Genomic DNA, 72,089 nt, shown 5'->3' with positions numbered 1-72,089 from the left:
TTAGTGCATATACTGCAGTACAACATTCTCACACACCGTGTTGGTTAGTAGATATACTGTAGTACAACATTAACACACCATGTTGCATAGTACATATACTGCAATACTACATTCACACATACCATGTTGGCTAGTACATATATTGTAGTAAAACGTTCACACACATCATGTTGATAGTGCGTATACTGCAGTACAACATTCACGCACACACCATGTTGGTTAGTACATATACTGTAGTACAACATTGACACACACACCATGTTGGTTAGTACATATACAGTAGTACAACATTCACACACACACACCATGTTGGTTAGTACATATACTGTAGTACAACATTCACACACACACACCATGTTGGTTAGTACATATACTTTAGTACAACATTCACACACACCATGTTGGTTAGTACATATACTGTAGTACAACATTCACACATACCATGTTGGTTAGTACATATAGTGTAGTACAACATTCACACACACCATGTTGGTTAGTACATATACTGTAATACAACATTCACACACACCATGCATGTTAGTACATATACTGTAGTACAACATTCACACACACCATGTTGGTTAGTACATATACTGTAGTACAACATTCACACACACCATGTTGTTTAGTACATATACTGTAGTACAACATTCACACACACCATGTTGTTTAGTACATATACTGCAGTACAACATCCACACACACCATGTTGGCAAGTACATATACTGTAGTAAAACATTCACACACCATGTTGGTTAGTAAATATGCTGTAGTACAACATTCACACACACCATGTTGGTTAGTACATATACTGTATTACAACATTCACATACACCATGTTGGTTAGTACATATACTGTAGTACCACATTCAAACACACCATGTTGGTTAGTACATATACTGTAGTACAACATTCAAACACACCATGTTGGTTAGTACATATACTGTAGTACAACATTCAAACACACCATGTTGGTTAGTACATATGCTGTAGTACAACATTCTCACACACCATGTTGGTTAGTATATATACTGCAGTACAACATTCACACACACCATGTTGGCAAGTACATATACTGTAGTATAGCATTTACACACACCATGTTGGTTAGTACATATACTGTATTACAACATTCACACACACCATGTTGGTTAGTATATATACTGTAGTAAAACATTCACACACACCATGTTGGTTAGTACATATACTGTAGTACAACATTCACACACACCATGTTGGTTAGTACATATACTGTAGTACAACATTAACACATACCATGTTGGTTAGTATATATACTGTAGTACAACATTCACACACACCATGTTGTCTAGTACATATACTGTAGTACAACATTCACACACACCATGTTGGTTAGTACATATACTGCAGTACAACATTCACACACACCGTGTTGGTTAGTGCATATACTGCAGTACAACATTCTCACACACCGTGTTGGTTAGTAGATATACTGTAGTACAACATTAACACACCATGTTACATAGTACATATACTGCAATACTACATTCACACATACCATGTTGGCTAGTACATATATTGTAGTAAAACGTTCACACACATCATGTTGATAGTGCGTATACTGCAGTACAACATTCACGCACACACCATGTTGGTTAGTACATATACTGTAGTACAACATTGACACACACACCATGTTGGTTAGTACATATACTGTAGTACAACATTCACACACACACACCATGTTGGTTAGTACATATACTGTAGTACAACATTCACACACACACACCATGTTGGTTAGTACATATACTTTAGTACAACATTCACACACACCATGTTGGTTAGTACATATACTGTAGTACAACATTCACACATACCATGTTGGTTAGTACATATACTGTAGTACAACATTCACACACACCATGTTAGTTAGTACATATGCTGTAGTACAACATTCACACACACCATGTTGTCTAGTGCGTATACTGCAGTACAACATTCACACACACCATGTTGGTTAGTACATATACTGTAGTACAACATTTACACACACACCATGTTGGTTAGTACATATACTGTAGTACAACATTAACACACACCATGTTGGTTAGTACATATACAGTAGTACAACATTCACACACACCATGTTGTTTAGTACATATACTGCAGTACAACATTCACACACACCATGTTGGCAAGTACATATACTGTAGTATAGCATTTACACACACCATGTTGGTTAGTACATATACTGTAGTGAAACATTTACACACATCATGTTGGTTAGTACATATACTGTAGTACAACATTCATACAGACACCATGTTGGTTAGTACATATACTGTAGTACAACATTCACACACACATCATGTTGGTTAGTACATATACTGTAGTACAACATTCATACACACCATGTTGGTTAGTACATATACTGCAGTACAACATTCACACACACCATGTTGGTTAGTACATATACTGTAGTACAACATTAACACATACCATGTTGGTTAGTACATATACTGTAGTACAACATTCACACACACCATGTTGTCTAGTACATATACTGTAGTACAACATTCACACACACCATGTTGGTTAGTACATATACTGCAGTACAACATTCACACACACTGTGTTGGTTAGTGCATATACTGCAGTACAACATTCTCACACACCGTGTTGGTTAGTAGATATACTGTAGTACAACATTAACACACCATGTTGCATAGTACATATACTGCAATACTACATTCACACATACCATGTTGGCTAGTACATATATTGTAGTAAAACGTTCACACACATCATGTTGATAGTGCGTATACTGCAGTACAACATTCACGCACACACCATGTTGGTTAGTACATATACTGTAGTACAACATTGACACACACACCATGTTGGTTAGTACATATACAGTAGTACAACATTCACACACACACACCATGTTGGTTAGTACATATACTGTAGTACAACATTCACACACACACACCATGTTGGTTAGTACATATACTTTAGTACAACATTCACACACACCATGTTGGTTAGTACATATACTGTAGTACAACATTCACACATACCATGTTGGTTAGTACATATAGTGTAGTACAACATTCACACACACCATGTTAGTTAGTACATATGCTGTAGTACAACATTCACACACACCATGTTGTCTAGTGCGTATAATGCAGTACAACATTCACACACACCATGTTGGTTAGTACATATACTGTAGTACAACATTTACACACACACCATGTTGGTTAGTACATATACTGTAGTACAACATTAACACACTCCATGTTGGTTAGTACATATACAGTAGTACAACATTCACACATACCATGTTGGCTAGTACATATACTGTAGTACAACATTCACACACACCATGTTGGTTAGTACATATACTGTAGTACAACATTCACACACACCATGTTGTTTAGTACATATACTGCAGTACAACATTCACACACATCATGTTGGCTAGTACATATACTGTAGTACAGCATTCACACACACCATGTTGCCTAGTACATATACTGTAGTGAAACATTTACACACACCATGTTGGTTAGTACGTATACTGTAGTACAACATTCACACACATCATGTTGCCCAGTGACATACTGCAGTACAACATTAACACACCATGTTGCATAGTACATATACTGCAATACAACATTTACACATACCATGTTGGCTAGTACATATATTGTAGTAAAACGTTCACACACACCATGTTGTCTAGTGCGCATACTGTAGTAAGACATTCACACACACACCATGTTGGTTAGTACATATACTGTAGTACAACATTCACACACACACCATGTTGGTTAGTACATATACTGTAGTAAAACATTCACACACACCATGTTGGATAGTACATATACTGTAATACAACATTCACACACACCATGTTGTTTAGTACATATACTGCAGTACAACATTCACACACACCATGTTGGCAAGTACATATACTGTAGTATAGCATTTACACACACCATGTTGGTTAGTACATATACTGTAGTGAAACATTTACACACATCATGTTGGTTAGTACATATACTGTAGTACAACATTCATACAGACACCATGTTGGTTAGTACATATACTGTAGTACAACATTCACACACACATCATGTTGGTTAGTACATATACTGTAGTACAACATTCATACACACCATGTTGGTTAGTACATATACTGCAGTACAACATTCACACACACCATGTTGGTTAGTACATATACTGTAGTACAACATTAACACATACCATGTTGGTTAGTACATATACTGTAGTACAACATTCACACACACCATGTTGTCTAGTACATATACTGTAGTACAACATTCACACACACCATGTTGGTTAGTACATATACTGCAGTACAACATTCACACACACTGTGTTGGTTAGTGCATATACTGCAGTACAACATTCTCACACACCGTGTTGGTTAGTAGATATACTGTAGTACAACATTAACACACCATGTTGCATAGTACATATACTGTAATACAACATTCACACACACCATGTTGTTTAGTACATATACTGCAGTACAACATTCACACACACCATGTTGGTTAGTACATATACTGTAATACAACATTCACACACACCATGCATGTTAGTACATATACTGTAGTACAACATTCACACACACCATGTTGGTTAGTACATATACTGTAGTACAACATTCACACACACCATGTTGGTTAGTACATATACTGTAGTACAACATTCACACACACCATGTTGGTTAGTACATATACTGCAGTACAACATTCACACACACCATGTTGGCAAGCACATATACTGTAGTAAAACATTCACACACCATGTTGGTTAGTAAATATGCTGTAGTACAACATTCACACACACCATGTTGGTTAGTACATATACTGTATTACAACATTCACACACACCATGTTGGTTAGTACATATACTGTAGCACCACATTCAAACACACCATGTTGGTTAGTACATATACTGTAGTACAACATTCACACACACACACCATGTTGGTTAGTACATATACTGTAGTGAAACATTCACACACACCATGTTGGTTAGCACATATACTGTAGTACAACATTCATACACACCATGTTGGCTAGTACATATACTGTAGTACAACATTCACACACACCATGTTGGCTAGTACATATACTGTAGTACAACATTCATACATACCATGTTGGTTAGTATATATACTGTAGTACAACATTCACACACACCATGTTGGTTAGTACATATACTGTAGTACAACATTCATACATACCATGTTGGTTAGTATATATACTGTAGTACAACATTCACACACACCATGATGTCTAGTACATATACTGTAGTACAACATTCACACACACCATGTTGGTTAGTACATATACTGTAGTACAACATTCACACACACCGTGTTGGTTAGTGCATATACTGCAGTACAACATTCACACACACCGTGTTGGTTAGTAGATATACTGTAGTACAACATTAACACACCATGTTGCATAGTATATATACTGCAATACTACATTCACACATACCATGTTGGCTAGTACATATATTGTAGTAAAACGTTCGCACACATCATGTTGATAGTGCGTATACTGCAGTACAACATTCACGCACACACCATGTTGGTTAGTACATATACTGTAGTACAACATTCACACACACACCATGTTGGTTAGTACATATACAGTAGTACAACATTCACACACACCATGTTGGTTAGTACATATACTGTAGTACAACATTCACACATACCATGTTGGTTAGTACATATACTGTAGTACAACATTCACACACACCATGTTAGTTAGTACATATGCTGTAGTACAACATTCACACACACCATGTTGTCTAGTGCGTATACTGCAGTACAACATTCACACACACCATGTTGGTTAGTACATATACTGTAGCACAACATTTACACACACACCATGTTGGTTAGTACATATACTGTAGTACAACATTCACACACACCATGTTGGTTAGTACATATACAGTAGTACAACATTCACACATACCATATTGGCTAGTACATATACTGTAGTACAACATTCACACACACCATGTTGGTTAGTACATATACTGTATTACAACATTCACACACACCATGTTGATTAGTACATATACTGCAGTACAACATTCACACACATCATGTTGGCTAGTACATATACTGTAGTACAACATTCACACACACCATGTTGCCTAGTACATATACTGTAGTGAAACATTTACACACACCATGTTGGTTAGTACATATACTGTAGTACAACATTCACACATACCATGTTGGTTAGTATATATACTGTAGTACAACATTTACACACACCATGTTGGCTAGTACATATACTGTAGTACAACATTCACACACACCATGTTGGTTAGTACATATACTGTAGTACAACATTCACACACACCATGTTGTTTAGTACATATACTGCAGTACAACATTCACACACACCATGTTGGCAAGCACATATACTGTAGTAAAACATTCACACACCATGTTGGTTAGTAAATATGCTGTAGTACAACATTCACACACACCATGTTGGTTAGTACATATACTGTATTACAACATTCACACACACCATGTTGGTTAGTACATATACTGTAGCACCACATTCAAACACACCATGTTGGTTAGTACATATACTGTAGTACAACATTCACACACACACACCATGTTGGTTAGTACATATACTGTAGTGAAACATTCACACACACCATGTTGGTTAGCACATATACTGTAGTACAACATTCATACACACCATGTTGGCTAGTACATATACTGTAGTACAACATTCACACACACCATGTTGGCTAGTACATATACTGTAGTACAACATTCATACATACCATGTTGGTTAGTATATATACTGTAGTACAACATTCACACACACCATGTTGGTTAGTACATATACTGTAGTACAACATTCATACATACCATGTTGGTTAGTATATATACTGTAGTACAACATTCACACACACCATGTTGTCTAGTACATATACTGTAGTACAACATTCACACACACCATGTTGGTTAGTACATATACTGTAGTACAACATTCACACACACCGTGTTGGTTAGTGCATATACTGCAGTACAACATTCACACACACCGTGTTGGTTAGTAGATATACTGTAGTACAACATTAACACACCATGTTGCATAGTACATATACTGCAATACTACATTCACACATACCATGTTGGCTAGTACATATATTGTAGTAAAACGTTCGCACACATCATGTTGATAGTGCGTATACTGCAGTACAACATTCACGCACACACCATGTTGGTTAGTACATATACTGTAGTACAACATTCACACACACACCATGTTGGTTAGTACATATACTTTAGTACAACATTCACACACACCATGTTGGTTAGTACATATACTGTAGTACAACATTCACACATACCATGTTGGTTAGTACATATACTGTAGTACAACATTCACACACACCATGTTAGTTAGTACATATGCTGTAGTACAACATTCACACACACCATGTTGTCTAGTGCGTATACTGCAGTACAACATTCACACACACCATGTTGGTTAGTACATATACTGTAGCACAACATTTACACACACACCATGTTGGTTAGTACATATACTGTAGTACAACATTCACACACACCATGTTGGTTAGTACATATACAGTAGTACAACATTCACACATACCATATTGGCTAGTACATATACTGTAGTACAACATTCACACACACCATGTTGGTTAGTACATATACTGTATTACAACATTCACACACACCATGTTGTTTAGTACATATACTGCAGTACAACATTCACACACATCATGTTGGCTAGTACATATACTGTAGTACAACATTCACACACACCATGTTGCCTAGTACATATACTGTAGTGAAACATTTACACACACCATGTTGGTTAGTACATATACTGTAGTACAACATTCACACATACCATGTTGGTTAGTATATATACTGTAGTACAACATTTACACACACCATGTTGGCTAGTACATATACTGTAGTACAACAATCACACACACCATGTTGGTTAGTACATATACTGTAGTAAAACATTCACACACACCATGTTGGTTAGTGCGTATACTGTCGTACAACATTCACACACACCATGTTGTCTAGTACATATACTGTAGTACAACATTCACACACACCTTGTTGCCTGGTACGTATACTGTAGTACAACATTCACATACATTATGTTGCCCAGTGACATACTGCAGTACAACATTAACACACCATGTTGCCTAGTACATATACTGTAGTACAACATTCACACACACCATGTTGTTTAGTGCATATACAGTAGTACAACATTCACACACACCATGTTGCCTAGTACGTGTACTGTAGTACAACATTCACACACACCATGTTGCCTAGTACGTGTACTGTAGTAAAACATTCACACACACCATGTTGGTTAGTACATATACTGTAGTACAACATTCACACACACCATGTTGCCTAGTACGTGTACTGTAGTAAAACATTCACACTCACCATGTTGGTTAGTACATATACTGTAGTACAACATTCACACACACCATGTTGGTTAGCATATATACTGTAGTACAAAATTCACACACGCCATATTGGCTTGTACAACATTCGTGAAATAATATGGCAGTTATTATATCGATTAGTATGACTGGGATGGTATTTGCCGTTGAAAATGTTCGTATGTGCATTTGCAGATATAAGTAGCAATACAAGCAAGGTTACACGGCTAAGACACGTATATCAACCACTTTCGTAGTCCCTCGCTGTTACTGACATTAATTAGACTTTGTGTTGATGTGGCTAAGCCCCATGCATTTTGATATGCCGCCAAGGAAGACGTTCGACTAAAAGGCTTCTTTTATCTACATCAAGTGTACTATGAATGAAGCAGAATGTAAACGAAGAAGACGAATATATTGTGCGCCAAGGGATCTCACAAGAGACATCGAATAATGCCTATGCATGGGCTGTATTTGCCATGAAATTTAACTCAGTATTCAAACTCTCGATACCGGCACGTACATTTCTAGGCGGTCGAGAAAAACATCCTGAAATATATTTTTGGTAATTTCTCGCCCAGAACAACGCTATCTATACACTAAACTCCAGTTTTAATCTCGGAATATAACGAATTATGGGTATTCAATAGCTGCATGGGGTTGAGTTGGTTTCACTGCCAGCATCAATTTTTCTATGACCGACATTGTTAGCTATACATTTACTTCCGCCATTCTAGACGTTCGATGAGCTCATTTCAATCAGTACACCGCTTCAATGTTTTGTTCATCTACTAAACATATATTATACGGACAATGATTTTTTTCCAGAAAATAACTGGGTTACCTCAACCTCGTTTACGCTACATGTCATGTAAAAACCCGTAGTGATGAATGAGAACGTGAATTTACTAATTCACTTGCATGTGCCGCAGCGGATCATCGTCAAACACAATGATGGATTACTGCTGTTCTTCATTCTGATACCAAGTAATGTTATATATGAATGATAGTCATTATCATACATGTATCGCCTGTAATTGCCTGGTCGTGCGTAAAACACGTGTTAACAAAATTATGCTCGCTTGAAAATGCCAGACAAGTTAATTTTTCAGCCAAGCTAATGTAGCGAGCAATTGTTGTTTACTTCTGTACATAGTAGAACGTTCATAAATTAATTAACGATCGACCTCGACCTGATTTATTGTAGAATCAACATATACACCATATGTTCATATTTTGACCACACGATCTCTTCAGAATAATATTGACAAGATGTATTTCTTCCCAAAGTGATCATCTCCGTGTCAACAATTATCTAATTACCGTTGTTGGAAAAAAACTACAATGCACAGCGTCTGTTTGTCTCTTTATCCATGATATGCTGTATTTTATTTTAAAACATCGATTTTAGCATTATTAGGAATGGAAAAGTTGCTACTAAGGTACAACTGAAAAATACTAAGGCACATCTGAAAAAATACATCTGAAAAATACTAAGGTACAACAGGAAAATACTAAAGTACAACAGGAAAATACGAAGGTTCAAATGGTAGACACTAAGGTACAACAGAAAAATTACCCTGATTCACAATAGTTTCTCTCCCATAATGCATCAATAGAACTACATGTTTTGTTAAATATGAGAATGGTGACTTAATTAGCCATGATGTCATAATAAACAGCAAGCAATTATAAACAATTATTTTGTGTTTCAATTTAAATGAAGAGAACGGGAATAGAAACATTAAAATATAAATACGATTTACAGTGTCATTACAATTATTAAAATGAACTTAAACTAGATAAGTTTGACAAATAAGCCAAACCAATGGTTGTGGCGACACCCCTGGGCTACACTCACTTTTTTGAGAGCATAGCAAGAAGCACACATATTTTAGTGAAAAAAAAACAATGTCGGGTTACTGTTTATACAGTTGTGTTGTAGTGAATCGGCGTGTTACCATAGTAACTACGGTGTTATTCGCGTGCTTCGTGACTGAATACCTTATTTTTAATGAACTTATATTTATTACGAAACGAACACGAATCCACACACGTCTATTAGCTTATTGGAACTCACGTAAGTGAGAGAGGTTACAGACATTATTTTAAAAATAGAGACATTTGTTGTTTATATGTTTTGTGATATATATTGTTGTTTTATGAAATAACCTGTAGTAACCTGATTGGTATTTTTCTAGATAAGTCCGATAGAGGGGGGGGGGGTCTATGGCCGAGCGCTCACACTTGTAAAGTAGATGGGATGGAAATCCTCTCGCACTGGTTACACTAAGTGATTAAATAAAATGGCTATGATTTTACGATTTGTTGCTATTTAAGACCAATTTAATGAATGGTTCAATCAGTTAGGAAGGCCATAAAAGTAGGAGTAATTATTGCAGCCTATAAATGTTTACGTTTTCAGAAATCGTAAAATCCAGCCATCCCCAAATGTTCGTGAGAAGCCAGCTGTATATGAATGTACTTGTGTAGAACGACATATCCTGAAGTAACAGGTTCACCCGCAATAGATATAAGAATAAAGACATAGCAGCGCATTTACGATAATCTGTGTGAAAATTGTCAGTTTTATCGATGTATGTATGCATGCATGTATGCTCATAGTAGCTGCTGATGTAAGATTACATCGCAGGGCAAATTGTAAATTGTACTGATTGTGTGACTCACACCGGCACATACACGATGGTCAGTCGCTGCTTTTGGACACTGTTCAAACAGAGACTACAATTCACCTGACTACTAGTCACAATGATTACCAGCTACCACTTACTATGTATAATATTAATTGGTCATAGCAGGATATATATTTTAACTCTTGACACTTGACAAAACGAAAACTTTCAGAATTGTCAAATAATAAATAATATTTTTCTAAATATTGTTGTCGTGTAGTAAACTTTATCCTTCAAAATTTCATTTTAGCAAAATCTCCATTAAAAATAATCCTTTATACACGGTTTTCCTGGCGGCACAGACTAACTGTACTGACCGGCGGCTACAACTTAGGTAATAATACTCGCATGCACTTTAAACAATTAAGTTGGCTATTTTCGCTACGATGTCGTGCTTAGCGGGGATATTTAAAAGTACAACATGTACTATTCTTGTAATAAAACAAACCAAATTTATACATTACTCGTATCGTCAAGTTAGCTTTGTTTTATTTTTGTTTTGTTCATTAATTAGATATATGTTATTCTTGTTTGTACATTATTGAGATCTATTTTATTCTGGTGATGATTTGCGTATAATAGTGCGCATACTGCACGCTGGTTTAAATTGGCGATGATTTGCGTATAATAGTGCGCATACTGCACGCTGGTTTAAATTGGCGATGATTTGCGTATAATAGTGCGCATACTGCACGCTGGTTTAAATTGGCGATGATTTGCGTATAATAGTGCGCATACTGCACGCTGGTTTAAATTGGCGATGATTTGCGTATATTAGTGCGCATACTGCACGCTGGTTTAAATTGGCGATGATTTGCGTATAATAGTGCGCATACTGCACGCTGGTTTAAATTGGCGATGATTTGCGTATAATAGTGCGCATACTGCACGCTGGTTTAAATTGGCGATGATTTGCGTATAATAGTGCGCATACTGCACGCTGGTTTAAATTTCGGCTTGTATAGAAATAACTCTATTAAGTGAAAGTGAGTTTTATATCACATAGATAATAATAATAATTACATGGTAACGATAGCAACACAAGAATAATGAAATAAATAATGAAAACAAGATAACATTAAAGGTTATGACTTGCAAGTGGCGAAAATAGAAAAAAAAACTTGATGACTAATAAAAAAGCCAAATTAGTAAGTAAATAGGCACATCTTAATATTTTGACAATAATAATTGTTTAATAAATGTTTTCAATGGTCTATGGGAGAAAATTATCTGTTTCAAATGGTATGCTGTACCCAGTGTTTGATATTAAGAAATGTCCAACTGTTCAATAGTGGTTTTGTTATTGTTGCTGATTAGTATTATACGAATGATCAGTGAGTTTGAAATAATAATAAATGCAATGTGATGAAATATGTGAAATACATTGTCAATAAAACGGCTGGGTCAGATTGGGAAGATTGTTAATGTACAGAAAAACAACTTAGGACCCAAAACACAGAACCTTGCGGACTCCGTAACTGATACTTGCCTTGAACCCATAATGCTCAAGGTCATACAATAGAATATTATAATAATAATAATTAAGAGTTTGTATAGCGTCTAATATCCATCATGATGATGCCCAATGACGATGTAGTTGTATTGTAGTCAATTGAATCAATTAATAAGTTTAAGATGATTTAAATAATTAATTAATTAAGGCCAAGGTTGCGATTTTTTTCTATATTCATATTGAATATATCGTTGTTCATAAAGTATACTAATTTATATCATGGTAGTGTAATAAAACTGTTTAATATTTCTCTATATTTGTTATACTATGTAATACAAATCCCGCCAATCTGATTGACCTTTTGACATCATGTCTGACTGTTGCCCAATACGCAGTATCTCAGGATGTTGGTGGTTTTACACCCATTCTTCTTACATTTTTTCAGAGTGGGCGTTATCTGGTCGTCTGCTGCCCACTCACACAACCGCTATCGATCCGGCTATACCAAAATTTTAATACTATTTTTAATAGTTATTTAGGACTACGATTACCAAATATTATCTTCAATATATTATACCAAAATGAGGTGGATACGTACGAAACATCACTCGGAAATCGTGTACGTACGTACGCCAGCAATGACCTAACTTCATTGCGTTTGTGATTCATCTATTGTTTGATAATATTTGAACTCTCAGAAGGCCGTATGTGGAAGTACTGTACCGGAATATATCAATTAGAGACAGCACAGCTTGCATGTCCAGTGCGGGCTGTGTAGTAAACAGATCTGATAAGTGACATAGATCATGGTTTACCACAAGTTCTATAAATAATTATTAGCACTAGCATATTTTATTCATCGAATATTACTTGAATACTGAATACTATCCCACGACGATAATAATTAGTAAATTTGCAATATTTACAAGCGGTATCTATCGACACCGCATGTATATTTCATACTCCCACGTGACAATGTACTGTCTTGTTTTGGTAATCAATTAACTCTACTTCACTGACCTTGCAGGAAAATTGTCTAGAGCATTACTCCAAACTCTGTCGATAATCAAAAAGATATTTCTGCATCTTATTGGAAAAAACAACTTTTCGGTGATTAATGTTTTATGAAGTTGTTGTTGTTGTTTTTAATTGATTGATAGATAAAATAACCCGGACATCTACTGTATCGTGTATATAAAGTAAACATTGTACAATTTGTAACACATCATCATCGCATTACAGAACAGATCAAAACAAGATTCCCAAATTAGTGAAGATATAATCTGCGTTTACATACTAAGTTCAGTATGTTATTAAAGCCTCAACAAAGTTTACACATTAAAGATAATCTGGAAAATGATTTGAACCCCCCCCCCCGTAGGATTTAGTTTCTCTATACCATTTAAAAGAAAGAAATGACCAGTAAAAACAGATTTGCATTGTTTGCATTGTAATAACAATACTTTGAATGAAATGTTAATATATATAAACGAAGAACACAAAAACGAGCATTATCTTAATGTAATCTTCAAGGTCGAAATAACAGTCGCATTTTCTAAATTTATTTAATAAGTAACGTAGTTATTATCACAGTACATTGACTAAGTAAACTCTATTCGGCGGTAATATAAGTACCAATAACAACACCCACAATCCCAATATAAATAAGTAAAATGTGGAATTTGGATGAATATGCACAGAAAAGGGAAAAAGAGATAATATACCATGATAGATTAACGCGACAAATCACGGTAATGAGAGCAATGTCATTGGCTAATAAACCCACAACTAGTACAGACTACATACACGATAACTATGCGCCTAGGGGTATAACAATGTTTTTTTTATTACGAAACTGATTAAAACAGTCTATCTTTATGGGTAGGTATGACATACAACGAGCTGTCCACTGAAATCACTTACATAAAAATCAAGTCAACTCAAGACATCGCAAGCTATATAATATTAGATGAGGCGCACAATATACGTGACGGCAGCGTTATCCTTCTTAATTCCTTGCTGTGGATATAACTTGCTTCCATCACAACAAGTATATTCATCACATACTCTCACTAACGTGATAAATGGAAAACTCGCCTTGGCTTTTACGTAACATTTATTTCAATCACGCACAACGAATGTATACATACCGTGGATCACAACATTTGTAGCAATTGCAGTGGTTTGTTACAATCCACATACTACTACAATGCATAGACACAAATACTGGCGTTACTAATATATTGTAATATATGATACAATGGTATAATTATGAAATGTGTGCAAATTACCACTACGTGTCATTTGAATCGAAATCCATTATAACAGCGCCATCTAGCGACGAAGTGCACCAGTGACGTATATGGTGAACGGGGCACCATTCATACTTTTGATATTGTTTTAAACCTTGGTTGATTTTTAATAAAAAATACTTTTTTTTACAGTCTATGCATTATTCGACGATCTGCTTCGCAGCTAATCAAAATTGTCTGTTTGAATGACGTTGATTACACACTATATTGAAAATGGGTATGTACAAAGCATTTGACAACACAAACATAAATGCAAGACTTAGTACGAATCATGGAAAACAAATAAGAACATAAACGACAAAGTACGATGTTTCGAAAAGTAGAAACTCAAACTCCAATGCACGAAGCCGAGATATCTTGGTGCGTCATATTGTACGTGGCTTGAATAGGCAAACTTAGCTTTATGTATGTCAAAGATATTTTAATCGTTAATCACATGTTAGGGTGATCTTACCTTAGAGTGGTCATTGGCAATAGACATATTTGAGAATTCGTTCGCTGCAGAACTGGCCAGATTTAACAGATCGTTTCAAGTTTGAAGACATGTTTTGTTTTACTATAGAGTATTTCTATGAGATTCGAACAATCTCAACAAAATCATAGAACACTTACAGGGTAACCCCTATTCGCCTGTGCATATGCATTAACCATGGGTGGTGGTTCGAGGTTGTGTGAATTTTGTGAAAACGAAAAATGTAATTTACACGTTTGACTACCTCGCATGGGATCTATATCGAGCACGATATGTCGTAATATCTAATTAATTGTATTTTTATATTTCGCAAATATAATGATTTATGTTTAAGATGCATTTGGTTCATTGCTTTATATTTCTACTTTTAAATGAATTTTTGAAAATAACAACATTAATATTCATGTGTGTGCCACCTCTTCAATGACACGTAGACTGTAAAGCATATTTCTCGTAGCAATTTTTCGAATGAAAAAAGAACTTTCTTCTTGAGACCATGGAGTACAATTTATCCATAGTACTCTCATGTGTACCACTACGGTCTGTGTCGCCAGCCTTACAAGTGACCACTTTACGAAAAGTGTTGACGACTACTTGATACATAATTGGAAATACTGACGATAATTACTGATAGAGAATATTTTTCAAGACAGACTCAAATTTCCATTTACATGCATTTTTATCATCAGCGTTGTGTATCTGTTGAACAAATACTAACATTATTTTTTCGAATTTGAATCTTCCACAGATAATTTCAAAGGCTCGTTACAAACAAATATTTGTCTATTAAATTTCATATTTTTCTTGCATGAATAAACACGTAGTAAATACAAATTCCTATCGATATATTGTAGACACGCAACTAATTTGGAAAATATCGACACTAATATTACATGAATACAATAAATAGTCTTGTATGTTGCGCAGATATTATTTATGACACTACAGCATCACGCTACATTGTACGTGAGCGTTTTGATCTCATTGTTACGGAAGGGACAATAGCCATGTGAACAATATCAGTGTTCCCGTAATGGTGATTTTATATTAAGTATTCAATTTAATAGTATTTAAAATAAAATCTTCACATACATTAAACGACCAAAACAATTATTCACATACATCAAAATAGCAGAAAATCAATATTTAATTGTAAGCAATACATTAATACTGAATGTTTTATTGAATACACGAGGACTACATTTATTCATTCGTTGACGTGAACTCGTAAACTCAATGTAAGGAAACTGGCATGATGAAATGTTGAAACGAGAGCAACACATTGGTGTGTCTGTATAACAGCATTTAACACTAGGATGAACGAAAGTACCACATTGGAGTGTCTGTGTATAACAGCATTTAACATTAGGAAGAACGAGAGTGACAAATTGGAGAGTCTGTGTATAACAGCATTTAAAACTAGAATGAACGAGAGTAACACATTGGCATGTCTGTGTATAACAGCATTAAACACTAGGATGAACGAGACTAACACATTGGAGTGTCTGTGTATAACAGCATTTGACACTAGGATGAATGAGAGTAACACATTGGAGTGTCTGTGTATAACAGCATTTAACACTAGGAAGAACGAGAGTATCACATTGGAGTGTCTCTGTATAACAGCATTTAACATTAGGGTGAACGAGAGTGACAAATTGGAGAGTCTGTGTATAACAGCATTTAAAACTAGAATGAACGAGAGTAACACATTGGCATGTCTGTGTATAACAGCATTAAACACTAGGATGAACGAGACTAACACATTGGAGTGTCTGTGTATAACAGCATTTGACACTAGGATGAATGAGAGTAACACATTGGAGTGTCTGTGTATAACAGCATTTAACACTAGGGGTACGAGAGTACCACATTGGAGTGTCTGTGTATAACAGCATTTAACACTAGGGGTACGAGAGTACCACATAGGAGTGTCTGTGTGTATCAGCATTTAACACTAGGATGAACGAGAGTAACACATTGGAGTGTATGTGTATAAGAGTATTTAACTCTAGGATGAACGAGAGTACCACATTGGAGTGTCTGTGTATAGCAGCATTTAACACTAGGAAAAACGAGCGTACCACATTGGAGTGTGTGTGTATAACAGCATTTAACATTAGGGTGAACGAGAGTAACACATTGGAGTGTCTGCGTATAACAGCATTAAACACTAGGATGAACGAGAGTAACACATTGGTGTGTCTGTGTATAACAGCATTTAAAACTAGGATGTATGAGAGTACCACATTGGAGTATCTGTGTATAACAGCATTTAAAACTAGGATGAACGAGAGCAACACACTGGTGTGTCTCTGTATAACAGCATTTAGAACTAGGATGAACGAGAGTAACACATTGGAGTGTCTGTGTATAACAGCATTAAACACTAGGATGAACGAGAGTAACACATTGGTGTGTCGGTGTATAACAGCATTTAAAACTAGGATGAATGAGAGTACCACATTGGAGTGTCTGTGTACAACAGCATTAAACACTAGGATGAACGAGAGTAACACATTGGAGTGTCTGTGTATAACAGCATTTAACACTAGAATGAATGAGAGTAACACATTGATGTGTCTGTATGTAACAATATTTAACACTAGGGTAACGAGAGTACCACATTGGAGTGTCTGTGTATAACAGCATTTAACACTAGGGGTACGAGAGTAACACATTGGAGTGTCTGTGTATAACAGCATTTAACACTAGGATGAACGAGAGTAACACATTGAAGTGTCTGTCATTAACAGCATTTAACAATAGGATGAACGAGAGAACCACATTGGAGTGTCTGTGTATAACAGCATTTAACACTAGGGGTACGAGAGTACCACATTGGAGTGTCTGTGTATAACAGCATTTAACACTAGGGGTACGAGAGTACCACATAGGAGTGTCTGTGTGTATCAGCATTTAACACTAGGATGAACGAGAGTAACACATTGGAGTGTATGTGTATAAGAGTATTTAACTCTAGGATGAACGAGAGTACCACATTGGAGTGTCTGTGTATAGCAGCACTTAACACTAGGAAAAACGAGCGTACCACATTGGAGTGTGTGTGTATAACAGCATTTAACATTAGGGTGAACGAGAGTGACACATTGGAGAGTCTGTGTATAACAGCATTTAAAACTAGGATGAACGAGAGTAACACATTGGCATGTCTGTGTATAACAGCATTAAACACTAGGATGAACGAAAGTAACACATTGGTGTGTCTGTGTATAGCAGCATTTAAAACTAGGATGAACGAGAGTAACACATTGGCATGTATGTGTATAACAGCATTTATCACTAGGATGAACGAGAGTAACACATTGGAGTGTCTGCGTATAACAGCATTAAACACTAGGATGAACGAGAGTAACACATTGGTGTGTCGGTGTATAACAGCATTTAAATCTAGTATGAATGAGAGTACCACATTGGAGTGTCTGTGTACAACAGCATTAAACACTAGGATGAACGAGAGTAACACATTGGAGTGTCTGTGTATAACAGCATTTAACACTAGAATGAATGAGAGTAACACATTGATGTGTCTGTATGTAACAATATTTAACACTAGGGTAACGAGAGTACCACATTGGAGTGTCTGTGTATAACAGCATTTAACACTAGGGGTACGAGAGTAACACATTGGAGTGTCTGTGTATAACAGCATTTAACACTAGGATGAACGAGAGTAACACATTGAAGTGTCTGTCATTAACAGCATTTAACACTAGGATGAACGAGAGAACCACATTGGAGTGTCTGTGTATAACAGCATTTAACACTAGGATGAAAGAGAGTACCACATTGGAGTGTCTGGTATAACAGCATTTAACACTAGGGTGAATGAGAGCAACACATTGGAGTGTCTGTTTATAACAGCATTAAACACTAGGATGAACGAGAGTAACACATTTGTGTGTCTGTGTATAACAGCATTTAAAACTAGGATGAACGAGAGTAACACATTGGCATGTCTGTGTATAACAGCATTAAACACTAGGATGAACGACAGTAACACATTGGAGTGTCTGCGTATAACAGCATTAAACACTAGGATGAACGAGAGTAACACATTGGTGTGTCTGTGTATAACAGCATTTAAAACTAGGATGAATGAGAGTACCACATTGGAGTGTCTGTGTATTACAGCATTTAAAACTAGGATGAAGGAGAGTGACACATTGGTGTGTCTGTGTATAACAGCATTTAAAACTAGGATGAACGAGAGTAACACATTGGAGTGTCTGTGTATTACAGCATTAAACACTAGGATGAACGAGAGTAGCACATTGGTGTGTCTGTGTATAACAGCATTAAACACTAGGATGAACGAGAGTAACACATTGGAGTGTCTGCGTATAACAGCATTAAACACTAGGATGAACGAGTGTAACACATTGGTGTGTCTGTGTATAACAGCATTTAAAACTAGGATGAATGAGAGTACCACATTGGAGTGTCTGTGTATAACAGCATTTAAAACTAGGATGAAGGAGAGTAACATATTGGAGTGTCTGCGTATAACAGCGTTAAACACTAGGATGAACGAGAGTAACACATTGGAGTGTCTGTGTATAACAGCATTTAAAACTAGGATGAAGGAGAATAACACATTGGTGTGTCTGTGTATAACAGCATTTAAAACTAGGATGAACGAGAGTAACACATTGGAGTGTCTGTGTATTACAGCATTAAACACTAGGATGAACGAGAGTAGCACATTGGTGTGTCTGTGTATAACAGCATTTAAAACTAGGATGAATGAGAGTAACACATTGGTGTGTCTGTCATTAACAGCATTTAACACTAGGATGAAAGAGAGTACCACATTGGAGTGTCTGGTATAACAGCATTTAACACTAGGGTGAACGAGAGTAACACATTGGAGTGTCTGTGTAAAACAGCATTTAACACTAGGAAGAACAAGAGTAAAATATTGGTGTGTCTGTGTATAACAGCATTTAACACTAGGATAAATGAGAGTAACAGATTGGAATGTCTGTGTGTAACAGCATTTGACACGAGGGGGACGAGAGTAACACATTGTAGTGTCCGTGTATAGCAGCATTTGACACTAGGGGAACGAGAGTAACACATTGGAGTGTCTGTGTATAACGCCATTTAACACTAGGGGAACGAGAGAAACACATTGGAGTGTCTGTGTATAACAGCATTTAACACTAGGGTGAACGAGAGTAACACATTGGAGTGTCTGTGTATAACAGCATTTAACACTAGGATGAACTAGAGTAACACATTGGTGTGGCTGTGTATAACAGCATTTAACACCAGGATAAATGAGAGTACCACATTGGAGTGTCTGTGTATAACAGCATTTAACACTAGGGGTACGAGAGTACCACATTGGAGTGTCTGTGTATAACAGCATTTAACACGAGGGGTACGAGAGTACCACATAGGAGTGTCTGTGTGTATCAGCATTTAACACTAGGATGAACGAGAGTAACACTTTGGAGTGTATGTGTATATCAGTATTTAACTCTAGGATGAACGAGAGTACCACATTGGAGTGTCTGTGTATAGCAGAATTTAACACTAGGAAAAACGAGCGTACCACATTGGAGTGTGTGTGTATAACAGCATTTAACATTAGGGTGAACGAGTGTGACACATTGGAGAGTCTGTGTATAACAGCATTTAAAACTAGGATGAACGAGAGTAACACATTGGCATGTCTGTGTATAACAGCAATAAACACTAGGATGAACGAAAGTAACACATTGGTGTGTCTGTGTATAACAGCATTTAAAACTAGGATGAACGAGAATAACACATTGGCATGTCTGTGTATAACAGCATTAAACACTAGGATGAACGAGAGTAACACATTGGAGTGTCTGCGTATAACAGCATTAAACACTAGGATGAACGAGAGTAACACATTGGTGTGTCTGTGTATAACAGCATTTAAAACTAGGATGAATGAGAGTATCACATTGGAGTGTCTGTGTATAACAGCATTTAAAACTAGGATGAACGAGAGTAACACATTGGTGTGTCTGTGTATAACAGCATTTAAAACTAGGATGAACGAGAGTAACACATTGGAGTGTCTGTGTATAACAGCATTAAACACTAGGATGAACGAGAGTAACACATTGGTATGTCTGTGTATAACAGCATTTAAAACTAGGATGAATGAGAGTACCACATTGGAGTGTCTGTGTACAACAGCATTAAACACTAGGATGAACGAGAGTAACACATTGGAGTGTCTGTGTATAACAGCATTTAACACTAGGATGAATGAGAGTAACACATTGATGTGCCTGTTTGTAACAATATTTAACACTAGGGTAACGAAAGTACCACATTGGAGTGTCTGTGTATAACAGCACTTAACACGAGGGGTACCAGAGTAACACATTGGAGTGTCTGTGTATAACAGCATTTAACACTAGGATGAACGAGAGTAACACATTGAAGTGTCTGTCATTAACAGCATTTAACACTAGGATGAACGAGAGAACCACATTGGAGTGTCTGTGTATAACAGCATTTAACACTAGGATGAAAGAGAGTACCACATTGGAGTGTCTGGTATAACAGCATTTAACACTAGGGTGAACGAGAGCAACACATTGGAGTGTCTGTGTAAAACAGCATTTAACACTAGGAAGAACAAGAGTAAAATATTGGTGTGTCTGTGTATAACAGCATTTAACACTAGCATGAACGAGAGTAACACATTTGTGTGTCTGTGTATAACAGCATTTAAAACTAGGATGAACGAGAGTAACACATTGGCATGTCTGTGTATAACAGCATTAAACACTAGGATGAACGACAGTAACATATTGGAGTGTCTGCGTATAACAGCATTAAACACTAGGATGAACGAGTGTAACACATTGGTGTGTCTGTGTATAACAGCATTTTAAACTAGGATGAATGAGAGTACCACATTGGAGTGTCTGTGTATAACAGAATTTAAAACTAGGGTGAAGGAGAGTAACACATTGGTGTGTCTGTGTATAACAGCATTTAAAACTAGGATGAACGAGAGTAACACATTGGCATGTCTGTGTATAACAGCATTAAACACTAGGATGAACGACAGTAACACATTGGAGTGTCTGCGTATAACAGCATTAAACACTAGGATGAACGAGAGTAACACATTGGTGTGTCTGTGTATAACAGCATTTAAAACTAGGATGAATGAGAGTACCACATTGGAGTGTCTGTGTATTACAGCATTTAAAACTAGGATGAAGGAGAGTGACACATTGGTGTGTCTGTGTATAACAGCATTTAAAACTAGGATGAACGAGAGTAACACATTGGAGTGTCTGTGTATTACAGCATTAAACACTAGGATGAACGAGAGTAGCACATTGGTGTGTCTGTGTATAACAGCATTAAACACTAGGATGAACGAGAGTAACACATTGGAGTGTCTGCGTATAACAGCATTAAACACTAGGATGAACGAGTGTAACACATTGGTGTGTCTGTGTATAACAGCATTTAAAACTAGGATGAATGAGAGTACCACATTGGAGTGTCTGTGTATAACAGCATTTAAAACTAGGATGAAGGAGAGTAACATATTGGAGTGTCTGCGTATAACAGCATTAAACACTAGGATGAACGAGAGTAACACATTGGAGTGTCTGTGTATAACAGCATTTAAAACTAGGATGAAGGAGAATAACACATTGGTGTGTCTGTGTATAACAGCATTTAAAACTAGGATGAACGAGAGTAACACATTGGAGTGTCTGTGTATTACAGCATTAAACACTAGGATGAACGAGAGTAGCACATTGGTGTGTCTGTGTATAACAGCATTTAAAACTAGGATGAATGAGAGTAACACATTGGTGTGTCTGTCATTAACAGCATTTAACACTAGGATGAAAGAGAGTACCACATTGGAGTGTCTGGTATAACAGCATTTAACACTAGGGTGAACGAGAGTAACACATTGGAGTGTCTGTGTAAAACAGCATTTAACACTAGGAAGAACAAGAGTAAAATATTGGTGTGTCTGTGTATAACAGCATTTAACACTAGGATAAATGAGAGTAACAGATTGGAATGTCTGTGTGTAACAGCATTTGACACGAGGGGGACGAGAGTAACACATTGTAGTGTCCGTGTATAGCAGCATTTGACACTAGGGGAACGAGAGTAACACATTGGAGTGTCTGTGTATAACGCCATTTAACACTAGGGGAACGAGAGAAACACATTGGAGTGTCTGTGTATAACAGCATTTAACACTAGGGTGAACGAGAGTAACACATTGGAGTGTCTGTGTATAACAGCATTTAACACTAGGATGAACTAGAGTAACACATTGGTGTGGCTGTGTATAACAGCATTTAACACCAGGATAAATGAGAGTACCACATTGGAGTGTCTGTGTATAACAGCATTTAACACTAGGGGTACGAGAGTACCACATTGGAGTGTCTGTGTATAACAGCATTTAACACGAGGGGTACGAGAGTACCACATAGGAGTGTCTGTGTGTATCTGCATTTAACACTAGGATGAACGAGAGTAACACTTTGGAGTGTATGTGTATATCAGTATTTAACTCTAGGATGAACGAGAGTACCACATTGGAGTGTCTGTGTATAGCAGCATTTAACACTAGGAAAAACGAGCGTACCACATTGGAGTGTGTGTGTATAACATCATTTAACATTAGGGTGAACGAGTGTGACACATTGGAGAGTCTGTGTATAACAGCATTTAAAACTAGGATGAACGAGAGTAACACATTGGCATGTCTGTGTATAACAGCATTAAACACTAGGATGAACGAAAGTAACACATTGGTGTGTCTGTGTATAACAGCATTTAAAACTAGGATGAACGAGAATAACACATTGGCATGTCTGTGTATAACAGCATTAAACACTAGGATGAACGAGAGTAACACATTGGAGTGTCTGCGTATAACAGCATTAAACACTAGGATGAACGAGAGTAACACATTGGTGTGTCTGTGTATAACAGCATTTAAAACTAGGATGAATGAGAGTATCACATTGGAGTGTCTGTGTATAACAGCATTTAAAACTAGGATGAACGAGAGTAACACATTGGTGTGTCTGTGTATAACAGCATTTAAAACTAGGATGAACGAGAGTAACACATTGGAGTGTCTGTGTATAACAGCATTAAACACTAGGATGAACGAGAGTAACACATTGGTGTGTCTGTGTATAACAGCATTTAAAACTAGGATGAATGAGAGTACCACATTGGAGTGTCTGTGTACAACAGCATTAAACACTAGGATGAACGAGAGTAACACATTGGAGTGTCTGTGTATAACAGCATTTAACACTAGGATGAATGAGAGTAACACATTGATGTGCCTGTTTGTAACAATATTTAACACTAGGGTAACGAAAGTACCACATTGGAGTGTCTGTGTATAACAGCACTTAACACGAGGGGTACGAGAGTAACACATTGGAGTGTCTGTGTATAACAGCATTTAACACTAGGATGAACGAGAGTAACACATTGAAGTGTCTGTCATTAACAGCATTTAACACTAGGATGAACGAGAGAACCACATTGGAGTGTCTGTGTATAACAGCATTTAACACTAGGATGAAAGAGAGTACCACATTGGAGTGTCTGGTATAACAGCATTTAACACTAGGGTGAACGAGAGCAACACATTGGAGTGTCTGTGTAAAACAGCATTTAACACTAGGAAGAACAAGAGTAAAATATTGGTGTGTCTGTGTATAACAGCATTTAACACTAGCATGAACGAGAGTAACACATTTGTGTGTCTGTGTATAACAGCATTTAAAACTAGGATGAACGAGAGTAACACATTGGCATGTCTGTGTATAACAGCATTAAACACTAGGATGAACGACAGTAACATATTGGAGTGTCTGCGTATAACAGCATTAAACACTAGGATGAACGAGTGTAACACATTGGTGTGTCTGTGTATAACAGCATTTAAAACTAGGATGAATGAGAGTACCACATTGGAGTGTCTGTGTATAACAGAAATTAAAACTAGGGTGAAGGAGAGTAACACATTGGTGTGTCTGTGTATAACAGCATTTAAAACTAGGATGAACGAGAGTAACACATTGGAGTGTCTGTGTATAACAGCATTAAACACTAGGATGAACGAGAGTAGCACATTGGAGTGTCTGTGTATAACAGCATTTAAAACTAGGATGAATGAGAGTAACACATTGGTGTGTCTGTGTATAACAGCATTTAACATTAGGGTGAACGAGAGTGGCACATTGGAGAGTCTGTGTATAACAGCATTTAAAACTAGGATGAACGAGAGTAACACATTGGCATGTCTGTGTATAACAGCATTAAACACTAGGATGAACGAGAGTAACACATTGGTGAGTCTGTGTGTAAAAGCATTTAAAACTAGGATGAACGAGAGTAACACATTGGAGTGTCTGCGTATAACAGCATTAAACTCTAGGATGAACGAGAGTAACACATTGGTGTGTCTGTGTATAACAGCATTTAAAACTAGGATGAATGAGAGTACCACATTGGAGTGTCTGTGTATAACAGCATTAAACACTAGGATGAACGAGTGTAACACATTGGAGTGTCTGTGTATAACCGCATTTAACACTAGGATGAACGAGAGTAACACATTGAAGTGTCTGTCATTAACAGCATTTAACACCAGGATGAACGAGAGCACCACATTGGAGTGTCTGTGTATAACAGCATTTAACACTAGGATGAAAGAGAGTACCACATTGGTGTGTCTGTGTATAACAGCATTTAAAACTAGGATGAACGAGAGTAACACATTGGAGTGTCTGTGTATAACAGCATTAAACACTAGGATAAACGATAGTAGCACATTGGTGTGTCTGTGTATAACAGCATTTAAAACTAGGATGAACGAGAGTAACACATTGGTGTGTCTGTGTATAACAGCATTTAACATTAGGGTGAACGAGATTGGCACATTGGAGAGTCTGTGTATAACAGCATTTAAAACTAGGATGAACGAGAGTAACACATTGGCATGTCTGTGTATAACAGCATTAAACACTTGGATGAACGAGAGTAACACATTGGCGAGTCTGTGTATAACAGCATTTAAAACTAGGATGAACGAGAGTAACACATTGGAGTGTCTGTGTAAAACAGAATTTAAAACTAGGGTGAAGGAGAGTAACACATTGGAGTGTCTGTGTATAACAGCATTTAACACTAGGATGAACTAGAGTAACACATTGGTGTGGCTGTGTATAACAGCATTTAACACCAGGATAAATGAGAGTACCACATTGGAGTGTCTGTGTATAACAGCATTTAACACTAGGGGTACGAGAGTACCACATTGGAATGTCTGTGTATAACAGCATTTAACACGAGGGGTACGAGAGTACCACATAGGAGTGTCTGTGTGTATCAGCATTTAACACTAGGATGAACGAGAGTAACACTTTGGAGTGTATGTGTATATCAGTATTTAACTCTAGGATGAACGAGAGTACCACATTGGAGTGTCTGTGTATAGCAGCATTTAACACTAGGAAAAACGAGCGTACCACATTGGAGTGTGTGTGTATAACAGCATTTAACATTAGGGTGAACGAGAGTGACACATTGGAGAGTCTGTGTATAACAGCATTTAAAACTAGGATGAACGAGAGTAACACATTGGCATGTCTGTGTATAACAGCATTAAACACTAGGATGAACGAAAGTAACACATTGGTGTGTCTGTGTATAACAGCATTTAAAACTAGGATGAACGAGAATAACACATTGGCATGTCTGTGTATAACAGCATTAAACACTAGGATGAACGAGAGTAACACATTGGAGTGTCTGCGTATAACAGCATTAAACACTAGGATGAACGAGAGTAACACATTGGTGTGTCTGTGTATAACAGCATTTAAAACTAGGATGAATGAGAGTATCACATTGGAGTGTCTGTGTATAACAGCATTTAAAACTAGGATGAACGAGAGTAACACATTGGTGTGTCTGTGTATAACAGAATTTAAAACTAGGGTGAAGGAGAGTAACACATTGGTGTGTCTGTGTATAACAGCATTTAAAACTAGGATGAACGAGAGTAACACATTGGAGTGTCTGTGTATAACAGCATTAAACACTAGGATGAACGAGAGTAGCACATTGGAGTGTCTGTGTATAACAGCATTTAAAACTAGGATGAATGAGAGTAACACATTGGTGTGTCTGTGTATAACAGCATTTAACATTAGGGTGAACGAGAGTGGCACATTGGAGAGTCTGTGTATAACAGCATTTAAAACTAGGATGAACGAGAGTAACACATTGGCATGTCTGTGTATAACAGCATTAAACACTAGGATGAACGAGAGTAACACATTGGTGAGTCTGTGTGTAAAAGCATTTAAAACTAGGATGAACGAGAGTAACACATTGGAGTGTCTGCGTATAACAGCATTAAACTCTAGGATGAACGAGAGTAACACATTGGTGTGTCTGTGTATAACAGCATTTAAAACTAGGATGAATGAGAGTACCACATTGGAGTGTCTGTGTATAACAGCATTAAACACTAGGATGAACGAGTGTAACACATTGGAGTGTCTGTGTATAACCGCATTTAACACTAGGATGAACGAGAGTAACACATTGAAGTGTCTGTCATTAACAGCATTTAACACCAGGATGAACGAGAGCACCACATTGGAGTGTCTGTGTATAACAGCATTTAACACTAGGATGAAAGAGAGTACCACATTGGTGTGTCTGTGTATAACAGCATTTAAAACTAGGATGAACGAGAGTAACACATTGGAGTGTCTGTGTATAACAGCATTAAACACTAGGATAAACGATAGTAGCACATTGGTGTGTCTGTGTATAACAGCATTTAAAACTAGGATGAACGAGAGTAACACATTGGTGTGTCTGTGTATAACAGCATTTAACATTAGGGTGAACGAGATTGGCACATTGGAGAGTCTGTGTATAACAGCATTTAAAACTAGGATGAACGAGAGTAACACATTGGCATGTCTGTGTATAACAGCATTAAACACTTGGATGAACGAGAGTAACACATTGGTGAGTCTGTGTATTACAGCATTTAAAACTAGGATGAACGAGAGTAACACATTGGAGTGTCTGTGTATAACAGAATTTAAAACTAGGGTGAAGGAGAGTAACACATTGGTGTGTCTGTCATTAACAGCATTTAACACTAGGATGAACGAGAGTAACACATTGAAGTGTCTGTCATTAACAGCATTTAACACTAGGATGAACGAGAGAACCACATTGGAGTGTCTGTGTATAACAGCATTTAACACTAGGATGAAAGAGAGTACCACATTGGAGTGTCTGGTATAACAGCATTTAACACTAGGGTGAACGAGAGCAACACATTGGAGTGTCTGTGTAAAACAGCATTTAACACTAGGAAGAACAAGAGTAAAATATTGGTGTGTCTGTGTATAACAGCATTTAACACTAGCATGAACGAGAGTAACACATTTGTGTGTCTGTGTATAACTGCATTTAAAACTAGGATGAACGAGAGTAACACATTGGCATGTCTGTGTATAACAGCATTAAACACTAGGATGAACGACAGTAACATATTGGAGTGTCTGCGTATAACAGCATTAAACACTAGGATGAACGAGTGTAACACATTGGTGTGTCTGTGTATAACAGCATTTAAAACTAGGATGAATGAGAGTACCACATTGGAGTGTCTGTGTATAACAGAATTTAAAACTAGGGTGAAGGAGAGTAACACATTGGTGTGTCTGTGTATAACAGCATTTAAAACTAGGATGAACGAGAGTAACACATTGGAGTGTCTGTGTATAACAGCATTAAACACTAGGATGAACGAGAGTAGCACATTGGAGTGTCTGTGTATAACAGCATTTAAAACTAGGATGAATGAGAGTAACACATTGGTGTGTCTGTGTATAACAGCATTTAACATTAGGGTGAACGAGAGTGGCACATTGGAGTGTCTGTGTATAACAGCATTTAAAACTAGGATGAACGAGAGTAACACATTGGCATGTCTGTGTATAACAGCATTAAACACTAGGATGAACGAGAGTAACACATTGGTGAGTCTGTGTATGAAAGCATTTAAAACTAGGATGAACGAGAGTAACACTTTGGAGTGTCTGCGTATAACAGCATTAAACTCTAGGATGAACGAGAGTAACACATTGGTGTGTCTGTGTATAACAGCATTTAAAACTAGGATGAATGAGAGTACCACATTGGAGTGTCTGTGTATAACAGCATTAAACACTAGGATGAACGAGTGTAACACATTGGAGTGTCTGTGTATAACCGCATTTAACACTAGGATGAACGAGAGTAACACATTGAAGTGTCTGTCATTAACAGCATTTAACACCAGGATGAACGAGAGCACCACATTGGAGTGTCTGTGTATAACAGCATTTAACACTAGGATGAAAGAGAGTACCACATTGGTGTGTCTGTGTATAACAGCATTTAAAACTAGGATGAACGAGAGTAACACATTGGAGTGTCTGTGTATAACAGCATTAAACACTAGGATAAACGATAGTAGCACATTGGTGTGTCTGTGTATAACAGCATTTAAAACTAGGATGAACGAGAGTAACACATTGGTGTGTCTGTGTATAACAGCATTTAACATTAGGGTGAACGAGATTGGCACATTGGAGAGTCTGTGTATAACAGCATTTAAAACTAGGATGAACGAGAGTAACACATTGGCATGTCTGTGTATAACAGCATTAAACACTTGGATGAACGAGAGTAACACATTGGCGAGTCTGTGTATAACAGCATTTAAAACTAGGATGAACGAGAGTAACACATTGGAGTGTCTGTGTATAACAGAATTTAAAACTAGGGTGAAGGAGAGTAACACATTGGTGTGTCTGTCATTAACAGCATTTAACACTAGGATGAACGAGAGTAACACATTGAAGTGTCTGTCATTAACAGCATTTAACACTAGGATGAACGAGAGAACCACATTGGAGTGTCTGTGTATAACAGCATTTAACACTAGGATGAAAGAGAGTACCACATTGGAGTGTCTGGTATAACAGCATTTAACACTAGGGTGAACGAGAGCAACACATTGGAGTGTCTGTGTAAAACAGCATTTAACACTAGGAAGAACAAGAGTAAAATATTGGTGTGTCTGTGTATAACAGCATTTAACACTAGCATGAACGAGAGTAACACATTTGTGTGTCTGTGTATAACTGCATTTAAAACTAGGATGAACGAGAGTAACACATTGGCATGTCTGTGTATAACAGCATTAAACACTAGGATGAACGACAGTAACATATTGGAGTGTCTGCGTATAACAGCATTAAACACTAGGATGAACGAGTGTAACACATTGGTGTGTCTGTGTATAACAGCATTTAAAACTAGGATGAATGAGAGTACCACATTGGAGTGTCTGTGTATAACAGAATTTAAAACTAGGGTGAAGGAGAGTAACACATTGGTGTGTCTGTGTATAACAGCATTTAAAACTAGGATGAACGAGAGTAACACATTGGAGTGTCTGTGTATAACAGCATTAAACACTAGGATGAACGAGAGTAGCACATTGGAGTGTCTGTGTATAACAGCATTTAAAACTAGGATGAATGAGAGTAACACATTGGTGTGTCTGTGTATAACAGCATTTAACATTAGGGTGAACGAGAGTGGCACATTGGAGTGTCTGTGTATAACAGCATTTAAAACTAGGATGAACGAGAGTAACACATTGGCATGTCTGTGTATAACAGCATTAAACACTAGGATGAACGAGAGTAACACATTGGTGAGTCTGTGTATGAAAGCATTTAAAACTAGGATGAACGAGAGTAACACTTTGGAGTGTCTGCGTATAACAGCATTAAACTCTAGGATGAACGAGAGTAACACATTGGTGTGTCTGTGTATAACAGCATTTAAAACTAGGATGAATGAGAGTACCACATTGGAGTGTCTGTGTATAACAGCACTAAACACTAGGATGAACGAGTGTAACACATTGGAGTGTCTGTGTATAACCGCATTTAACACTAGGATGAACGAGAGTAACACATTGAAGTGTCTGTCATTAACAGCATTTAACACCAGGATGAACGAGAGCACCACATTGGAGTGTCTGTGTATAACAGCATTTAACACTAGGATGAAAGAGAGTACCACATTGGTGTGTCTGTGTATAACAGCATTTAAAACTAGGATGAACGAGAGTAACACATTGGAGTGTCTGTGTATAACAGCATTAAACACTAGGATAAACGATAGTAGCACATTGGTGTGTCTGTGTATAACAGCATTTAAAACTAGGATGAACGAGAGTAACACATTGGTGTGTCTGTGTATAACAGCATTTAACATTAGGGTGAACGAGATTGGCACATTGGAGAGTCTGTGTATAACAGCATTTAAAACTAGGATGAACGAGAGTAACACATTGGCATGTCTGTGTATAACAGCATTAAACACTTGGATGAACGAGAGTAACACATTGGCGAGTCTGTGTATAACAGCATTTAAAACTAGGATGAACGAGAGTAACACATTGGAGTGTCTGTGTATAACAGCATTAAACTGTAGGATGAACGAGAGTAACACATTGGAGTGTCTGTGTATAACAGCATTAAACACTAGGATGAACGAGTGTAACACATTGGAGTGTCTGTGTATAACAGCATTTAACACTAGGATGAAAGAGAGTAGCACATTGGTGTGTCTGTGTATAACAGCATTTAAAACTAGGATGAACTAGAGTAACACATTGGAGTGTCTGTGTATAACAGCATTAAACACTAGGATGAACGAGAGTAGCACATTGGTGTGTCTGTGTATAACAGCATTTAAAACTAGGATGAATGAGAGTAACACATTGGTGTGTCTGTGTATAACAGCATTTAACATTAGGGTGAGCGAGAGTGGCACATTGGAGAGTCTGTATATAACAGCATTTAAAACTAGGATGAACGAGAGTAACACATTGACATGTCTGTGTATAACAGCATTAAACACTAGGATGAACGAGAGTAACACATTGGTGAGTCTGTGTATAACAGCATTTAAAACTAGGATGAACGAGAGTAACACATTGGAGTGTCTGCGTATAACAGCATTAAACTGTAGGATGAACGAGAGTAACACATTGGAGTGTCTGTGTATAACAGCATTAAACACTAGGATGAACGAGTGTAACACATTGGAGTGTCTGTGTATAACAGCATTTAACACTAGGGGAACGAGAGTAACACATTGGAGTGTCTGTGTATAACACCATTTAACACTAGGGGAACGAGAGTAACACATTGAAGTGTCTGTCATTAACAGCATTTACCACTAGGATGAACGAGAGAACCACATTGGAGTGTCTGTGTATAACAGCATTTAACACTAGGATGAAAGAGAGTACCACATTGGAGTGTCTGTGTATAACAGCATTTAACACTAGGGTGAACGAGAGTAACACATTGAAGTGTCTGTCATTAACAGCATTTAACACTAGGATGAACGAGAGAACCACATTGGAGTGTCTGTGTATAACAGCATTTAACACTAGGATGAAAGAGAGTACCACATTGGAGTGTCTGGTATAAAAGCATTTAATACTAGGGTGAACGAGAGCAACACATTGGAGTGTCTGTGTAAAACAGCATTTAACACTAGGAAGAACAAGAGTAAAATATTGGTGTGTCTGTGTATAACAGCATTTAACACTAGGAAGAACAAGAGTAAAATATTGGTGTGTCTGTGTATAACAGCATTTAACACTAGGATGAACGAGAGTAACACATTTGTGTGTCTGTGTATAACTACATTTAAAACTAGGATGAACGAGAGTAACACATTGGCATGTCTGTGTATAACAGCATTAAACACTAGGATGAACGACAGTAACACATTGGAGTGTCTGTGTATAACAGCATTAAACACTAGGATGAACGAGAGTAACATATTGGTGTGTCTGTGTATAACAGCATTTAAAACTAGGATGAATGAGAGTACCACATTGGAGTGTCTGTGTATAACAGAATTTAAAACTAGGATGAAGGAGAGTAACACATTGGTGTGTCTGTGTATAACAGCATTTAAAACTAGGATGAACGAGAGTAACACATTGGAGTGTCTGTGTATAACAGCATTAAACACTAGGATGAACGAGAGTAGCACATTGGTGTGTCTGTGTATAACAGCATTTAAAACTAGGATGAATGAGAGTAACACATTGGTGTGTCTGTGTATAACAGCATTTAACATTAGGGTGAACGAGAATGGCACATTGGAGAGTCTGTGTATAACAGCATTTAAAACTAGGATGAACAAGAGTAACACATTGGAGTGTCTGTGTATAACAGCATTTAACATTAGGGTGAACGAGATTGGCACATTGGAGAGTCTGTGTATAACAGCATTTAAAACTAGGATGAACGAGAGTAACACATTGGCATGTCTGTGTATAACAGCATTAAACACTTGGATGAACGAGAGTAACACATTGGCGAGTCTGTGTATAACAGCATTTAAAACTAGGATGAACGAGAGTAACACATTGGAGTGTCTGCGTATAACAGCATTAAACTGTAGGATGAACTAGAGTAACACATTGGAGTGTCTGTGTATAACAGCATTAAACACTAGGATGAACGAGTGTAACACATTGGAGTGTCTGTGTATAACAGCATTTAACACTAGGATGAAAGAGAGTAGCACATTGGTGTGTCTGTGTATAACAGCATTTAAAACTAGGATGAACGAGAGTAACACATTGGAGTGTCTGTGTATAACAGCATTAAACACTAGGATGAACGAGAGTAGCACATTGGTGTGTCTGTGTATAACAGCATTTAAAACTAGGATGAATGAGAGTAACACATTGGTGTGTCTGTGTATAACAGCATTTAACATTAGGGTGAACGAGAGTGGCACATTGGAGAGTCTGTGTATAACAGCATTTAAAACTAGGATGAACGAGAGTAACACATTGACATGTCTGTGTATAACAGCATTAAACACTAGGATGAACGAGAGTAACACATTGGTGAGTCTGTGTATAACAGCATTTAAAACTAGGATGAACGTGAGTAACACATTGGAGTGTCTGCGTATAACAGCATTAAACTGTAGGATGAACGAGAGTAACACATTGGAGTGTCTGTGTATAACAGCATTAAACACTAGGATGAACGAGTGTAACACATTGGAGTGTCTGTGTATAACAGCATTTAACACTAGGGGAACGAGAGTAACACATTGGAGTGTCTGTGTATAACACCATTTAACACTAGGGGAACGAGAGTAACACATTGAAGTGTCTGTCATTAACAGCATTAAACACTAGGATGAACGAGAGTAACACATTTGTGTGTCTGTGTATAACTACATTTAAAACTAGGATGAACGAGAGTAACACATTGGCATATCTGTGTATAACAGCATTAAACACTAGGATGAACGACAGTAACACATTGGAGTGTCTGTGTATAACAGCATTAAACACTAGGATGAACGAGAGTAACATATTGGTGTGTCTGTGTATAACAGCATTTAAAACTAGGATGAATGAGAGTACCACATTGGAGTGTCTGTGTATAACAGAATTTAAAACTAGGATGAAGGAGAGTAACACATTGGTGTGTCTGTGTATAACAGCATTTAAAACTAGGATGAACGAGAGTAACACATTGGAGTGTCTGTGTATAACAGCATTAAACACTAGGATGAACGAGAGTAGCACATTGGTGTGTCTGTGTATAACAGCATTTAAAACTAGGATGAATGAGAGTAACACATTGGTGTGTCTGTGTATAACAGCATTTAACATTAGGGTGAACGAGAATGGCACATTGGAGAGTCTGTGTATAACAGCATTTAAAACTAGGATGAACAAGAGTAACACATTGGAGTGTCTGTGTATAACAGCATTTAACATTAGGGTGAACGAGATTGGCACATTGGAGAGTCTGTGTATAACAGCATTTAAAACTAGGATGAACGAGAGTAACACATTGGCATGTCTGTGTATAACAGCATTAAACACTTGGATGAACGAGAGTAACACATTGGCGAGTCTGTGTATAACAGCATTTAAAACTAGGATGAACGAGAGTAACACATTGGAGTGTCTGCGTATAACAGCATTAAACTGTAGGATGAACTAGTGTAACACATTGGAGTGTCTGTGTATAACAGCATTAAACACTAGGATGAACGAGTGTAACACATTGGAGTGTCTGTGTATAACAGCATTTAACACTAGGATGAAAGAGAGTAGCACATTGGTGTGTCTGTGTATAACAGCATTTACAACTAGGATGAACGAGAGTAACACATTGGAGTGTCTGTGTATAACAGCATTAAACACTAGGATGAACGAGAGTAGCACATTGGTGTGTCTGTGTATAACAGCATTTAAAACTAGGATGAATGAGAGTAACACATTGGTGTGTCTGTGTATAACAGCATTTAACATTAGGGTGAACGAGAGTGGCACATTGGAGAGTCTGTGTATAACAGCATTTAAAACTAGGATGAACGAGAGTAACACATTGACATGTCTGTGTATAACAGCATTAAACACTAGGATGAACGAGAGTAACACATTGGTGAGTCTGTGTATAACAGCATTTAAAACTAGGATGAACGTGAGTAACACATTGGAGTGTCTGCGTATAACAGCATTAAACTGTAGGATGAACGAGAGTAACACATTGGAGTGTCTGTGTATAACAGCATTAAACACTAGGATGAACGAGTGTAACACATTGGAGTGTCTGTGTATAACAGCATTTAACACTAGGGGAACGAGAGTAACACATTGGAGTGTCTGTGTATAACACCATTTAACACTAGGGGAACGAGAGTAACACATTGAAGTGTCTGTCATTAACAGCATTTACCACTAGGATGAACGAGAGAACCACATTGGAGTGTCTGTGTATAACATCATTTAACACTAGGATGAAAGAGAGTTCCACATTGGAGTGTCTGTGTATAACAGCATTAAACACTTGGATGAACGAGAGTAACACATTGGCGAGTCTGTGTATAACAGCATTTAAAACTAGGATGAACGAGAGTAACACATTGGAGTGTCTGCGTATAACAGCATTAAACTGTAGGATGAACGCGAGTAACACATTGGAGTGTCTGTGTATAACAGCATTAAACACTAGGATGAACGAGTGTAACACATTGGAGTGTCTGTGTATAACAGCATTTAACACTAGGATGAAAGAGAGTAGCACATTGGTGTGTCTGTGTATAACAGCATTTAAAACTAGGATGAACGAGAGTAACACATTGGAGTGTCTGTGTATAACAGCATTAAACACTAGGATGAACGAGAGTAGCACATTGGTGTGTCTGTGTATAACAGCATTTAAAACTAGGATGAATGAGAGTAACACATTGGTGTGTCTGTGTATAACAGCATTTAACATTAGGGTGAACGAGAGTGGCACATTGGAGAGTCTGTGTATAACAGCATTTAAAACTAGGATGAACGAGAGTAACACATTGACATGTCTGTGTATAACAGCATTAAACACTAGGATGAACGAGAGTAACACATTGGTGAGTCTGTGTATAACAGCATTTAAAACTAGGATGAACGTGAGTAACACATTGGAGTGTCTGCGTATAACAGCATTAAACTGTAGGATGAACGAGAGTAACACATTGGAGTGTCTGTGTATAACAGCATTAAACACTAGGATGAACGAGTGTAACACATTGGAGTGTCTGTGTATAACAGCATTTAACACTAGGGGAACGAGAGTAACACATTGGAGTGTCTGTGTATAACACCATTTAACACTAGGGGAACGAGAGTAACACATTGAAGTGTCTGTCATTAACAGCATTTACCACTAGGATGAACGAGAGAACCACATTGGAGTGTCTGTGTATAACATCATTTAACACTAGGATGAAAGAGAGTTCCACATTGGAGTGTCTGTGTATAACAGCATTTAACACTAGGGTGAACGAGAGTAACACATTGAAGTGTCTGTCATTAACAGCATTTAACACTAGGATGAACGAGAGAACCACATTGGAGTGTCTGTGTATAACAGCATTTAACACTAGGATGAAAGAGAGTACCACATTGGAGTGTCTGGTATAAAAGCATTTAATACTAGGGTGAACGAGAGCAACACATTGGAGTGTCTCTGTAAAACAGCATTTAACACTAGGAAGAACAAGAGTAAAATATTGGTGTGTCTGTGTATAACAGCATTTAACACTAGGATGAACGAGAGTAACACATTGGCATGTCTGTGTATAACAGCATTAAACACTAGGATGAACGAGAGTAACACATTTGTGTGTCTGTGTATAACTACATTTAAAACTAGGATGAACGAGAGTAACACATTGGCATGTCTGTGTATAACAGCATTAAACACTAGGATGAACGACAGTAACACATTGGAGTGTCTGTGTATAACAGCATTAAACACTAGGATGAACGAGAGTAACATATTGGTGTGTCTGTGTATAACAGCATTTAAAACTAGGATGAATGAGAGTACCACATTGGAGTGTCTGTGTATAACAGAATTTAAAACTAGGATGAAGGAGAGTAACACATTGGTGTGTCTGTGTATAACAGCATTTAAAACTAGGATGAACGAGAGTAACACATTGGAGTGTCTGTGTATAACAGCATTAAACACTAGGATGAACGAGAGTAGCACATTGGTGTGTCTGTGTATAACAGCATTTAAAACTAGGATGAATGAGAGTAACACATTGGTGTGTCTGTGTATAACAGCATTTAACATTAGGGTGAACGAGAATGGCACATTGAAGAGTCTGTGTATAACAGCATTTAAAACTAGGATGAACGAGAGTAACACATTGGAGTGTCTGTGTATAACAGCATTTAACACTAGGATGAAAGAGAGTACCACATTGGTGTGTCTGTGTATAACAGCATTTAAAACTAGGATGAACGAGAGTAACACATTGGAGTGTCTGTGTATAACAGCATTAAACACTAGTATGAACGAGAGTAGCACATTGGTGTGTCTGTGTATAACAGCATTTAAAACTAGGATGAACGAGAGTAACACATTGGTGTGTCTGTGTATAACAGCATTTAACATTAGGGTGAACGAGAGTGGCACATTGGAGAGTCTGTGTATAACAGCATTTAAAACTAGGATGAACGAGAGTAACACATTGGCATGTCTGTGTATAACAGCATTAAACACTTGGATGAACGAGAGTAACACATTGGCGAGTCTGTGTATAACAGCATTTAAAACTAAGATGAACGAGAGTAACACATTGGAGTGTCTGCGTATAACAGCATTAAACTGTAGGATGAACGAGAGTAACACATTGGAGTGTCTGTGTATAACAGCATTAAACACTAGGATGAACGAGTGTAACACATTGGAGTGTCTGTGTATAACAGCATTTAACACTAGGATGAAAGAGAGTAGCACATTGGTGTGTCTGTGTATAACAGCATTTAAAACTAGGATGAACGAGAGTAACACATTGGAGTGTCTGTGTATAACAGCATTAAACACTAGGATGAACGAGAGTAGCACATTGGTGTGTCTGTGTATAACAGCATTTAAAACTAGGATGAATGAGAGTAACACGTTGGTGTGTCTGTGTATAACAGCATTTAACATTAGGGTGAACGAGAGTGGCACATTGGAGAGGCTGTGTATAACAGCATTTAAAACTAGGATGAACGAGAGTAACACATTGGCATGTCTGTGTATAACAGCATTACACACTAGGATGAACGAGAGTAACACATTGGTGAGTCTGTGTATAACAGCATTTAAAACTAGGATGAACGAGAGTAACACATTGGAGTGTCTGCGTATAACAGCATTAAACTGTAGGATGAACGAGAGTAACACATTGGAGTGTCTGTGTATAACAGCATTAAACACTAGGATGAACGAGTGTAACACATTGGAGTGTCTGTGTATAACAGCATTTAACACTAGGATGAACGAGAGTAATACATTGAAGTGTCTGTCATGAACAGCATTTAACACTAGGATGAAAGAGAGTACCACATTGGAGTGTCTGGTATAACAGCATTTAACACTAGGGTGAACGAGAGTAACACATTGGAGTGTCTGTGTAAAACAGCATTTAACACTAGGAAGAACAAGAGTAAAATATTGGTGTGTCTGTGTATAACAGCATTTAACACTAGGATAAATGAGAGTAACACATTGGAATGTCTGTGTGTAACAGCATTTGACACGAGGGGGATGAGATTAACGCATTGTAGTGTCCGTGTATAACAGCATTTGACACTAGGGGAACGAGAGTAACACATTGGAGTGTCTGTGTATAAAACCATTTAACACTAGGGGAACGAGAGTAACACATTGAAGTGTCTGTCATTAACAGCATTTACCACTAGGATGAACGAGAGAACCACATTGGAGTTTCTGTGTATAACAGCATTTAACACTAGGATGAAAGAGAGTACCACATTGGAGTGTCTGTGTATAACAGCATTTATCACTAGGGTGAACGAGAGTAACACATTGAAGTGTCTGTCATTAACAGTATTTAACACTAGGATGAACGAGAGAACCACATTGGAGTGTCTGTGTATAACAGCATTTAACACTAGGATGAAAGAGAGTACCACATTGGAGTGTCTGGTATAACAGCATTTAGCACTAGGGTGAACGAGAGCAACACATTGGAGTGTCTGTGTAAAACAGCATTTAACACTAGGAAGAACAAGAGTAAAATATTGGTGTGTCTGTGTATAACAGCATTTAACACTAGGATGAACGAGAGTAACATATTGGCATGTCTGTGTATAACAGCATTAAACACTAGGATGAACGAGAGTAACACATTTGTGTGTCTGTGTATAACTACATTTAAAACTAGGATGAACGAGAGTAACACATTGGCATGTCTGTGTATAACAGCATTAAACACTAGGATGAACGACAGTAACACATTGGAGTGTCTGCGTATAACAGCATTAAACACTAGGATGAACGAGAGTAACATATTGGTGTGTCTGTGTATAACAGCATTGAAAACTAGGATGAATGAGAGTACCACATTGGAGTGTCTGTGTATAACAGAATTTAAAACTAGGATGAAGGAGAGTAACACATTGGTGTGTTTGTGTATAACAGCATTTAAAACTAGGATGAACGAGAGTAACACATTGGAGTGTCTGTGTATAACAGCATTAAACACTAGGATGAACGAGAGTAGCACATTGGTGTGTCTGTGTATAACAGCATTTAAAACTAGGATGAACGAGAGTAACACATTGGTGTGTCTGTGTATAACAGCATTTAACATTAGGGTGAACGAGAGTGGCACATTGGAGAGTCTGTGTATAACAGCATTTAAAACTAGGATGAACGAGAGTAACACATTGGCATGTCTGTGTATAACAGCATTAAACACTTGGATGAACGAGAGTAACACATTGGCGAGTCTGTGTATAACAGCATTTAAAACTAAGATGAACGAGAGTAACACATTGGAGTGTCTGCGTATAACAGCATTAAACTGTAGGATGAACGAGAGTAACACATTGGAGTGTCTGTGTATAACAGCATTAAACACTAGGATGAACGAGTGTAACACATTGGAGTGTCTGTGTATAACAGCATTTAACACTAGGATGAAAGAGAGTAGCACATTGGTGTGTCTGTGTATAACAGCATTTAAAACTAGGATGAACGAGAGTAACACATTGGAGTGTCTGTGTATAACAGCATTAAACACTAGGATGAACGAGAGTAGCACATTGGTGTGTCTGTGTATAACAGCATTTAAAACTATGATGAATGAGAGTAACACGTTGGTGTGTCTGTGTATAACAGCATTTAACATTAGGGTGAACGAGAGTGGCACATTGGAGAGGCTGTGTATAACAGCATTTAAAACTAGGATGAACGAGAGTAACACATTGGCATGTCTGTGTATAACAGCATTACACACTAGGATGAACGAGAGTAACACATTGGTGAGTCTGTGTATAACAGCATTTAAAACTAGGATGAACGAGAGTAACACATTGGAGTGTCTGCGTATAACAGCATTAAACTGTAGGATGAACGAGAGTAACACATTGGAGTGTCTGTGTATAACAGCATTAAACACTAGGATGAACGAGTGTAACACATTGGAGTGTCTGTGTATAACAGCATTTAACACTAGGATGAACGAGAGTAATACATTGAAGTGTCTGTCATGAACAGCATTTAACACTAGGATGAAAGAGAGTACCACATTGGAGTGTCTGGTATAACAGCATTTAACACTAGGGTGAACGAGAGTAACACATTGGAGTGTCTGTGTAAAACAACATTTAACACTAGGAAGAACAAGAGTAAAATATTGGTGTGTCTGTGTATAACAGCATTTAACACTAGGATAAATGAGAGTAACACATTGGAATGTCTGTGTGTAACAGCATTTGACACGAGGGGGATGAGATTAACGCATTGTAGTGTCCGTGTATAACAGCATTTGACACTAGGGGAACGAGAGTAACACATTGGAGTGTCTGTGTATAAAACCATTTAACACTAGGGGAACGAGAGTAACACATTGAAGTGTCTGTCATTAACAGCATTTACCACTAGGATGAACGAGAGAACCACATTGGAGTTTCTGTGTATAACAGCATTTAACACTAGGATGAAAGAGAGTACCACATTGGAGTGTCTGTGTATAACAGCATTTATCACTAGGGTGAACGAGAGTAACACATTGAAGTGTCTGTCATTAACAGTATTTAACACTAGGATGAACGAGAGAACCACATTGGAGTGTCTGTGTATAACAGCATTTAACACTAGGATGAAAGAGAGTACCACATTGGAGTGTCTGGTATAACAGCATTTAACACTAGGGTGAACGAGAGCAACACATTGGAGTGTCTGTGTAAAACAGCATTTAACACTAGGAAGAACAAGAGTAAAATATTGGTGTGTCTGTGTATAACAGCATTTAACACTAGGATGAACGAGAGTAACATATTGGCATGTCTGTGTATAACAGCATTAAACACTAGGATGAACGAGAGTAACACATTTGTGTGTCTGTGTATAACTACATTTAAAACTAGGATGAACGAGAGTAACACATTGGCATGTCTGTGTATAACAGCATTAAACACTAGGATGAACGACTGTAACACATTGGAGTGTCTGCGTATAACAGCATTAAACACTAGGATGAACGAGAGTAACATATTGGTGTGTCTGTGTATAACAGCATTGAAAACTAGGATGAATGAGAGTACCACATTGGAGTGTCTGTGTATAACAGAATTTAAAACTAGGATGAAGGAGAGTAACACATTGGTGTGTTTGTGTATAACAGCATTTAAAACTAGGATGAACGAGAGTAACACATTGGAGTGTCTGTGTATAACAGCATTAAACACTAGGATGAACGAGAGTAGCACATTGGTGTGTCTGTGTATAACAGCATTTAAAACTAGGATGAATGAGAGTAACACATTGGTGTGTCTGTGTATAACAGCATTTAACATTAGGGTGAACGAGAATGGCACATTGGAGAGTCTGTGTATAACAGCATTTAAAACTAGGATGAACGAGAGTAACACATTGGCATGTCTGTGTATAACAGCATTAAACACTAGGATGAACGAGTGTAACACATTGGTGAGTCTGTGTATAACAGCATTTAAAACTAGGATGAACGAGAGTAACACATTGGAGTGTCTGCGTATAACAGCATTAACCTCTAGGATGAACGAGAGTAACACATTGGTGTGTCTGTGTATAACAGCATTTAAAACTAGGATGAACGAGAGTAACACATTGGAGTGTCTGTGTATAACAGCATTAAACACTAGGATGAACGAGTGTAACACATTGGAGTGTCTGTGTATAACAGCATTTAACACTAGGATGAACGAGAGTAATACATTGAAGTGTCTGTCATGAACAGCATTTAACACTAGGATGAAAGAGAGTACCACATTGGAGTGTCTGGTATAACAGCATTTAACACTAGGGTGAACGAGAGTAACACATTGGAGTGTCTGTGTAAAACAACATTTAACACTAGGAAGAACAAGAGTAAAATATTGGTGTGTCTGTGTATAACAGCATTTAACACTAGGATAAATGAGAGTAACACATTGGAATGTCTGTGTGTAACAGCATTTGACACGAGGGGGATGAGATTAACGCATTGTAGTGTCCGTGTATAACAGCATTTGACACTAGGGGAACGAGAGTAACACATTGGAGTGTCTGTGTATAAAACCATTTAACACTAGGGGAACGAGAGTAACACATTGAAGTGTCTGTCATTAACAGCATTTACCACTAGGATGAACGAGAGAACCACATTGGAGTTTCTGTGTATAACAGCATTTAACACTAGGATGAAAGAGAGTACCACATTGGAGTGTCTGTGTATAACAGCATTTATCACTAGGGTGAACGAGAGTAACACATTGAAGTGTCTGTCATTAACAGTATTTAACACTAGGATGAACGAGAGAACCACATTGGAGTGTCTGTGTATAACAGCATTTAACACTAGGATGAAAGAGAGTACCACATTGGAGTGTCTGGTATAACAGCATTTAACACTAGGGTGAACGAGAGCAACACATTGGAGTGTCTGTGTAAAACAGCATTTAACACTAGGAAGAACAAGAGTAAAATATTGGTGTGTCTGTGTATAACAGCATTTAACACTAGGATGAACGAGAGTAACATATTGGCATGTCTGTGTATAACAGCATTAAACACTAGGATGAACGAGAGTAACACATTTGTGTGTCTGTGTATAACTACATTTAAAACTAGGATGAACGAGAGTAACACATTGGCATGTCTGTGTATAACAGCATTAAACACTAGGATGAACGACAGTAACACATTGGAGTGTCTGCGTATAACAGCATTAAACACTAGGATGAACGAGAGTAACATATTGGTGTGTCTGTGTATAACAGCATTGAAAACTAGGATGAATGAGAGTACCACATTGGAGTGTCTGTGTATAACAGAATTTAAAACTAGGATGAAGGAGAGTAACACATTGGTGTGTTTGTGTATAACAGCATTTAAAACTAGGATGAACGAGAGTAACACATTGGAGTGTCTGTGTATAACAGCATTAAACACTAGGATGAACGAGAGTAGCACATTGGTGTGTCTGTGTATAACAGCATTTAAAACTAGGATGAATGAGAGTAACACATTGGTGTGTCTGTGTATAACAGCATTTAACATTAGGGTGAACGAGAATGGCACATTGGAGAGTCTGTGTATAACAGCATTTAAAACTAGGATGAACGAGAGTAACACATTGGCATGTCTGTGTATAACAGCATTAAACACTAGGATGAACGAGTGTAACACATTGGTGAGTCTGTGTATAACAGCATTTAAAACTAGGATGAACGAGAGTAACACATTGGAGTGTCTGCGTATAACAGCATTAACCTCTAGGATGAACGAGAGTAACACATTGGTGTGTCTGTGTATAACAGCATTTAAAACTAGGATGAATGAGAGTACCACATTGGAGTGTCTGTGTATAACAGCATTAAACACTAGGATGAACGAGTGTAACACATTGGAGTGTCTGTGTATAACCGCATTTAACACTAGGATGAACGAGAGTAACACATTGAAGTGTCTTTCATTAACAGCATTTAACACCAGGATGAAAGAGAGCACCACATTGGAGTGTCTGTGTATAACAGCATTTAACACTAGGATGAAAGAGAGTAACACATTGGTGTGTCTGTGTATAACAGCATTTAAAACTAGGATGAACGAGAGTAACACATTGGAGTGTCTGTGTATAACAGCATTAAACACTAGGATGAACGAGAGTAGCACATTGGTGTGTCTGTGTATAACAGCATTTAAAACTAGGATGAATGAGAGTAACACATTGGTGTGTCTGTGTATAACAGCATTTAACATTAGGGTGAACGATAGTGGCACATTGGAGAGTCTGTGTATAACAGCATTTAAAACTAGGATGAACGAGAGTAACACATTGGCATGTCTGTGTAAAACAGCATTAAACACTAGGATGAACGAGAGTAACACATTGGTGAGTCTGTGTATAACAGCATTTAAAACTAGGATGAACGAGAGTAACACATTGGAGTGTCTGCGTATAACAGCATTAAACTGTAGGATGAACGAGAGTAACACATTGGAGTGTCTGTGTATAACAGCATTAAACACTAGGATGAACGAGTGTAACACATTGGAGTGTCTGTGTATAACAGCATTTAACACTAGGATGAACGAGAGTAATACATTGAAGTGTCTGTCATTAACAGCATTTAACACTAGGATGAACGAGAGCACCACATTGGAGTGTCTGTGTATAACAGCATTTAACACTAGGATGAACGAGAGTAACACATTGGTGTGTCTGTGTATAACAGCATTTAACACTAGGGGTACGAGAGTACCACATTGGTGTGTCTGTGTATAACAGCATTTAACACTAGGGGTACGAGAGTACCACATAGGAGTGTCTGTGTATAACAGCATTTAACACTAGGATGAATGAGAGTAACACATTAGAGTGTCTGAGTATAACAGCATTTAACACTAGGATGAACGAGTGTACCACATTGGAGTGTCTGGTATACAGCATTTAACACTAGGATGAACGAGAGTAACACATTGGAGTGTCTGCGTATAACAGCACTAACCTCTAGGATGAACGAGAGTAACACATTGGTGTGTCTGTGTATAACAGCATTTAAAACTAGGATGAATGAGAGTACCACATTGGAGTGTCTGTGTATAACAGCATTAAACACTAGGATGAACGAGTGTAACACATTGGAGTGTCTGTGTATAACCGCATTTAACACTAGGATGAACGAGAGTAACACATTGAAGTGTCTTTCATTAACAGCATTTAACACCAGGCTGAAAGAGAGCACCACATTGGAGTGTCTGTGTATAACAGCATTTAACACTAGGATGAAAGAGAGTAACACATTGGTGTGTCTGTGTATAACAGCATTTAAAACTAGGATGAACGAGAGTAACACATTGGAGTGTCTGTGTATAACAGCATTAAACACTAGGATGAACGAGAGTAGCACATTGGTGTGTCTGTGTATAACAGCATTTAAAACTAGGATGAATGAGAGTAACACATTGGTGTGTCTGTGTATAACAACATTTAACATTAGGGTGAACGAGAGTGGCACATTGGAGAGTCTGTGTATAACAGCATTTAAAACTAGGATGAACAAGAGTAACACATTGGCATGTCTGTGTATAACAGCATTAAACACTAGGATGAACGAGAGTAACACATTGGTGAGTCTGTGTATAACAGCATTTAAAACTAGGATGAACGAGAGTAACACATTGGAGTGTCTGCGTATAACAGCATTAAACTGTAGGATGAACGAGAGTAACACATTGGAGTGTCTGTGTATAACAGCATTAAACACTAGGATGAACGAGTGTAACACATTGGAGTGTCTGTGTATAACAGCATTTAACACTAGGATAAACGAGAGTAATACATTGAAGTGTCTGTGATTAACAGCATTTAACACTAGGATGAACGAGAGCACCACATTGGAGTGTCTGTGTATAACAGCATTTAACACTAGGATAAAAGAGAGTACCACATTGGAGTGTTGGTATAACAGCATTTAACACTAGGGTGAACGAGAGTAACACATTGGAGTGTCTGTGTAAAACAGCATTTAACACTAGGAAGAACAAGAGTAAAATATTGGTGTGTCTGTGTATAACAGCATTTAACACTAGGATAAATGAGAGTAACACATTGGAATGTCTGTGTGTAACAGCATTTGACACGAGGGGGATGAGAGTAACACATTGTAGTGTCCGTGTATAACAGCATTTGACACTAGGGGAACGAGAGTAGCACATTGGTGTGTCTGTGTATAACAGCATTTAAAACTAGGATGAATGAGAGTAACACATTGGTGTGTCTGTGTATAACAGCATTTAACATTAGGGTGAACGATAGTGGCACATTGGAGAGTCTGTGTATAACAGCATTTAAAACTAGGATGAACGAGAGTAACACATTGGCATGTCTGTGTAAAACAGCATTAAACACTAGGATGAACGAGAGTAACACATTGGTGAGTCTGTGTATAACAGCATTTAAAACTAGGATGAACGAGAGTAACACATTGGAGTGTCTGCGTATAACAGCATTAAACTGTAGGATGAACGAGAGTAACACATTGGAGTGTCTGTGTATAACAGCATTAAACACTAGGATGAACGAGTGTAACACATTGGAGTGTCTGTGTATAACAGCATTTAACACTAGGATGAACGAGAGTAATACATTGAAGTGTCTGTCATTAACAGCATTTAACACTAGGATGAACGAGAGCACCACATTGGAGTGTCTGTGTATAACAGCATTTAACACTAGGATGAACGAGAGTAACACATTGGTGTGTCTGTGTATAACAGCATTTAACACTAGGGGTACGAGAGTACCACATTGGTGTGTCTGTGTATAACAGCATTTAACACTAGGGGTACGAGAGTACCACATAGGAGTGTCTGTGTATAACAGCATTTAACACTAGGATGAATGAGAGTAACACATTAGAGTGTCTGAGTATAACAGCATTTAACACTAGGATGAACGAGTGTACCACATTGGAGTGTCTGGTATACAGCATTTAACACTAGGATGAACGAGAGTAACACATTGGAGTGTCTGCGTATAACAGCACTAACCTCTAGGATGAACGAGAGTAACACATTGGTGTGTCTGTGTATAACAGCATTTAAAACTAGGATGAATGAGAGTACCACATTGGAGTGTCTGTGTATAACAGCATTAAACACTAGGATGAACGAGTGTAACACATTGGAGTGTCTGTGTATAACCGCATTTAACACTAGGATGAACGAGAGTAACACATTGAAGTGTCTTTCATTAACAGCATTTAACACCAGGCTGAAAGAGAGCACCACATTGGAGTGTCTGTGTATAACAGCATTTAACACTAGGATGAAAGAGAGTAACACATTGGTGTGTCTGTGTATAACAGCATTTAAAACTAGGATGAACGAGAGTAACACATTGGAGTGTCTGTGTATAACAGCATTAAACACTAGGATGAACGAGAGTAGCACATTGGTGTGTCTGTGTATAACAGCATTTAAAACTAGGATGAATGAGAGTAACACATTGGTGTGTCTGTGTATAACAACATTTAACATTAGGGTGAACGAGAGTGGCACATTGGAGAGTCTGTGTATAACAGCATTTAAAACTAGGATGAACAAGAGTAACACATTGGCATGTCTGTGTATAACAGCATTAAACACTAGGATGAACGAGAGTAACACATTGGTGAGTCTGTGTATAACAGCATTTAAAACTAGGATGAACGAGAGTAACACATTGGAGTGTCTGCGTATAACAGCATTAAACTGTAGGATGAACGAGAGTAACACATTGGAGTGTCTGTGTATAACAGCATTAAACACTAGGATGAACGAGTGTAACACATTGGAGTGTCTGTGTATAACAGCATTTAACACTAGGATAAACGAGAGTAATACATTGAAGTGTCTGTGATTAACAGCATTTAACACTAGGATGAACGAGAGCACCACATTGGAGTGTCTGTGTATAACAGCATTTAACACTAGGATAAAAGAGAGTACCACATTGGAGTGTTGGTATAACAGCATTTAACACTAGGGTGAACGAGAGTAACACATTGGAGTGTCTGTGTAAAACAGCATTTAACACTAGGAAGAACAAGAGTAAAATATTGGTGTGTCTGTGTATAACAGCATTTAACACTAGGATAAATGAGAGTAACACATTGGAATGTCTGTGTGTAACAGCATTTGACACGAGGGGGATGAGAGTAACACATTGTAGTGTCCGTGTATAACAGCATTTGACACTAGGGGAACGAGAGTAACACATTGGAGTGTCTGTGTATAACAGCATTTAACACTAGGGGAACGAGAGTAACACATTGGAGTGTCTGTGTATAACAGCATTTAACACTAGGGTGAACGAGAGTAACACATTGGAGTGTCTGTGTATAACAGCATTTAACACTAGGATGAACAAGAGTAACACATTGGTGTGTCTGTGTATAACAGCATTTAAAACTAGGATGAATGTGAGTACCACATTGGAGTGTCTGTGTATAACAGCATTTAAAACTAGGATGAAGGAGAGTAACACATTGGTTTGTCTGTGTATAACAGCATTTAAAACTAGGATGAACGAGAGTAACACATTGGAGTGTCTGTGTATAACAGCATTAAACACTAGGATGAACGAGAGTAGCACATTGGTGTGTCTGTGTATAACAGCATTTAAAACTAGGATGAATGAGAGTAACACGTTGGTGTGTCTGTGTATAACAGCATTTAACATTAGGGTGAACGAGAGTGGCACATTGGAGAGGCTGTGTATAACAGCATTTAAAACTAGGATGAACGAGAGTAACACATTGGCATGTCTGTGTATAACAGCATTAAACACTAGGATGAACGAGAGTAACACATTGGTGAGTCTGTGTATAACAGCATTTAAAACTAGGATGAACGAGAGTAACACATTGGAGTGTCTGCGTATAACAGCATTAAACTGTAGGATGAACGAGAGTAACACATTGGAGTGTCTGTGTATAACAGCATTAAACACTAGGATGAACGAGTGTAACACATTGGAGTGTCTGTGTATAACAGCATTTAACACTAGGATGAACGAGAGTAATACATTGAAGTGTCTGTCATGAACAGCATTTAACACTAGGATGAACGAGGGCACCACATTGGAGTGTCTGTGTATAACAGCATTTAACACTAGGATGAAAGAGAGTACCACATTGGTGTGTCTGTGTATAACAGCATTTAAAACTAGGATGAACGAGAGTAACACATTGGAGTTTCTGTGTATAACAGCATTAAACACTAGGATGAACGAGAGTAACACATTGGTGTGTCTGTGTATAACAGCATTTAAAACTAGGATGAATGAGAGTACCACATTGGAGTGTCTGTGTACAACAGCATTAAACACTAGGATGAACGAGAGTAACACATTGGAGTGTCTGTGTATAACAGCATTTAACACTAGGATGAATGAGAGTAACACATTGATGTGTCTGTATGTAACAATATTTAACACTAGGGTAACGAGAGTACCACATTGGAGTGTCTGTGTATAACAGCATTTAACATTAGGGGTACGAGAGTAACACATTGGAGTGTCTGTGTATAACAGCATTGAACACTAGGATGAACGAGAGTAACACATTGAAGTGTCTGTCATTAACAGCATTTAACACTAGGATGAACGAGAGAACCACATTGGAGTGTCTGTGTATAACAGCATTTAACACTAGGATGAAAGAGAGTACCACATTGGAGTGTCTGGTATAACAGCATTTAACACTAGGGTGAACGAGAGCAACACTTTGGAGTGTCTGTGTAAAACAGCATTTAACACTAGGAAGAACAAGAGTAAAATATTGGTGTGTCTGTGTATAACAGCATTTAAAACTAGGATGAACGAGAGTAACACATTGGAGTGTCTGCGTATAACAGCATTAAACTCTAGGATGAACGAGAGTAACACATTGGTGTGTCTGTGTATAACAGCATTTAAAACTAGGATGAATGAGAGTACCACATTGGAGTGTCTGTGTACAACAGCATTAAACACTAGAATGAACGATAGTAACACATTGGAGTGTCTGTGTATAACAGCATTTAACACTAGGGGTACGAGAGTAACACATTGGAGTGTCTGTGTATAACAGCATTTAACACTAGGATGAACGAGAGTAACACATTGAAGTGTCTGTCATTAACAGCATTTAACACAAGGATGAACGAGAGAACCACATTGGAGTGTCTGTGTATAACAGCATTTAACACTAGGATGAAAGAGAGTACCACATTGGAGTGTCTGGTATAACAGCATTTAACACTAGGGTGAACGAGAGCAACACATTGGAGTGTCTGTGTAAAACAGCATTTAACACTAGGAAGAACAAGAGTAAAATATTGGTGTGTCTGTGTATAACAGCATTTAACACTAGGATGAACGAGAGTAACACATTGGCATGTCTGTGTATAACAGCATTAAACACTAGGATGAACGAGTGTAACACATTTGTGTGTCAGTGTATAACAGCATTTAAAACTAGGATGAACGAGAGTAACACATTGGCATGTCTGTGTATAACAGCATTAAACACTAGGATGAACGACAGTAACACATTGGAGTGTCTGCGTATAACAGCATTAAACACTAGGATGAACGAGAGTAACACATTGGTGTGTCTGTGTATAACAGCATTTAAAACTAGGATGAATGAGAGTACCACATTGGAGTGTCTGTGTATAACAGCATTTAAAACTAGGATGAAGGAGAGTAACACATTGGTGTGTCTGTGTATAACAGCATTTAAAACTAGGATGAACGAGAGTAACACATTGGAGTGTCTGTGTATAACAGCATTAAACACTAGGATGAACGAGAGTAGCACATTGGTGTGTCTGTGTATAACAGCATTTAAAACTAGGATGAATGAGAGTAACACATTGGTGTGTCTGTGTATAACAGCATTTAACATTAGGGTGAACGAGAGTGGCACATTGGAGAGTCTGTGTATAACATCATTTAAAACTAGGATGAACGAGAGTAACACATTGGCATGTCTGTGTATAACAGCATTAAACACTAGGATGAACGAGAGTAACACATTGGTGAGTCTGTGTATAACAGCATTTAAAACTAGGATGAATGAGAGTAACACATTGGTGTGTCTGTGTATAACAGCATTTAACATTAGGGTGAACGAGAATGGCACATTGGAGAGTCTGTGTATAACAGCATTTAAAACTAGGATGAACGAGAGTAACACATTGGCATGTCTGTGTATAACAGCATTAAACACTAGGATGAACGAGAGTAACACATTGGTGAGTCTGTGTATAACAGCATTTAAAACTAGGATGAACGAGAGTAACACATTGGAGTGTCTGCGTATAACAGCATTAACCTCTAGGATGAACGAGAGTAACACATTGGTGTGTCTGTGTATAACAGCATTTAAAACTAGGATGAATGTGAGTACCACATTGGAGTGTCTGTGTATAACAGCATTAAACACTAGGATGAACGAGTGTAACACATTGGAGTGTCTGTGTATAACCGCATTTAACACTAGGATGAACGAGAGTAACACATTGAAGTGTCTTTCATTAACAGCATTTAACACCAGGATGAAAGAGAGCACCACATTGGAGTGTCTGTGTATAACAGCATTTAACACTAGGATGAAAGATAGTAACACATTGGTGTGTCTGTGTATAACAGCATTTAAAACTAGGATGAACGAGAGTAACACATTGGAGTGTCTGTGTATAACAGCATTAAACACTAGGATGAACGAGAGTAGCACATTGGTGTGTCTGTGTATAACAGCATTTAAAACTAGGATGAATGAGAGTAACACATTGGTGTGTCTGTGTATAACAGCATTTAACATTAGGGTGAACGAGAGTGGCACATTGGAGAGTCTGTGTATAACAGCATTTAAAACTAGGATGAACGAGAGTAACACATTGGCATGTCTGTGTATAACAGCATTAAACACTAGGATGAACGAGAGTAACACATTGGTGAGTCTGTGTATAACAGCATTTAAAACTATGATGAACGAGAGTAACACATTGGTGAGTCTGTGTATAACAGCATTTAAAACTAGGATGAACGAGAGTAACACATTGGAGTGTCTGCGTATAACAGCATTAAACTGTAGGATGAACGAGAGTAACACATTGGAGTGTCTGTGTATAACAGCATTAAACACTAGGATGAACGAGTGTAACACATTGGAGTGTCTGTGTATAACAGCATTTAACACTAGGATGAAAGAGAGTACCACATTGGTGTGTCTGTGTATAACAGCATTTAAAACTAGGATGAACGAGAGTAACACATTGGAGTGTCTGTGTATAACAGCATTAAACACTAGGATGAACGAGAGTAGCACATTGGTGTGTCTGTGTATAACAGCATTTAAAACTAGGATGAATGAGAGTAACACATTGGTGTGTCTGTGTATAACAGCATTTAACATTAGGGTGAACGAGAGTGGCACATTGGAGAGTCTGTGTATAACAGCATTTAAAACTAGGATGAACGAGAGTAACACATTGGCATGTCTGTGTATAACAGCATTAAACACTAGGATGAACGAGAGTAACACATTGGTGAGTCTGTGTATAACAGCATTTAAAACTAGGATGAACGAGAGTAACACATTGGAGTGTCTGCGTATAACAGCATTAAACTGTAGGATGAACGAGAGTAACACATTGGAGTGTCTGTGTATAACAGCATTAAACACTAGGATGAACGAGTGTAACACATTGGAGTGTCTGTGTATAACAGCATTTAACACTAGGATGAACGAGAGTAATACATTGAAGTGTCTGTCATTGACAGCATTTAACACTAGGATGAACGAGAGCACCACATTGGAGTGTCTGTGTATAACAGCAGTTAACACTAGGATGAAAGAGAGTACCACATTGGAGTGTCTGGTATAACAGCATTTAACACTAGGGTGAACGAGAGTAACACATTGGAGTGTCTGTGTAAAACAGCATTTAACACTAGGAAGAACAAGAGTAAAATATTGGTGTGCCTGTGTATAACAGCATTTAACACTAGGATAAATGAGAGTAACACATTGGAATGTCTGTGTGTAACAGCATTTGACACGAGGGGGATGAGAGTAACACATTGTAGTGTCCGTGTATAACAGCATTTGACACTAGGGGAACGAGAGTAACACATTGGAGTGTCTGTGTATAACACCATTTAACACTAGGGGAATGAGAGTAACACATTGGAGTGTCTGTGTATAACAGCATTTAACAATAGGGTGAACGAGAGTAACACATTGGAGTGTCTGTGTATAACAGCACTTAACACTAGGATGAACGAGAGTAACACATTGGTGTGTCTGTGTATAACAGCATTTAAAACTAGGATGAATGAGAGTACCACATTGGAGTGTCTGAGTATAACAGCATTTAAAACTAGGATGAAGGAGAGTAACACATTGGTTTGTCTGTGTATAACAGCATTTAAAACTAGGATGAACGAGAGTAACACATTGGAGTGTCTGTGTATAACAGCATTAAACACTAGGATGAACGAGAGTAGCACATTGGTGTGTCTGTGTATAACAGCATTTAAAACTAGGATGAATGAGAGTAACACATTGGAGTGTCTGCGTATAACAGCATTAAACTGTAGGATGAACGAGAGTAACACATTGGAGTGTCTGTGTATAACAGCATTAAACACTAGGATGAACGAGTGTAACACATTGGAGTGTCTGTGTATAACAGCATTTAACACTAGGATGAAAGAGAGTAGCACATTGGTGTGTCTGTGTATAACAGCATTTAAAACTAGGATGAACGAGTGTAACACATTGGAGTGTCTGTGTATAACAGCATTTAACACTAGGATGAAAGAGAGTACCACATTGGTGTGTCTGTGTATAACAGCATTTAAAACTAGGATGAACGAGAGTAACACATTGGAGTGTCTGTGTATAACAGCATTAAACACTAGGATGAACGAGAGTAGCACATTGGTGTGTCTGTGTATAACAGCATTTAAAACTAGGATGAATGAGAGTAACACATTGGTGTGTCTGTGTATAACAGCATTTAACATTAGGGTGAACGAGAGTGGCACATTGGAGAGTCTGTGTATAACAGCATTTAAAACTAGGATGAACGAGAGTAACACATTGGCATGTCTGTGTATAACAGCATTAAACACTAGGATGAACGAGAGTAACACATTGGTGAGTCTGTGTATAACAGCATTTAAAACTAGGATGAACGAGAGTAACACATTGGAGTGTCTGCGTATAACAGCATTAAACTGTAGGATGAACGAGAGTAACACATTGGAGTGTCTGTGTATAACAGCATTAAACACTAGGATGAACGAGTGTAACACATTGGAGTGTCTGTGTATAACAGCATTTAACACTAGGATGAACGAGAGTAATACATTGAAGTGTCTGTCATTGACAGCAGTTAACACTAGGATGAAAGAGAGTACCACATTGGAGTGTCTGGTATAACAGCATTTAACACTAGGGTGAACGAGAGTAACACATTGGAGTGTCTGTGTAAAACAGCATTTAACACTAGGAAGAACAAGAGTAAAATATTGGTGTGCCTGTGTATAACAGCATTTAACACTAGGATAAATGAGAGTAACACATTGGAATGTCTGTGTGTAACAGCATTTGACACGAGGGGGATGAGAGTAACACATTGTAGTGTCCGTGTATAACAGCATTTGACACTAGGGGAACGAGAGTAACACATTGGAGTGTCTGTGTATAACACCATTTAACACTAGGGGAATGAGAGTAACACATTGGAGTGTCTGTGTATAACAGCATTTAACAATAGGGTGAACGAGAGTAACACATTGGAGTGTCTGTGTATAACAGCACTTAACACTAGGATGAACGAGAGTAACACATTGGTGTGTCTGTGTATAACAGCATTTAAAACTAGGATGAATGAGAGTACCACATTGGAGTGTCTGTGTATAACAGCATTTAAAACTAGGATGAAGGAGAGTAACACATTGGTTTGTCTGTGTATAACAGCATTTAAAACTAGGATGAACGAGAGTAACACATTGGAGTGTCTGTGTATAACAGCATTAAACACTAGGATGAACGAGAGTAGCACATTGGTGTGTCTGTGTATAACAGCATTTAAAACTAGGATGAATGAGAGTAACACATTGGTGTGTCTGTGTATAACAGCATTTAACATTAGGGTGAACGAGAGTGGCACATTGGAGAGTCTGTGTATAACAGCATTTAAAACTAGGATGAACGAGAGTAACACATTGGCATGTCTGTGTATAACAGCATTAAACACTAGGATGAACGAGAGTAACACATTCGTGAGTCTGTGTATAACAGCATTTAAAACTAGGATGAACGAGAGTAACACATTGGAGTGTCTGCGTATAACAGCATTAAACTCTAGGATGAACGAGAGTAACACATTGGTGTGTCTGTGTATAACAGCATTAAACACTAGGATGAACGAGTGTAACACTTTGGAGTGTCTGTGTATAACAGCATTTAACACTAGGATGAACGAGAGTAACACATTGAAGTGTCTGTCATTAACAGCATTTAACACTAGGATGAACGAGAGCACCACATTGGAGTGTCTGTGTATAACAGCATTTAACACTAGGATGAAAGAGAGTACCACATTGGTGTGTCTGTGTATAACAGCATTTAAAACTAGGATGAACGAGAGTAACACATTGGAGTGTCTGCGTATAACAGCATTAAACTCTAGGATGAATGAGAGTACCACATTGGAGAGTCTGTGTATAACAACATTTAAAACTAGGATGAACGAGAGTAACACATTGGTGTGTCTGTGTATAACAGCATTTAAAACTAGGATGAACGAGAGTAACACATTGGAGTGTCTGTGTATAACAGCATTAAACACTAGGATGAACGAGAGTAACACATTGGTGTGTCTGTGTATAACAGCATTTAAAACTAGGATAAATGAGAGTACCACATTGGAGTGTCTGTGTACAACAGCATTAAACACTAGGATGAACGAGAGTAACACATTGGAGTGTCTGTGTATAACAGCATTTAACACTAGGATGAATGAGAGTAACACATTGATGTGTCTGTATGTAACAATATTTAACACTAGGGTAACGAGAGTACCACATTGGAGTGTCTGTGTATAACAGCATTTAACACAAGGGGTACGAGAGTAACACATTGGAGTGTCTGTGTATAACAGCATTTAACACTAGGATGAACGTGAGTAACACATTGAAGTGTCTGTCATTAACAGCATTTAACACTAGGATGAACGAGAGAACCACATTGGAGTGTCTGTGTATAACAGCATTTAACACTAGGATGAAAGAGAGTACCACATTGGAGTGTCTGGTATAACAGCATTTAACACTAGGGTGAACGAGAGCAACACATTGGAGTGTCTGTGTAAAACAGCATTTAACACTAGGAAGATCAAGAGTAAAATATTGGTGTGTCTGTGTATAACAGCATTTAACACTAGGATGAATGAGAGTAACACATTGGCATGTCTGTGTATAACAGCATTAAAAACTAGGATGAACGAGTGTAACACATTTGTGTCTCTGTGTATAGCAGCATCTAAAACTAGGATGAACGAGAGTAACACATTGGCATGTCTGTGTATAACAGCATTAAACACTAGGATGAACGACAGTAACACATTGGAGTGTCTGCGTATAACAGCATTAAACACTAGGATGAACGAGAGTAACACATTGGTGTGTCTGTGTATAACAGCATTTAAAACTAGGATGAATGAGAGTACCACATTGGAGTGTCTGTGTATAACAGCATTTAAAACTAGGATGAAGGAGAGTAACACATTGGTGTGTCTGTGTATAACAGCATTTAAAACTAGGATGAACGAGAGTAACACATTGGAGTGTCTGTGTATAACAGCATTAAACACTAGGATGAACGAGAGTAGCACATTGGTGTGTCTGCGTATAACAGCATTTAAAACAAGGATGAATGAGAGTAACACATTGGTGTGTCTGTGTATAACAGCATTTAACATTAGGGTGAATGAGAGTGGCACATTGGAGAGTCTGTGTATAACAGCATTTAAAACTAGGATGAACGAGAGTAACACATTGGCATGTCTGTGTATAACAGCATTAAACACTAGGATGAACGAGAGTAACACATTGGCATGTCTGTGTATAACAGCATTAAACACTAGGATGAACGAGTGTAACACATTTGTGTGTCAGTGTATAACAGCATTTAAAACTAGGATGAACGAGAGTAACACATTGGCATGTCTGTGTATAACAGCATTAAACACTAGGATGAACGACAGTAACACATTGGAGTGTCTGCGTATAACAGCATTAAACACTAGGATGAACGAGAGTAACAAATTGGTGTGTCTGTGTATAACAGCATTTAAAACTAGAATGAATGAGAGTACCACATTGGAGTGTCTGTGTATAACAGCATTTAAAACTAGGATGAAGGAGAGTAACACATTGGTGTGTCTGTGTATAACAGCATTTAAAACTAGGATGAACGAGAGTAACACATTGGAGTGTCTGTGTATAACAGCATTAAACACTAGGATGAACGAGAGTAGCACATTGGTGTGTCTGTGTATAACAGCATTTAAAACTAGGATGAATGAGAGTAACACATTGGTGTGTCTGTGTATAACAGCATTTAACATTAGGGTGAACGAGAGTGGCACATTGGAGAGTCTGTGTATAACAGCATTTAAAACTAGGATGAACGAGAGTAACACATTGGCATGTCTGTGTAAAACAGCATTAAACACTAGGATGAACGAGAGTAACACATTGGTGAGTCTGTGTATAACAGCATTTAAAACTAGGATGAACGAGAGTAACACATTGGAGTGTGTGCGTATAACAGCATTAAACTCTAGGATGAACGAGAGTAACACATTGTAGTGTCTGTGTATAACAGCATTTAAAACTAGGATGAATGAGAGTACCACATTAGAGTGTCTGTGTATAACAGCATTAAACACTAGGATGAACGAGTGTAACACATTGGAGTGTCTGTGTATAACAGCATTTAACACTAGGATGAACGAGAGTAATACATTGAAGTGTCTGTCATTGACAGCATTTAACACTAGGATGAACGAGAGCACCACATTGGAGTGTCTGTGTATAACAGCAGTTAACACTAGGATGAAAGAGAGTACCACATTGGAGTGTCTGGTATAACAGCATTTAACACTAGGGTGAACGAGAGTAACACATTGGAGTGTCTGTGTAAAACAGCATTTAACACTAGGAAGAACAAGAGTAAAATATTGGTGTGCCTGTGTATAACAGCATTTAACACTAGGATAAATGAGAGTAACACATTGGAATGTCTGTGTGTAACAGCATTTGACACGAGGGGGATGAGAGTAACACATTGTAGTGTCCGTGTATAACAGCATTTGACACTAGGGGAACGAGAGTAACACATTGGAGTGTCTGTGTATAACACCATTTAACACTAGGGGAATGAGAGTAACACATTGGAGTGTCTGTGTATAACAGCATTTAACAATAGGGTGAACGAGAGTAACACATTGGAGTGTCTGTGTATAACAGCACTTAACACTAGGATGAACGAGAGTAACACATTGGTGTGTCTGTGTATAACAGCATTTAAAACTAGGATGAATGAGAGTACCACATTGGAGTGTCTGTGTATAACAGCATTTAAAACTAGGATGAAGGAGAGTAACACATTGGTTTGTCTGTGTATAACAGCATTTAAAACTAGGATGAACGAGAGTAACACATTGGAGTGTCTGTGTATAACAGCATTAAACACTAGGATGAACGAGAGTAGCACATTGGTGTGTCTGTGTATAACAGCATTTAAAACTAGGATGAATGAGAGTAACACATTGGTGTGTCTGTGTATAACAGCATTTAACATTAGGGTGAACGAGAGTGGCACATTGGAGAGTCTGTGTATAACAGCATTTAAAACTAGGATGAACGAGAGTAACACATTGGCATGTCTGTGTATAACAGCATTAAACACTAGGATGAACGAGAGTAACACATTGGTCAGTCTGTGTATAACAGCATTTATAACTAGGATGAACGAGAGTAACACATTGGAGTGTCTGCGTATAACAGCATTAAACTCTAGGATGAACGAGAGTAACACATTGGTGTGTCTGTGTATAACAGCATTAAACACTAGGATGAACGAGTGTAACACTTTGGAGTGTCTGTGTATAACAGCATTTAACACTAGGATGAACGAGAGTAACACATTGAAGTGTCTGTCATTAACAGCATTTAAAACTAGGATGAACGAGAGTAACACATTGGCATGTCTGTGTATAACAGCATTAAACACTAGGATGAACGACAGTAACACATTGGAGTGTCTGCGTATAACAGCATTAAACACTAGGATGAACGAGAGTAACAAATTGGTGTGTCTGTGTATAACAGCATTTAAAACTAGAATGAATGAGAGTACCACATTGGAGTGTCTGTGTATAACAGCATTTAACACTAGGATGAAAGAGAGTACCACATTGGTGTGTCTGTGTATAACAGCATTTAAAACTAGGATGAACGAGAGTAACACATTGGAGTGTCTGCGTATAACAGCATTAAACTCTAGGATGAATGAGAGTACCACATTGGAGAGTCTGTGTATAACAACATTTAAAACTAGGATGAACGAGAGTAACACATTGGTGTGTCTGTGTATAACAGCATTTAAAACTAGGATGAACGAGAGTAACACATTGGAGTGTCTGTGTATAACAGCATTAAACACTAGGATGAACGAGAGTAACACATTGGTGTGTCTGTGTATAACAGCATTTAAAACTAGGATAAATGAGAGTACCACATTGGAGTGTCTGTGTACAACAGCATTAAACACTAGGATGAACGAGAGTAACACATTGGAGTGTCTGTGTATAACAGCATTTAACACTAGGATGAATGAGAGTAACTCATTGATGTGTCTGTATGTAACAATATTTAACACTAGGGTAACGAGAGTACCACATTGGAGTGTCTGTGTATAACAGCATTTAACACTAGGGGTACGAGAGTAACACATTGGAGTGTCTGTGTATAACAGCATTTAACACTAGGATGAACGAGAGTAACACATTGAAGTGTCTGTCATTAACAGCATTTAACACTAGGATGAACGAGAGAACCACATTGGAGTGTCTGTGTATAACAGCATTTAACACTAGGATGAAAGAGAGTACCACATTGGAGTGTCTGGTATAACAGCATTTAACACTAGGGTGAACGAGAGCAACACATTGGAGTGTCTGTGTAAAACAGCATTTAACACTAGGAAGATCAAGAGTAAAATATTGGTGTGTCTGTGTATAACAGCATTTAACACTAGGATGAATGAGAGTAACACATTGGCATGTCTGTGTATAACAGCATTAAACACTAGGATGAACGAGTGTAACACATTTGTGTCTCTGTGTATAGCAGCATCTAAAACTAGGATGAACGAGAGTAACACATTGGCATGTCTGTGTATAACAGCATTAAACACTAGGATGAACGACAGTAACACATTGGAGTGTCTGCGTATAACAGCATTAAACACTAGGATGAACGAGAGTAACACATTGGTGTGTCTGTGTATAACAGCATTTAAAACTAGGATGAATGAGAGTACCACATTGGAGTGTCTGTGTATAACAGCATTTAAAACTAGGATGAAGGAGAGTAACACATTGGTGTGTCTGTGTATAACAGCATTTAAAACTAGGATGAACGAGAGTAACACATTGGAGTGTCTGTGTATAACAGCATTAAACACTAGGATGAACGAGAGTAGCACATTGGTGTGTCTGCGTATAACAGCATTTAAAACAAGGATGAATGAGAGTAACACATTGGTGTGTCTGTGTATAACAGCATTTAACATTAGGGTGAATGAGAGTGGCACATTGGAGAGTCTGTGTATAACAGCATTTAAAACTAGGATGAACGAGAGTAACACATTGGCATGTCTGTGTATAACAGCATTAAACACTAGGATGAACGAGAGTAACACATTGGCATGTCTGTGTATAACAGCATTAAACACTAGGATGAACGAGTGTAACACATTTGTGTGTCAGTGTATAACAGCATTTAAAACTAGGATGAACGAGAGTAACACATTGGCATGTCTGTGTATAACAGCATTAAACACTAGGATGAACGACAGTAACACATTGGAGTGTCTGCGTATAACAGCATTAAACACTAGGATGAACGAGAGTAACAAATTGGTGTGTCTGTGTATAACAGCATTTAAAACTAGAATGAATGAGAGTACCACATTGGAGTGTCTGTGTATAACAGCATTTAACATTAGGGTGAACGAGAGTGGCACATTGGAGAGTCTGTGTATAACAGCATTTAAAACTAGGATGAACGAGAGTAACACATTGGCATGTCTGTGTAAAACAGCATTAAACACTAGGATGAACGAGAGTAACACATTGGTGCGTCTGTGTATAACAGCATTAAACACTAGGATGAACGAGAGTAACACATTGGAGTGTCTGTGTATAACAGCATTTAACACTAGGATGAATGAGAGTAACACATTGATGTGTCTGTATGTAACAATATTTAACACTAGGGTAACGAGAGTACCACATTGGAGTGTCTGTGTATAACAGCATTTAACACTAGGGGTACGAGAGTAACACATTGGAGTGTCTGTGTATAACAGCATTTAACACTAGGATGAACGAGAGTAACACATTGAAGTGTCTGTCATTAACAGCATTTAACACTAGGATGAACGAGAGAACCACATTGGAGTGTCTGTGTATAACAGCATTTAACACTAGGATGAAAGAGAGTACCACATTGGAGTGTCTGGTATAACAGCATTTAACACTAGGGTGAACGAGAGCAACACATTGGAGTGTCTGTGTAAAACAGCATTTAACACTAGGAAGATCAAGAGTAAAATATTGGTGTGTCTGTGTATAACAGCATTTAACACTAGGATGAATGAGAGTAACACATTGGCATGTCTGTGTATAACAGCATTAAACACTAGGATGAACGAGTGTAACACATTTGTGTCTCTGTGTATAGCAGCATCTAAAACTAGGATGAACGAGAGTAACACATTGGCATGTCTGTGTATAACAGCATTAAACACTAGGATGAACGACAGTAACACATTGGAGTGTCTGCGTATAACAGCATTAAACACTAGGATGAACGAGAGTAACACATTGGTGTGTCTGTGTATAACAGCATTTAAAACTAGGATGAATGAGAGTACCACATTGGAGTGTCTGTGTATAACAGCATTTAAAACTAGGATGAAGGAGAGTAACACATTGGTGTGTCTGTGTATAACAGCATTTAAAACTAGGATGAACGAGAGTAACACATTGGAGTGTCTGTGTATAACAGCATTAAACACTAGGATGAACGAGAGTAGCACATTGGTGTGTCTGCGTATAACAGCATTTAAAACAAGGATGAATGAGAGTAACACATTGGTGTGTCTGTGTATAACAGCATTTAACATTAGGGTGAATGAGAGTGGCACATTGGAGAGTCTGTGTATAACAGCATTTAAAACTAGGATGAACGAGAGTAACACATTGGCATGTCTGTGTATAACAGCATTAAACACTAGGATGAACGAGAGTAACACATTGGCATGTCTGTGTATAACAGCATTAAACACTAGGATGAACGAGTGTAACACATTTGTGTGTCAGTGTATAACAGCATTTAAAACTAGGATGAACGAGAGTAACACATTGGCATGTCTGTGTATAACAGCATTAAACACTAGGATGAACGACAGTAACACATTGGAGTGTCTGCGTATAACAGCATTAAACACTAGGATGAACGAGAGTAACAAATTGGTGTGTCTGTGTATAACAGCATTTAAAACTAGAATGAATGAGAGTACCACATTGGAGTGTCTGTGTATAACAGCATTTAAAACTAGGATGAAGGAGAGTAACACATTGGTGTGTCTGTGTATAACAGCATTTAAAACTAGGATGAACGAGAGTAACACATTGGAGTGTCTGTGTATAACAGCATTAAACACTAGGATGAACGAGAGTAGCACATTGGTGTGTCTGTGTATAACAGCATTTAAAACTAGGATGAATGAGAGTAACACATTGGTGTGTCTGTGTATAACAGCATTTAACATTAGGGTGAACGAGAGTGGCACATTGGAGAGTCTGTGTATAACAGCATTTAAAACTAGGATGAACGAGAGTAACACATTGGCATGTCTGTGTAAAACAGCATTAAACACTAGGATGAACGAGAGTAACACATTGGTGAGTCTGTGTATAACAGCATTTAAAACTAGGATGAACGAGAGTAACACATTGGAGTGTGTGCGTATAACAGCATTAAACTCTAGGATGAACGAGAGTAACACATTGTAGTGTCTGTGTATAACAGCATTTAAAACTAGGATGAATGAGAGTACCACATTAGAGTGTCTGTGTATAACAGCATTAAACACTAGGATGAACGAGTGTAACACATTGGAGTGTCTGTGTATAACAGCATTTAAAACTAGAATGAATGAGAGTACCACATTGGAGTGTCTGTGTATAACAGCATTTAAAACTAGGATGAAGGAGAGTAACACATTGGTGTGTCTGTGTATAACAGCATTTAAAACTAGGATGAACGAGAGTAACACATTGGTGTGTCTGTGTATAACAGCATTAAACACTAGGATGAACGAGAGTAGCACATTGGTGTGTCTGTGTATAACAGCATTTAAAACTAGGATGAATGAGAGTAACACATTGGTGTGTCTGTGTATAACAGCATTTAACATTAGGGTGAACGAGAGTGGCACATTGGAGAGTCTGTGTATAACAGCATTTAAAACTAGGATGAACGAGAGTAACACATTGGCATGTCTGTGTAAAACAGCATTAAACACTAGGATGAACGAGAGTAACACATTGGTGAGTCTGTGTATAACAGCATTTAAAACTAGGATGAACGAGAGTAACACATTGGAGTGTCTGCGTATAACAGCATTAAACTCTAGGATGAACGAGAGTAACACATTGTAGTGTCTGTGTATAACAGCATTTAAAACTAGGATGAATGAGAGTACCACATTAGAGTGTCTGTGTATAACAGCATTAAACGCTAGGATGAACGAGTGTAACACATTGGAGTGTCTGTGTATAACCGCATTTAACACTAGGATGAACGAGAGTAACACATTGAAGTGTCTGTCATTAACAGCATTTAACACCAGGATGAACGAGAGCACCACATTGGAGTGTCTGTGTATAACAGCATTTAACACTAGGATGAAAGAGAGTACCACATTGGTGTGTCTGTGTATAACAGCATTTAAAACTAGGATGAACGAGAGTAACACATTGGAATGTCTGTGTATGACAGCATTAAACTCTAGGATGAACGAGAGTAGCACATTGGTGTGTCTGTGTATAACAGCATTTAAAACTAGGATGAATGAGAGTAACACATTGGTGTGTCTGTGTATAACAGCATTTAACATTAGGGTGAACGAGAGTGGCACATTGGAGAGTCTGTGTATAACAGCATTTAAAACTAGGATGAACGAGTGTAACACATTGGAGTGTCTGTGTATAACAGCATTTAACACTAGGATGAAAGAGGGTACCACATTGGTGTGTCTGTGTATAACAGCATTTATAACTAGGATGAACGAGAGTAACACATTGGAGTGTCTGTGTATAACAGCATTAAACACTAGGATGAACGAGAGTAGCACATTGGTGTGTCTGTGTATAACAGGATTTAAAACTAGAATGAATGAGAGTAACACATTGGTGTGTCTGTGTATAATAGCATTTAACACTAGGGGAACGAGAGTAACACATTGGTGTGTCTGTGTATAACAGCATTTAAAACTAGGATGAATGAGAGTACCACATTGGAGTGTCTGTGTATAACAGCATTTAAAACTAGGATGAAGGAGAGTAACACATTGGTGTGTCTGTGTATAACAGCATTTAAAACTAGGATGAACGAGAGTAACACATTGGAGTGTCTGTGTATAACAGCATTAAACACTAGGATGAACGAGAGTAGCACATTGGTGTGTCTGTGTATAACAGCATTTAAAACCAGGATGAATGAGAGTAACACATTGGTGTGTCTGTGTATAACAGCATTTAACATTAGGGTGAACGAGAGTGGCACATTGGAGAGTCTGTGTATAACAGCATTTAAAACTAGGATGAACGAGAGTAACACATTGGCATGTCTGTGTATAACAGCATTAAACACTAGGATGAACGAGAGTAACACATTGGTGAGTCTGTGTATAACAGCATTTAAAACTAGGATGAACGAGAGTAACACATTGGAGTGTCTGCGTATAACAGCATTAAACTCTAGGATGAACGAGAGTAACACATTGGTGTGTCTGTGTATAACAGCATTTAAAACTAGGATGAATGAGAGTACCACATCGGAGTGTCTGTGTATAACAACATTAAACACTAGGGTGAACGTGTGTAACACATTGGAGTGTCTGTGTATAACCGCATTTAACACTAGGATGAACGAGAGTAACACATTGAAGTGTCTGTCATTAACAGCATTTAACACCAGGATGAACGAAAGCACCACATTGGAGTGTCTGTGTATAACAGCATTTAACACTAGGATGAAAGAGAGTACCACATTGGTGTGTCTGTGTATAACAGCATTTAAAACTAGGATGAATGAGAGTAACACATTGGAATGTCTGTGTATAACAGCATTAAACACTAGGATGAACGAGAGTAGCACATTGGTGTGTCTGTGTATAACAGCATTTAAAACTAGGATGAATGAGAGTAACACATTGGTGTGTCTGTGTATAACAGCATTTAACATTTGGGTGAACGTGAGTGGCACAATGGAGAGTCTGTGTATAACAGCATTTAAAACTAGGATGAACGAGAGTAACACATTGGAGTGTCTGTGTATAACAGCATTAAACACTAGGATGAACGAATGTAACACATTGGAGTGTCTGTGTATAACAGCATTTAACACTAGGATGAAAGAGAGTACCACATTGGTGTGTCTGTGTATAACAGCATTTAAAACTAGGATGAACGAGAGTAACACATTGGTGTGTCTGTGTATAACAGCATTTAAAACTAGGATGAACGAGAGTAACACATTGGTGTGTCTGTGTATAACAGCATTAAACACTAGGATGAACGAGAGTAGCACATTGGTGTGTCTGTGTATAACAGCATTTAAAACTAGGATGAATGAGAGTAACACATTGGTGTGTCTGTGTATAACAGCATTTAACATTAGGGTGAACGAGAGTGGCACATTGGAGAGTCTGTGTATAACAGCATTTAAAACTAGGATGAACGAGAGTAACACATTGGCATGTCTGTGTAAAACAGCATTAAACACTAGGATGAACGAGAGTAACACATTGGTGAGTCTGTGTATAACAGCATTTAAAACTAGGATGAACGAGAGTAACACATTGGAGTGTCTGCGTATAACAGCATTAAACTCTAGGATGAACGAGAGTAACACATTGTAGTGTCTGTGTATAACAGCATTTAAAACTATGATGAATGAGAGTACCACATTAGAGTGTCTGTGTATAACAGCATTAAACACTAGGATGAACGAGTGTAACACATTGGAGTGTCTGTGTATAACCGCATTTAACACTAGGATGAACGAGAGTAACACATTGAAGTGTCTGTCATTAACAGCATTTAACACCAGGATGAACGAGAGCACCACATTGGAGTGTCTGTGTATAACAGCATTTAACACTAGGATGAAAGAGAGTACCACATTGGTGTGTCTGTGTATAACAGCATTTAAAACTAGGATGAACGAGAGTAACACATTGGAATGTCTGTGTATGACAGCATTAAACTCTAGGATGAACGAGAGTAGCACATTGGTGTGTCTGTGTATAACAGCATTTAAAACTAGGATGAATGAGAGTAACACATTGGTGTGTCTGTGTATAACAGCATTTAACATTAGGGTGAACGAGAGTGGCACATTGGAGAGTCTGTGTATAACAGCATTTAAAACTAGGATGAACGAGTGTAACACATTGGAGTGTCTGTGTATAACAGCATTTAACACTAGGATGAAAGAGGGTACCACATTGGTGTGTCTGTGTATAACAGCATTTATAACTAGGATGAACGAGAGTAACACATTGGAGTGTCTGTGTATAACAGCATTAAACACTAGGATGAACGAGAGTAGCACATTGGTGTGTCTGTGTATAACAGGATTTAAAACTAGAATGAATGAGAGTAACACATTGGTGTGTCTGTGTATAATAGCATTTAACACTAGGGGAACGAGAGTAACACATTGGTGTGTCTGTGTATAACAGCATTTAAAACTAGGATGAATGAGAGTACCACATTGGAGTGTCTGTGTATAACAGCATTTAAAACTAGGATGAAGGAGAGTAACACATTGGTGTGTCTGTGTATAACAGCATTTAAAACTAGGATGAACGAGAGTAACACATTGGAGTGTCTGTGTATAACAGCATTAAACACTAGGATGAACGAGAGTAGCACATTGGTGTGTCTGTGTATAACAGCATTTAAAACCAGGATGAATGAGAGTAACACATTGGTGTGTCTGTGTAAAACAGCATTTAACATTAGGGTGAACGAGAGTGGCACATTGGAGAGTCTGTGTATAACAGCATTTAAAACTAGGATGAACGAGAGTAACACATTGGCATGTCTGTGTATAACAGCATTAAACACTAGGATGAACGAGAGTAACACATTGGTGAGTCTGTGTATAACATCATTTAAAACTAGGATGAACGAGAGTAACACATTGGAGTGTCTGCGTATAACAGCATTAAACTCTAGGATGAACGAGAGTAACACATTGGTGTGTCTGTGTATAACAGCATTTAAAACTAGGATGAATGAGAGTACCACATTGGAGTGTCTGTGTATAACAGCATTAAACACTAGGGTGAACGTGTGTAACACATTGGAGTGTCTGTGTATAACCGCATTTAACACTAGGATGAACGAGAGTAACACATTGAAGTGTCTGTCATTAACAGCATTTAACACCAGGATGAACGAAAGCACCACATTGGAGTGTCTGTGTATAACAGCATTTAACACTAGGATGAAAGAGAGTACCACATTGGTGTGTCTGTGTATAACAGCATTTAAAACTAGGATGAATGAGAGTAACACATTGGAATGTCTGTGTATAACAGCATTAAACACTAGGATGAACGAGAGTAGCACATTGGTGTGTCTGTGTATAACAGCATTTAAAACTAGGATGAATGAGAGTAACACATTGGTGTGTCTGTGTATAACAGCATTTAACATTTGGGTGAACGTGAGTGGCACAATGGAGAGTCTGTGTATAACAGCATTTAAAACTAGGATGAACGAGAGTAACACATTGGAGTGTCTGTGTATAACAGCATTAAACACTAGGATGAACGAGTGTAACACATTGGAGTGTCTGTGTATAACAGCATTTAACACTAGGATGAAAGAGAGTACCACATTGGTGTGTCTGTGTATAACAGCATTTAAAACTAGGATGAACGAGAGTAACACATTGGAGTGTCTGTGTATAACAGCATTAAACACTAGGATGAACGAGAGTAGCACATTGGTGTGTCTGTGTATAACAGCATTTAAAACTAGGATGAATGAGAGTAACACATTGGTGTGTCTGTGTATAACAGCATCTAACATTAGGGTGAACGAGAGTGGCACATTGGAGAGTCTGTATATAACAGCATTTAAAACTAGGATGAACGAGAGTAACACATTGGCATGTCTGTGTATAACAGCATTAAACACTAGGATGAACGAGAGTAACACATTGGTGAGTCTGTGTATAACAGCAGTTAAAACTTGGATGAACGAGAGTAACACATTGGAGTGTCTGCGTATAACAGCATTAAACTGGAGGATGAACGAGAGTAACACATTGGAGTGTCTGTGTATAACAGCATTAAACACTAGGATGAACGAGTGTAACACATTGGAGTGTCTGTGTATAACAGCATTTAACACTAGGATGAACGAGAGTAATACATTGAAGTGTCTGTCATTAACAGCATTTAAAACTAGGATGAATGAGAGTAACACATTGGTGTGTCTGTGTATAACAGCATTTAACATTAGGGTGAACGAGAGTGGCACATTGGAGAGTCTGTGTATAACAGCATTTAAAACTAGGATGAACGAGAGTAACACATTGGCATGTCTGTGTATAACAGTATTAAACACTAGGATGAACGAGAGTAACACATTGGCATGTCTGTGTATAACAGCATTAAACACTAGGATGAACGAGTGTAACACATTTGTGTGTCAGTGTATAATAGCATTTAAAACTAGGATGAACGAGAGTAACACATTGGCATGTCTGTGTATAACAGCATTAAACACTAGGATGAACGACAGTAACACATTGGAGTGTCTGCGTATAACAGCATTAAACACTAGGATGAACGAGAGTAACACATTGGTGTGTCTGTGTATAACAGCATTTAAAACTAGGATGAATGAGAGTACCACATTGGAGTGTCTGTGTATAACAGCATTTAAAACTAGGATGAAGGAGAGTAACACATTGGTGTGTCTGTGTATAACAGCATTTAAAACTAGGATGAATGAGAGAAACACATTGGTGTGTCTGTGTATAACAGCATTTAACATTAGGGTGAACGAGAGTGGCACATTGGAGAGTCTGTGTATAACAGCATTTAAAACTAGGATGAACGAGAGTAACACATTGGCATGTCTGTGTATAACAGCATTAAACACTAGGATGAACGAGAGCAACACATTGGTGAGTCTGTGTATAACAGCATTTAAAACTAGAATGAACGAGAGTAACACATTGGAGTGTCTGCGTATAACAGCATTAAACTCTAGGATGAACGAGAGTAACACATTTTAGTGTCTGTCTATAACAGCATTTAAAACTAGGATGAATGAGAGTACCACATTGGAGTGTCTGTGTATAACAGCATTAAACACTAGGATGAACGAGTGTAACACATTGGAGTGTCTGTGTATAACCGCATTTAACACTAGGATGAACGAGAGTAACACATTGAAGTGTCTGACATTAACAGCATTTAACACCAGGATGAACGAGAGCACCACATTGGAGTGTCTGTGTATAACAGCATTTAACACTAGGATGAAAGAGAGTACCACATTGGTGTGTCTGTGTATAACAGCATTTAAAACTAGGATGAACGAGAGTAACACATTGGAATGTCTGTGTATAACAGCATTAAACTCTAGGATGAACAAGAGTAGCACATTGGTGTGTCTTTGTATAACAGCATTTAAAACTAGGATGAATGAGAGTAACACATTGGTGTGTCTGTATATAACAGCATTTAACATTAGGGTGAACGAGAGTGGCACATTGGAGAGTCTGTGTATAACAGCATTTAAAACTAGGATGAACGAGTGTAACACATTGGAGTGTCTGTGTATAAAAGCATTTAACACTAGGATGAAAGAGGGAACCACATTGGTGTGTCTGTGTATAACAGCATTTATAACTAGGATGAACGAGAGTAACACATTGGAGTGTCTGTGTATAACAGCATTAAACACTAGGATGAACGAGAGTAGCACATTGGTGTGTCTGTGTATAACAGCATTTAAAACTAGGATGAATGAGAGTAACACATTGGTGTGTCTGTGTATAATAGCATTTAACACTAGGGGAACGAGAGTAACACATTGATGTGTTTGTGTATAACAGCATTTAAAACTAGGATGAATGAGAGTACCACATTGGAGTGTCTGTGTATAACAGCATTTAAAACTAGGATGAAGGAGAGTAACACATTGGTGTGTCTGTGTATAACAGCATTTATAACTAGGATGAACGAGAGTAAC

The sequence above is a fragment of the Saccoglossus kowalevskii genome, chromosome 18 (genome assembly GCF_978046115.1).
Source record: "Saccoglossus kowalevskii chromosome 18, keSacKowa6.1, whole genome shotgun sequence".
Lineage (NCBI taxonomy): Eukaryota > Metazoa > Hemichordata > Enteropneusta > Harrimaniidae > Saccoglossus > Saccoglossus kowalevskii.
This window is presented reverse-complemented; position numbering follows the sequence as displayed.